This window comes from Hyaena hyaena, unplaced genomic scaffold (genome assembly GCF_003009895.1).
Source record: "Hyaena hyaena isolate Hyena2069 unplaced genomic scaffold, ASM300989v1 scaffold_186, whole genome shotgun sequence".
Taxonomy (NCBI): Eukaryota; Metazoa; Chordata; class Mammalia; order Carnivora; family Hyaenidae; genus Hyaena; species Hyaena hyaena.
In genome coordinates, this window is record NW_024080818.1 from 2,448,221 (window position 1) to 2,520,309 (window position 72,089).

General features: G+C 37.8%; 1 protein-coding gene across 1 annotated transcript; it reads right to left on the reverse strand.

Annotated features, from left to right (window-relative positions):
* Positions 1-375: 375 nt before the first annotated feature.
* CPB1 (carboxypeptidase B1) lies at positions 376-37,932 on the reverse strand. The gene is made up of 11 exons (XM_039241021.1): positions 37,823-37,932; positions 37,638-37,713; positions 28,430-28,554; positions 20,410-20,509; positions 20,222-20,323; positions 19,275-19,376; positions 15,417-15,527; positions 15,237-15,327; positions 14,156-14,358; positions 2,412-2,496; positions 376-589 (listed from the first exon to the last, which is right to left on the reverse strand). Exons 1-11 carry the CDS (start codon positions 37,891-37,893, stop codon positions 402-404), a joined length of 1,254 nt encoding a protein of 417 aa, XP_039096952.1. The 5' UTR covers positions 37,894-37,932; the 3' UTR covers positions 376-401.
* Between the last annotated feature and the right edge of the window lie 34,157 nt (positions 37,933-72,089).

Below are 72,089 nucleotides of genomic sequence, written 5' to 3' on the forward strand. Positions count from 1 at the left end.
TTTCACCCAACTGAGTTTTTCTAACTTTCCACTTATATTTCTCCTTCCTTAGAAGCCCCTGTCATAACCTGTGCATTTCCGCAGTCTGCCAGTGTTGGCAGATCCCTGAGGACTTCAACTCCTATGTGGCTGATCCACTTCAACACCCTTGTATGGCTTGCTGAGTCATTTGTTCATATAATTTCCTTTTTCTAAAGAGGTAGGCAGCCTGTCAGGTTTCTCATTGTAATAGATTCACTTTTATTATTATCAGTATTAAGAGATCCAAGTAGTTTAATAGACCCAGAAGCGTAAAAGAAAGTTTAGGATCTGGAAAATACCCAGGGAAACAAAAATAAGAATTCAGGATAGAAACTAGATGAAGCGTGTGCACTTGGAAGCAAGGCTGTCAGCATTTTCTGCTAGTATGGATGCTCCAGGACGTATCTGGCAAGGTGCTTGATGGCCAGCATCGTTTCCTCACACGTTGGCCGAATCTGGGATTCAGGGAGGACAAAGCCGTATCTGCCTTTATCCCGGAGTTCGAAGGTAAAGGAATATTTGATTCCTTGGTCATAAGCCCAGTCGTCAGAGCCCCCAGCAGCAGGATCTGCGATGTGCAGACAGCAGAAAAACAGAACAAAAAACCAAAAAAACTTAAAATCCAGGAAGGAAATTAAAAAAAAAAACAAAACACACCATCTTTCTTTTGTAATCACGTTTTATAGGGCAAACTATTATGGAAAACTGGATTATAAAAGATACGGTGTATTTTAAAAAATCAGCCCAGTCTTACCTTTAAGCTTAATTAGTGGGAATGATGTGTTTAATACTCCACTTAATATAATATAAATATAAATAAATATAGTTTATATTTATAATATAATATAAACTTCTTACTGTGCTTGTGTGCTATGGTAAACTGTAACATGTAATTTTTTTACAAAATACATGTAATTTCTGGGAAAAGAATGTTTGTATCCTAGGAAAATAAGGTAAGCTCCATGAAGACTGGTGACAGGTGAGAACTCCAATCCTTAGGAAACAACCCTGAATGATGAAATTGGAGCATCTTGAGGGCGGGTCTGTGTTTTTATATTCGTTTCCTCAGAGTCTAGTGTATGGTCTGGCACAGATTGGGCATTTTCCAGTTATTCATTCAGTAACGGTAATGATGTTACTACCATGTGGATTTTGTATTTATTCAGTCACTAGTTCATTTGTTCAGTCGTTCATTTCTTACTTCATCAATTCATCCTTTGATCTGTGTATTCAGTCAACAGTTGCACAGCCCCCACTGGGCAGCAGGCCATGGGCTGTACGCCGGAGGGGCTAGGATAGAGGAAAGATGTGACTTCTGCCCTCCAAGGTTTATGGTTTAATGGAAAAGGGACCTTCATTGAACTGGTCTGAGTAAAACATGCAGGAAGTTTACAATATATGACCAAGTGGGATGTTTCTGTTGGGACCCCGTAAGGAAACAGTATACCCCATATGATCCAGAGCAGTTACTAAGGCAAAGAGTACAGAGAACTGTATTCTACATAAAACTTGAAAGAAAACAACAACCCAGGATTAGGCCTTTCCAAATGCACAGGAGGCCCTGTGATGACAGGAACGGCTCTTTTCCCATGTATTTTTAGTCCTTTCAGATCTGGGGCAAAAAGAAATCATGTAAAGACAAACAAAAATATAAGTAGAAATGGAGAATGGGGCCTGCAGGATGTGCCTTCCCCGTGAAACTTAAACTCTGTAGCATCTAGGTGAAATCTGCACTCTGGGGTCCGGTCCTTATGAACCCTCTTGCTGTGTGTCTCTTGTCATTTGCTCTACCACACCGAGTGACTGGTCAGAGGGGCTGACATCTATCCCTCGTAAGGGGCCTGAGCCCAAATTAGCCATCACATCTGCAGGCTGTTTAGTCAGGAAAACACTCCTTATGCTTCTCTCCAGCAGTTGTTCTTCCAGGTGACGCTTCTGGTTCATTCTCCCGGGGAGGCATCCCTGAGACCGTGGGATGGGCCGCTTGGTCCTAGGGGGTGCTCCTTCCTTGCGCATCCTCTGCCATAGAACTTAGCACCCCTGTATTTAGTTGTCCTGCTTCCCTACTGTGGGTTCTTAGAAGACCGTGCTGGTCCCCCTCCTTCCCCGTCTCCTCTCTTGCCTTCTCTCCATCCTTCCTTTCTTCCCTAGCACCTAGTACGGCCTGGCACATAGTAGTGGGAGCTCAATGGATGTTTATATAGAGCAAATGTTTTCGTGGGTTGAAAGGGACATTTTTTCTGAACAGAAAACTGATGACATGTTGTATAAAAAATTCACTCTCAGGCAAAAGCCACATGCTTTAAATGATCTAAGGAAAGTCTCTGGGAACCGTTTGTCGCCATTTTAGGCATGCGATGTCTTTGCACAGTTCTGAAGCCAAGACTCACAGATTGTTGTAGCTCCTGGGCCATATGTGTACTTGGTGCCATGCAGTGTGGCAAGTTCTTTTATGCTAGCTTTAGCCAGGGCATTCTGAAAAAGAACCAGCAGTTAGTCAGTAAATAATTAAAAGCACACACTGACAAACATCTGTCTTATTATTATCTACATTATTTTTAAGACATTGAAGAGACATAAGACACATAAGACACAATTTAGGCTAGTTTTCTACTTACTCAGGGCCCATTCTGATTGTTTAGCTGACCTAATCAGAGGATCCAAGTCATTCTTGTGTGAGGATGTCTTCCCTAATGCCCTCCTCTCCAAGCACTCACTCTGAGCTTCCCTCTGTTCCACACAGAATGTGTTGTATTGTGGCAACACCATTTGCTGGCCTCTGAGCTCTCAGTGACTTTTCTGTCTTTTATCTCCATATGTTCAGGGTCCAGGCCACGGCTTACCACTTGAGGGTCGTCCAGGAACTATTTGTTGGAACTCTGAGGACCATTAGCACTCTTCTTGCCCTCTTATTTGAGAACTAGGCCCTTATGTTTATTTCAAATCATTGTTGCAGTAACCAGCAATAACTTCTGTTTTGGTCACAGGACAATCTTTTACTTTCTTTTCTTTTTTATTTACATAGAACTTAGTATGTCTTTTCCCCCAGGTATTCTTATTTAGACTTGTCAAGTTTTTTTTAAACCCTATTTCAAGCTAGTGTAATGAGGCTATAGAATCTGTAACTGTCCCACCTATCACGTTCACTGATATAATAAGATGTCACGGTGTGTTAAGAGTTAGACTATGTCTAAAGATGAGTCTGGCAAATCTGTATTGTCTCTGGTGCTTGTAAGAGACCAGCTGGAGGCAAGGAGCTCTTTGTAGTTGTGCAAAGAGGTTGTCTACCTAGTACAGGCAAACACACAAAAGTCAAATAAGTACAAAGTAACCCCAAACAAAACAAAACAAACTACCTGGAGATGTGGTAGCTTATAAAGTCTAGATAAAATAGGATTATATGAGCTGGGGCAGGAGTATCAAAAATTACACATATGAACGACTGGATATTCAACACAGTGATCGCTACCAGCATAGAAATACTGGTAGGAATTGGCAGTTCCAGGGATGAGGATGGTTCCAGCTTCAAAGATTTTTAGACTGAAGAGTTAGACAACATCTACTATATTTCAGAGTGAACATTTGAATTCCAGAATTAAAAAAAAGTGGCAAGTATTAACTTATGTGTATTTTTTTTTAGAAGCAGCATCATTCTCTTGAACGATCCACTGCCTTTCTGCTCCCCTGCACTCAACTCCTCAAGGAAAAGGGCTCTGTCCCCCCATTCCTCCCTGTGCTATAAACTCCCTAATGTCCACGGACATATTGCATATTTAAATGAATCACTTGAAAAGCAACCTAACGGAAGACCATGGGGGAGAAGAAGGGGAAAAATAGTGGGGGAGAGGGAGGGAGGCAAACCATGAGAGACTCTTGAATGCTGAGAAGAAACTGAGGGCTGATGGGGGTGGGGGAGAGGGGAAGGGGGTGATGGGCATGGAGGAGGGCACTTGTGGGGATGAGCACTGGGTGTTATATGGAAACCAACCTGACAATAAACTATGAAAGAAAAAAAAAGTATTTTTAAAATAAAATGTTTCTTTTGGAGGAGACTCTTAAAAAAAAAAGAAAAGAAAAGTAAGGTCTAACTTGGCTGTCCTGGGAATACAGATTTGAGAATCTGATTGTTTACTACAGGAGAATTAGCCATAATTCATTCTGGTTATGAAACTAGCTATATTTCATACTTTGGCATCATAATTTTGTCTTGTACATATGCTTGGAAAGCTGTGAGGTTAGTGATGAAATCGAAATATTCTGAGTATTACAAAGTAGCAGCTTCCCTTAGTCCCTGTTCTAATATCAAAACCAGTTTAGTGGTATCTTATGTCACATGGATGACGGCATGCCTATATAACTTCAAGTTTCCAGCTCCTAAATTGCTAATGCTTTCTCAACTAAGTGGCAAATTAGAAAACTTAAAAAGAATTATAAAACAGAAATCATTTCTTGTCTGGTCCACTGAAATGGTGTAATCAATTTCTTGGAACTAATTTGTTACCCTCAGAGTTTTGGGACAGTAACTTGAAAATTGTAGGGTTTCACTTCCCTTTTTCCCCAATCTGGTAAACTAATATGTGCTTCCTCTTACTGCATGGAATCTTTCACTGTTGTGATCTAAATGTATAGTTCTGTTGTTTAATCTTATTCTGACCAACACACTAGAGCCAGTCTTCTCTCTATCCTTTAGCACAGGAAATGAGAATAATCTATTAACAATTGCCTAATGCTCAGAATAGGTTTGAAACCATCTGTTAGAGATGTGAAACATGGTGAGGTACTAATTTTTTTTGGTAAGTAAATGGTATATTTTCTACTATTCTATAATTTCTTTAACTTGCATCCATTGGAGGATATCTGTAATTATTTCCCTCTAAGTCAGAACCTCTGATCCTAAAGAACTCTTATTCTTTCCCTAGTTACCTTTCTTAGGCTTTTCATCTGTTCTGGGTTTTCCCCCCACCTTTAAGCCTTGAATTACTGCTTTTAGTTAGAGATACAATTCTAATAAGTTCTGAGGATCTAAGGTACAGCATTATGACTATGATTAACAGTACTGTATTGTACTTGAAGGTCGCCATGAGAGTAGAGTAGAGCTTCAATGTTCTCACCATAACAACAAGAAAGCAACAACAACAAAATGGTAGTTATGTGAAGTTAACGATGTGTTAGCTAATGTGGTGCACATTTCCCAGTATATAGGTATATAATTTCAACACACTGTACCCCTTAAACTGATACAATGTTATATGTCAATTATATCTCAATAAAGCTGGAGAAATAAAGAAGTATGATTCTTTGGGATTAGTTCCAAACATGAACAGTTACAAAGACTGGAGGAGATTTAAGACAAGAAAGTCACTGTCATTATCTGTTAAACTCCTGCATGCCTGTTGACCTTCAAGTCTCTTAATAAGGTTATTGGTGTAACATAATGTTTGAGTTATCTGACAAAACTGAAGGGGACTGCTTGTGATCTATTATCTTTTTTGACTTATCAACTTACCATTTTAGTCATAACTACCATTAGGGCCACACAAAAAAGTTAGTTTGCCTTTCCTTAAAGTGATAATAACCAAGTGCTTTCTAAGACTTCGTAAGCATCTTCTGGAAGCAGTTGTTCTACCTTTGTTGCTGACCGCAATATCTAAGATTGATGTTAGTTCAAAAGGGATGCTAATGTGTTCCTGTCACTGGTGCACATTGCAGGAGCATTTAGTTTGTGTCAACCTTTGCTCTCCTTGTCCTCGGTTGCTCTGACCTCTTGATATATACTCATCACTCATCTTCTGAGTGTCACCTCATCACCACTTCCTTCAGTGGCTTTCTCACCTTCTGTTGAAGTCCAGACTCCTTTCTTGGCATAAAGGGTGCGAGTTGGTCCCTCCCTTCTCTCTCAGTCTGCATCCCTTGGTGTGCATTCCTGTTCCTTCCGAGCCAGGTTTCCCTGAGCTACTTCCAAGTGGGCCTGTGCCTGCCTCTTCTTACCCCCATCCCATTGGATATCCTCCTCCCTTGTTGAAATCCTCTTCTCATCACTGTTTATGTGAAGAATTACTGTTGTCCTTCCAGATTCAGTTTTAGGGTCACCTTCTTTGTGAAGTTGCCCCTATAACCCTCTTAGGGAGCATCGATCTCCCCACTCCTTTGTGAAACCTCACCCCACTATCAGCGTTCCTGTCACTCTATTCTGTAATGGAGGTTTTTTTTTTTTTTTTGCATCTATTTGCCCCCCACCCCCAGGCAAACCCCCTCTAGGAAGGGATTCTTGGCTATTTATTTTGTATCTGCAGCAGATTATACAGCATCTAGCACATGGTTGGTTGGTTGAGTCTTATCCTCGCACTTTGGAGCATTACGGATGGGCCTGATTTGGGTGGGTGTATAGGATGCTGAGCTCTGTAAAGGCTGTGACATGTGAGTGGAGACTGAGGATGTTTGTGGGAAGGGTGGTGGTACCATGTAGTGATAGTTAATGCATTGCCACAATTACATGATGACTTCTGCTGTGCATCTTACTTATTTCTAGTAATTAAAAAAAATGAGGTCCGTGGGCCCTCTCCCTTGGCCTCTCCGAAACTAAGAGGCAAAAAAATCAGAACAGACGTTAATTGACCAAAATATCATATTTTAAATTCCAATGATCTTACAAAAATCCCTGGAATCAGTGTGGGTCTTTTCTTTTGAAGAGTTCAAATACTTTCACAAATGTTACTCATTTATCTTCCCAACACTATCTGTCCACATTTCATCGGCGTAGAATTTTCTACCAAAATGGAATGCCACGTGGGGCAGCATGCTCAGTGGGAATGTTCCAACCAAGCTGGGTGACTGACCCCAGCCAGGAATGGTAAAAGAGAGATAATTCCCGCATTTGCTAAAATGTTAGAGTGGTAACTCCTTTCCCTTACACATTTCTGTAAAAAGGGACTCAGACAGCTGACGAAAGACCCGCAGAAGCAATAGCACATCAGAAGGCATGATCCGCATCTTGAAACTCCAATTAAAGACACTTTCTATACAACCTGTCATTTGAGGGACATCTTAACATCCTTGCTCAATGGGTTCAAAATAAGAAGTAACATTTACATAAAACCTTAGACTTTACAAAGAGCTCTTGATAAGAGCTAGATATTTTTATCCCCATTTTACAGATAAAAGAACTGAAACTCAGAGAGGATAAAAGAACTTTCCCAAGGGCATGCAGCCCCATAAGTGGCTGACTTGAGCTAGGTTCTTCTTGCTTTAAATCCTGTGCTCTTTTTCACTTCTCCTTGTGGCCTTCGAATACTTCAAAAGAAGTGTTGCTGGAGCTGGTTTTACCAATTGTAAAGAACAGAAGGAAGCTAAATATAAATCAGCCTCAGAGAAAACTTTGCTTTCAGTCAAGGCCAAACATGGCCAGCCTTTATTAATCCTTAGATATGAGTTTCCTACCATGTCTTATGCATGTTCTCTTTTGTCACCTGTTTTCTTAAAAAGAGGCCTTGGTCATAGAGCAAAAGACAGAGAGAGTCTAAAATGTCACATCTAACTCAAAGCCCAAGAGACAAAAGACCAACTAGTGTAATGTTTCTCAGGCTCTGAGCTCCAGGGGGCTGGTAAGATGAATAAGGCGAGGGTGTTCTTTTCCACTGACCTGCGTTCCCAGATAACATGTGATCAGGAGGCCCCTGTCTCATGGCTGTGCTCATGGTCTTCATCGCAAGCCAGAGTCATGGGAGGTGGAGGGCTGCCTCTTCTAATCTTCCACTGGTCCATTATTACAGTACAAGAAAACAAAAGTTCCAAACTGACTATAGGGTATAAGCCAATTCGAAGGAAATTTTCTTCAGAACTTTGTTTCTCACTTGAAGTTCCGAGTTTAATTATTCCTCTGGGTGAATACATGTGATAATGGAAGCATCAAAACGATCTTTAACTGCCGTTTCCTTCCTTCTGTTCTGTGATAATGGGTAACTTACACCAAGGGACCCATGAGGAATTTAACTTTTATAATTTTGATGCAAGAGGAGAAGGCTGCAAGGCCCACAGGCAGGCATGGAGAAGGCCTTTGGGACTTGAACAAACAAAATATGTTTCTGAGAAAAAGAGAAGGGTAAACAAGTGCAGGCTCTGGTTGCAAAGCCTGAGATTAGAGAAAGGCAGGGAGTTAGGGGAAAGGCTTGGCTCGGGAGAGCAGGGCCTGCCCGCCTTGGCAGAGCTTGTGGGGAGAGTGGGAAGGCTTTCACTGATGTAAAGCAGTTTTTTCCTTTGGCTGATCTACGTACATATTTTTCAGCTCTTTAAAATTCAAGGAAAACGTGAAACGTGAGTCAGCTGAAATTGCAAAGTCTAGAGAATTTGTGTGTGTATGTGCCTGTGTGTGTGTGTGTGCATGTGTGTATGTGTGTATGTGTGTGTGTGTAGGTGGTATGTCTTCCAAATAAATATTAAAAAATAAATGCTGAATAATGAGCATGTACTGAATCTTTTGCTCTTTAGATTTGCAGAATGCTGTAAACTATTTGTGAGGAGGGTGAAAGCCAGGGGCCATTAGCCAAGAATGTGACTCTGTTCTTATCTTAGTTTTAAAGCAGGGTTTCTCAACCTCAGCACTCTTGACATGTGGGTGGGATAATTCTTTGTTGTGGGGGCTGTCCTGTGCATCGTAGAATGTTTATCAGCATCCTCTGGCCTCTACCCACGAGGTGCCTAGAGCACTCCTACAGTTATGGCAACCAAAAATGTCCCTCCAACGTTGCCAAATGTCTCCTAGGGGCTCAGGGAGGGGGCAAAACTAGTTTAAAGGGAAGTCAGAGAAAAGACATAATTATGGTAAACACGGGTGTATTTTAGAGACAAAATTAAAAAGAAGGACAACCATTTTGAAGGTTCTCTGAATGCCTGTCTTCTTTGTGGATGATAGTACAAGTGTCTCTTAAACACTGCTGCTAGGTCAGGGCTGCTAAAATATCACTTTTCTAGCGGGGTTGCTAGATTTAGCAAAGAATACAGAATGCCCAGTTAAATTTAAATTTCAGATAAAGAGGGAATACTTTTTCACTATGAGTCTGCAATATTTGGAAGATACGTACACTAAAAGTTATTTCTCTGAAATTCAAATTTAACTGGGTGTCCTAAATTTGACCTGGCAGTCATGTCTACCAGGTTACTGGCTCCAGGGCCTGCCATGACACAGGACTCACTATGACATTTAAGTCCCTCCGTAATCTCCTTACCTCGCTCCCACTGTTCCTTCACAAGAACACTTGAAACCGGCTGAGCCTTCTCCTTCCCTCCCCACTGTTCAGTCACCTTCTTGCACATTTGTTGGCTCTTCTCTCTGCCTAAAATGCTCTTTTCTGTCCTCTGTCACCCAAACCCTGCCCATCCTTCAAGGCCCAGAATAAATTTTCTCCTTTCTATACTTTCATTGAATAACTTTATCACATATTACCATTTTTCTGCCCTGAATTACTACTACTGTGCTTAGTTTGAAACTCCAAATTCTGTACTTCTCTTGTATGGTTTCTGATACCTGAGTTTTAACATTTCCATAAGATCTGACATTCCTAATAGCAAAAACCATGGTTTACGCCGACCACTTAATAGGTACTCAGTGAAATTTCTGGTAATTACCTGATGAGCCATGTACTGACCAGGCCCCTCTGTAGGAGAATTTTAACAGACCAAGATGTCACTTAAAGTGTATAGTGATAAATCAGCAACCAGTTTCTCTAATTAAATAAATCCTGTAGTTGTCATCTATTTTTTAATATAATAAATAAAATTTAAAAATTATGAGAAAATACCTGGAGTGAAAATTTCATGCCTCAGGTCCTGGTCTGCCTTAGCTGCTGGTAGCCTGCCTGACAGTGGGACTATGTCCTTGTTATCCTTGTTATTAAGCAGGGACATGGGGACAGCTGTGATTGGGTATGCACATGGGCCTGCAATTATCTACCTTCTAATCACAACATTTCTTCCCTCTGATTTTTATGTTTATCTCTAATCATAGTCTTGCTTTGTGCTCACATGCTTGGGTGGAGCAGTGGATTTCTATCTTGGCAGCTCATTAACTAAAACTTTAATTAAGAGGTAGTGAGGTGACACTGGACTGGAAGGTGTTAGGCTTTAGGAATGGATTCTTATCTTTTGGTCAAGTTTAATAATTTTTCAGAAAGACTGTCAACTTTCTCCTGGTTAGAGGGTATATGCCCCTGAAACTTTGGGCCAGAATCATAAAGACTGGGCCCTGAGGAGTTAGGCATCTCAGCTGACCAGTGTAAATCCTTAGTAGTGTCCAGGGACAGAGGTAATAATGTATTTATGAGATGAAGGACTATTTGATGACTGTTCTGCAAAATGGCTACATGGGCTACCAACGTAGAACATGGCCACACAAATATGTGTGGGTATCTTTGGAAATTGGGACAATCTAAGAAGTCCTTTAGGATCCAATAGCTCTAGGCCCAAGGCCTTCTCTGCTATTGATGCTGGCTTAGCAAAAACTTGATTATTTCAGCTGGAAAATGAGAAAGCAGAACCAGAGAAATTTCAAGATTTCCAGCTGTAAAATTCCATGCTTCTAATGTAGAAATGTAGTGCGAGAGGTATGGCTTGGATCAGCACCTTTGTGTAGTGCATATCAGCTTCCAATTTGGCTAGTCTGGGAAACAGGACAAGATACTTAGTTGACCATTTATTCTGGGTTCCTGCTTTTGGGCTTAGAAATGGTATAATAATAACAATGACAATAACAATAACAATTCATTATATAATAATATTATTATTATTATTAATAGTGCCACATAGGCCCTTTGGGGGGAAGGTGGACCAGAGATTTGGAGCTCCTTTCCTGCTCAATAAATGTAAAGATATGGAAAGGTTTGAGAGGCTTTTCAATTAAGCCTCCTAGTTTTTATTTACTTTGACAATAAAGAGGTCATATGAGTCAGTATTCCATTATCTCTTAAAGTTTTGGAAATGTAATTATATTCTTTTTGTTGGCCTTAAAACTTCTTTTGAAGGTAGTGATAATTCATATTTAATAAGTCAACACTGAGGAACTGGATAGTGTATGAAGCCATTCGAAATTCACAGTAAACTTTGTATTCTTTTTTTAAATAATGTAGTATGTGTAAAAACAGCAAATGGGAAAGCATTATACATGTAAGATATTTTTATGATTCTTCATATTTTTTACTGATCTGCTGTAGACCTATTTTTTGGTAGCTTTCTTTGTAATCCATGCTATTACTGCTCCTGTCCTTTTACTTCATTGGTCTTTTGCATTCTCTGAAGATTGTCTCTTGACATGTCCCAGATCATGAGATATGAATAATTGTCAGGCAATCACATGTCAGATCTTTCAGAAATGAAGCCACATACATTTTTTATCACAACTCAGATATCAAAGATTGCTATGTGTCCTAAATTTGGGCTGAGAATTTTAATATAGGTACAGGATAATTTCCTTCAGTTTACTGTCTTATTCTCCTTAAAGTATTTTTTGTTTTGCTACAAATATAATCTTGTAAGTTTTATAAGGGTGAAGATAAATAAGAATCATATCTATATCTCTGCACTCAATTCTGTGTAAGACAAAGTCCACTTTGTATTACTTTAAGAAATTCTGGGGGCACCTGGGTGGCTTAGTCGGTTAAGCTTTCGACTTCAGCTCAGGTCATGATCTCACGGTTCATGGGTTCAAGCCCCGTGTCAGGCTCTGTGCTGACAGCTAGCTCAGAGCTTGGAGTCTGCCTCAGATTCTGTGTGTGTCTCTCTCTCTGACCCTCCCCTGCTCATGCTGTCTCTGTCTCTCAGAAATAAATTAAAAAAAAAAATTAAAAAAATAAAAAAAAAAAGAAATTCTGAGTTATTTATAATGTGGTATGCCAAGAATTCATCTTACTAATTTTTCCCTACCTTTAGTTTTCTAGAGTGGAATCACATTTTTTTCTAGCTGAGAATTAATATAAAAGCACTAGATTTGGATGGAACATTTATTGTGCCCAGATCAGGACTTCTACTTTTTGTTCTTAATAGCCTCATTACAAATAAAAACCATGAAAAAGCCAATATTTTTCTTTATGAGAGACTCAGAGTCTCTTTTGACTGTATGTATATACTCATTAACACTACCATTATGAGTTGCTCTAGCAGAATGTGCTTAAGAAGTTAGTGAACTGGAATTTTGCAAAATAAGAAAACGATGGAAAGGATCTCTAGTTATTTCAAAGATTTAAGTGACTTTGGGGTGCTGGACTAAATTCAGATTCCCAATGAATCAAATAATCAAATTAACATTCACCTTAGATTTTACTAGTGGAGCTTAAGTATTTCTTTTAAGATGCTAGGCAAAAGCTTAATCATAGAAAAAATTACTGGAAATTTAAAGTACCTTTTAAATCAATTACTGTGATATAAGTACAATTAAATTTTCAGGTTAGCCACCTGTCTTATCATGCTCAGAAAGGATAAGAAGTAGCATGTACTTTTTCTTGAATTTATTGGTTTTGTGAATATAAAATTAAACATCCAACATAAGATAATTTTATGGTTTGTATTTTTGTTGAGAATAGATTATGAATATTTTGCTAGATATAATTGTTTACTCCACTTCTTTGTTAATTAGAATTCACTTATTCTCCAAATAAGAAAAGGTATTGATGCTTTGTAAGGCAGCTCATTTCCAAAGAACACTTTAAAATTTTTCGGTTAGCATTAGTCTTTTAGAATTTGGGTTTAAAACTGGATATATTAAGCAAACTGGATATATTGATTATTGTTACACTTAATATGGCTTTGTCTTTTTCTTTTCTGATGTGGTACACTTTAAACATACTCCCATGAATAAAGCAAACAACATAGCCCCACCTTCTGTCCTCTGGGACTGAAATCTGGGATTGGAATGAGGATCCGACCACACCCATCTCTGGAAGAGCAGGACTGTGTGCACCCGCTGGGAACACTTCACAGATGGAGCATAATTGGAAAACTGAAATAGTTAATGGTTCCAACTAGTGATGTTTTCCTTTGTTTTTTTGGCTGTGGATAGGGAAAATGGGAAGCTTTTTGAAAAATAGCATTTTTTTTAATGAAAAGGACCAGGCCAACTATTAGCTATCAATTTTCTAAGAGGCTGAGTTATTTTTCCATTTTGCTCTACACAAAATATTTATATTATTACATGTTTTATTTGGTCTCTGAAAGACTGAAAGTACAAAACAACAATTTCCAGTTGTTAAAGTCCCTGGATCTTCAAATTTATGCATTTAGGTGAGCCAAATATCTATGTCATTGTCTAAGTGGAACACTTTTTTTTTTTTTTTTTTTGGCATAACTCAAATGCTTTAAATCTTACACTTGTTCTTTTAAGGTCATTGGTCCCAACTTATGGCAGCCAGATGTTTCATAATTTAGAAAATACTGTTTGAAGGATTCAAACCTGATGATTTAAAAAAACTATGCATTGATATGTGATATCTGTTAATGTGAATGCTATAAAATTCTTATATTATTTAACTTTTCATGTGGTTATATCATGATTCTCCAACATTGCTAGTTTTTTTGAGTCAGAGATACTTAATTTTTTTTTTTTTTTGCATTATTTCCTATGTATAGTAAGGACCCATTCTTACCACTTGTTCATTGATTGCTTTATTTCTGTGTCTCATCTAATCAAACAGTGATATAAGCAATATTAGGATCTTATCACTTAACCCAATATCAACCAAATGTGCCAAATTCCTAATGAAATCTGCCATACTCTGTCTATGTCAAATCCAGCTCAAGGCAGTTCTTGACAGAATTGACTTTCTGATTGTGTGTGAGATGAAGCAACTTTGTTGATGACCTCAGATGCATCTGAAATCATCACGTGAGTTAGTATTGTGGTGAAGCAGGAGTAAGTGTACTTATTGTCATTTTGAAAATTAGTGACTAAGCCAGTTTAACATGTTGGGAACTGTTTGCCCCATCAAAATCATATCTTTTTTAGCCAATTTATCAGCCAATTCAATTTTTTTTGCTTCTACTACCAAAAATTAATAATGGAATTTTTAGAAATTGTTTTTATAATTTTTTCTCAGGAATAGGATTTAAAAAATCTCAACAGTGAAATACCTTATTTACTACCACAGCTACTTACCAACTCAGCATTGTTCTCTGTGAGTTTATAATCATAGGAGTAAGGATAGAGCATCATTTGGGAGTATGAGTGGATTGTCAGATATGCTTTGATAGAAGAGAGGTTGCTGCGGATGAAATTAGCCAGGGCCTTGGTCTCTTTTTCAGACTCTGCAGCAGGTCCACAGTAAGTGTCATCACAGGGCTTTCGAGAGGCTCCGACTTCTAGAAGAACATATGTCGTTAATGGAATGGTCACCTACTAAAGTTCTTACAAGGCATGTTTCAAGCTTTCAACTTAGAGAGTTAAAATTAAGCTGTCTTGGGGGCTCCTGGGTGGCTCAGTTGGTTGAGTGCCCGACTCTTGGTTTTGGCCCAGGTCATAATTTCATTGTTCCGGTTTGTAAGATCAAGTCCCACGTTGGGCTCAGTGCTGATGGTGCAGAGCCTGGTTGGGATTCTCTCTCTCCTCTCTCTCTGTCCCTCCCCATGCTCATGCTCTCTCTTTCTCAAAATAAATAAACTTAAAAGCTGTTTTTACAGGTGCCCTCATGATCATGTATGTATATATAATAAAGCATGCACATATATTTAGTCATGAGATTAGGGTGGTATGTTTTTAAGCTAATGGGGTAAAAAGTTGCATGTGAAATCATCAGTGTGTCTTTGTATAGTAATACAATGAGATCTCAATATAGTGTAAGAAAATTAATAAGGGAGAAACTAATATCCATGAGAAATTTTCTTATTACTTGTAATCATTTTCTGAGAGTTGAATCACAAAATTGTAATAATATCACATTTTTATTTAAATAATTCTTTAATGACTGTCTCCTCTAAATTATACATTTCAAAGTAGTAGAATTCTGTCTGGATTGCTCAGCCTTGTGTTTCCAGTATCTAACACAGCTGGGAACACAGTAGAGTATACTACATTTTTTTGAGTGAATAAGTAAACTGTTTATTGTTTCTGCTTTCAGAAAGTTAGAATTCTAAAATGTAACACTTTACATTTTTTCTTATTTTAGACATTGTTTTCTTGTGTGATTTTTCCTCCCATACTTTTCAACAGATACATGCAAAATGGTCAGCCAGATACTTACTGCACCAACCAGCATCAAAATTTCTGTTGGGGTCTGTGCCAACGCAGGTGGTTCCTGCCTGGGTGGAGCGAGTCTTTCTCCACATTCGGTTCTGAAAGTGGATTGTGTGGTTAGGTCAAGTATAATAGAAAGTGGGTTGGTTTTAATTTAATCAGCCCTTCTCAGTATTGGTTCATATACCTTGGTCCAGGTGTAAATGTAGCCGTCAATATTGAGCACAGGCAAGACATAAAAGTCTAACTTGTCGAGAAGTTCTGTCATGTGGATCTCACGTCCATATGTGCGAATAGCCTGTGTATGAATAAGAAGAGAATTTCATGGAAAAATGGAATGCATGATGCTGCTAAAATTTTCATAGACTGTATGAATGTTAACTTTGGTACTAATATCTACCTATTGACATAGATATTAGTAATATTTAAAAGACAGCAAAATATTATCCATAGTTTTGACTAAAATAGTTTTTAATTCTTCTGTTTCCAGGATATTCTATTACAGCCGTATATGACACATAATTATTTATTTAAATTTTCAGTTTAAAGATGAGCAAAGATTTAATAAAACTAAAGACTATTAAACATAATCACTTTTTTTTTTTTAATATTTTTATTTATTTCTAGGAGAGAGAGAGAGAGACAGCGTGAGCAGGGGAGGGTCAGAGAGGGAGGGAGATACAGACTCTGAAACAGGCTCCAGGCTCTGAGCTGGCAGTCAGCACAGAGCCTGACGCGGGGCTCAAACCCACGAACCGCGAGATCATGACCTAAGCGAAAGTCGGACGCTTAACCGACTAAGCCACCCAGGCGCCCCAAACATATTCACTTTTCAATAGTAACTGCAATAAATTTTTTCCAAAGTGAGTAGGATATGAGGGTAAAACCGATTTTTAGTAAGTAAGGAATGTCTATGGGTGGCTATGCATGTTTCTAGGAACTCACCAAACTCCACATGACATATCAGATAAAGGGTTAATATCCAAAATCTATATGGAATTCACCAAACTCCACACCCGAAAAACAAACAACCCAGTGAAGAAATGGGCAGAAGATATGAACAGACACTTCTCCAGAGAGGGCATCCAGATGGCTAACAGACACATGAAATGATGCTCAGCATCCCTCCTCATCAGGGAAATACAAATCAAAACCACACTGAGATGCCACCTCACGCCAGTCAGAGTGGATAAAATAAGCAAATCAGAGGACTCTAGATGCTGGTGAGGATGTGAGAAATGGGCACCCTCCTACCCTGTTGGTGGGAATGTAAACTGGTGCAGCCCCTCTGGAAAAGAGTGTGGAGGTTCCTCAAAAAAATGAACAATAGAATTCTCCTATGACCCAGCAATAGCACTGCTAAGAATTTACCCAAGGGATATAGAAATGCTGATGCATAGGAGAACATGTACCCCAATGTTCATAGCAGCACTCTCAACAATAGCCAAAACGTGGAAAGAGCCTAAGCGTCCATCAACGGACGAATGGATCAAGAAGATGTGGTTTATCTATACAATGGAATACTACATGGCAATGAGCAAGAATGAAATCTGGCCATGTGTAGCAGCATGGATGGACCTTGAGGGTGGTATGCTTAGCGAAATAAGTCAGGCAGAGAAGGACAAATATCATATGTTTGCACGTATAGGAGGATTAGGAGGAACTTAATGGAGGACCATGGGGGAGAAGAAGGGAGGAAATGGTGGGGAAAGGGAGAGAGGCAAACCATGAGAGACTCTTGAATGCTGAGAACAAACTGAGGACTCATGGGTGTGGGGGGGAGGGGAGAGATGGGCATGGAGGAGGGCACTTGTGGGGATGAGCACTGGGTGTTATATGGAAACCAACTTGACAATAAACTATTTGTAAAAAAAAAAAATAAATAATATCATCTAGAAATTTATTTAAGTTTTGTGAAACTTGTAGGCAGTCCCACTGCAGAGAATGTACAATAAAGAAGAAGAATGAAGAAGCCTCCCTTTCTGAAGTGAGCTCACACTGATAGATTTTGGGTGGCTCTCACCAAAGCCTGTATAATGATGAAAGTCTCCTTCTCATTCCTCTATATTGAGAAGGGAACCCTGTTAAGGGACTAGCTACCCCTGCTAAGTAATGTGGACATTCCTCTATGAATGAAGGACCTCAGTCATTTATTATGTTCTTTTAGTCATAGTTTCCCAGCCCCAGTATCATATTAAACTTAAATTCAACTCTTCCCTAGGCTTTGCTGAGTAGATTTTAAAATATTTAAGGCTTCTATTTATTAATAGTTTTACTATACTTTTTCATGAGTCTATATATGTATATCATTATAAAAACACATGATAAAATATGTGATTTTTAAGTTGGAAGAGCTATAGAACCATGTCCTTTTTGCTGGTATAATCTTAGATAACTACAGTAATGACAAAAGTTTGGCAGATGGTGAGATCTCCATTGAAGTTCAATGGTGACAACTGGATACAAAACATGTCTAGAAACCAAGACAATGACAAATATATACAGAAGTGTTTCACACAAAAGATGGTGTATTGTATATAATAGTATTCTTAATTTTAAAAGTACTTCAATATTTTATACTTTTAATTTTGAAATAATTTTAGACTTAGAGAAGGAGTTGCAAATGCAAGGGGTTCACATATGCCCTTTACTCAGCTTCTCCTAATGTTATCATCTAACTTAATCATGGTACAGTGATCAAAGTGAACGAATTAACATTGATACAATAATATAAGTTAAATCATAGATTTTTTTTTTTTTATAGTTCACCAGTTTTTCCACTATTATCCTTTTTCTGTTCTATGATCCAGTGCACAGTCCCACATTGTGCTGGTTGTCATGTTTCCTTTGTCTCCTCTTCTCTGTGAGAGTTCCTCAGTCTGTCTTTGTCTTCTATGACTTTGACACTGCTGAAGAGTTCTGGTCTGGTTACTTTGCAGAAGGCCCCTCAATTTGGGTTTGTGTCAGTTTTTTTTATGATTAGAGGAAGATTATGCATTTTTAGGACAAGTACCATAAAGACAATGTGTGGTATGTGATGATGATGTTACCAGTGATGTTGACCTTGATCACTATTTGGTTAAATAGTTTCTGCTGTTTCTCTACTCTAAACTTTGTCTTTGTAATTGGATACATATTTTTGGGGAGATGCCTTGAAACTGCAAATATCCTATTTGTCTTTAAACTTTGACTCACTAATTTTTGCATCTGTACATAGATTTTCATGAAATGATTATTACTGTGGTATTCTAATGGTAATTTTCTATTGTATTCATTCTTTGTATATCCATTAGTTGTAATTCTTCTTAAAGAAAGAGTTGTTCCTTCTTTCCCTCTTATTTATTTATTGAATAATTTATTTATATCAGTATGGACTCATGGATATTTAAAAAGTTCAGTTAAAGGGCTTTCTCATATATCTTATCATTAGAATTACAAGGAATGAAAAACACTATCATTTAGAGTAGGAACCACTATTCATTGTTTTCTTTTTTTCTGAAGTATACGAAACTTTATTGCCTAAGAGATAATGATGAAGCTCGTGCTTTATCCACAATCATTTACTTTTAAATGACCTGTCCATTATACTACCAGTTAGTCTCTCCACCAAAGGTGGGTAAGAAAGTTCTGATAAGTCAAATTTAAATAAATAAAATTTTGTAACTATTTTAAAAACTTACAGGGGTGCCTGGGTGGCTCAGTTGGTTAAGTGTCCAACTTCGGCTCAGGTCATGACCTCACAGTTGTTTTGTGATTTGGAGCCCCGCATTGGGCTCTGTGCTGACAGTGCGGAGCCTGCTTGGGATTCTTTCTCTCTCCCTCTTTCTCTCTCTGCCTCTCCTTTGTGCGCTTTCCCTCAAAATAAATAAAAAAAACTTAAAAAAACTTAAACTCTTACCTTATGAAGTTTCCCTAAAAATGACAACTTAGAGTTATGAATTTTTCTGTTATTATTATTATAGCTAAGTTATAAGAAACTGAAGTTTTTTATTAAATAAAAAATACTTTCTACTTCCCTCAGCCAAAAACCATTCTATATACTGACCTCTCTCACAAACCATTGGCAAAATGCAGGGGAAATCCACTCTCTGGCATGGAAACCACAGTCCATGAAAATGGCTGGCTTATTTGGTCCAGCTTTGCCAACCTATTGCAAGCAAAGGAAAAGGGAGACACTGATTTGTCACATTCAGGGGTTAACATTCACTACCCGTCTGGGTTGTGGATTCAACAGGTGAAACTTGACAACAGCAAGAGATATATCCCATGATTAAATTAAAACACAATACTAGCACAGTATGTTCTTGCCTCTAGACACTCACAATGTTTGAACTGAAGGCTTACATGGCTGTTTATTATTTTTATTAAGCTTGACAAGCTCATATTTTTCAGAAGATGCTGATTACGCTGCTTAATTGTACTCACGTGGAGGTTATTTTCAGCTGCTATTATTAGGTGACATGACCAAGACAACTGGATGAGTAATTAGAAGTAATCATGATTGTTGCTAATCTTGTAAGAATTTTTCTTCTCTCCCACTTAGTCCTTGTCTTTTTATTTTCTTCATTAGAATTACATGACAAAAATGGCATTAGAAGACGACAGAAACAAATTGTTGCTACACTTTGTAATGTTGCCTGATAGACGTGAAGTTTATGAACCTCTTTAGCAAATGGAATCGCAAACAACATCTGGGAGAGAAGAATTTCATCAAGGTAGGTGATCATTTACATTGCTTACAGGAATGTGGTTAAATTTATAGGACTTCTCTTATTTTATTGCATTTTCCTTTTGAATAAATCAAAATAATGATTTAAAAATCCACATATGATAAAAGAAGCTGGGGAATCTGTTTGATTCCCTGGGGCATATAGACAGGGAAAGAGTTATAACAATGTTGGGATGAGCATGTCTGTGTAACAGATGTTAATGTGTTAGAACCATTGATTTAAAGCCCTCAGACATGGCACCGTCATGGTTAAAAATGATTACCTTGAGGAGATACATAGTGCGTCCTTCAAATGTTGTTCCGATGGCACTGCGAGAGATGAGACCTGGATTCTCAGTGCTGACTTGTTGAGTCCAAGCCTCTATCTACCAATGTAACCATTTGTAGATTAATGTCCGTTCTTAGTTCAATTCCCAAAGCAATGTCTGTCTAAATCATGTATGCATCATACCGTTTCCCATTTGTTGTACGTCTCATAACTGTGTCCAGTTGCACGGACGTGGCTGTCAAACTGGCCTTCGAACGCCAATCTCAGGTTGTTTATCAATACCCTGCAATATACCAAAGGGGATGATCCTGTGAACATGAGCATTTCCCAGGGAACATATGCCAAAACCTAGAGTCACTGCGTTAGTAAATGGTGCAGTATGTTCTTCATGGAGTCATATGTGTCCTCTGATTATTCCTAATGTCCTTCAACCGAGCTGCTCCTCCCAAAGAGTGAACATATGGTTGGAGAGAGCAAGTAAGGCAGGCTCTTTCTCAGCCCAAACTTGACATATTTAGGTGTCCTTGGACCCTGCATTCAGAAAATGGTTTCCCCTGATACCTGGAGCATTCTGGATCAGAGCCTTGGGCTGCCGCACATAAGTATGCATGTGAGCCCTTTTTGTGGTTTTTCTTCTCCAGGTCTTCCCTGCCGTTAGCACTAAAAGGCACAGGTCCCAGGAGCCAGTCAGGCCCAGGTAAACTGAGACAGTTCGTCATTTGAGGGACTTTCTCTATGTTTTGAGAAAAATGTCTTGATGGGTTGAAATTCAGAAATATTAATAAACCAAAAACCTATTATTTGGCAAAAAATGCTGGGGCTAAATATCTAGTTTCTGCTTCCCTGTTCTTGGCTGGTTTAAAATAATAAAGGAATGGTTCTCTAGCACAGTAGTATGAAAATTGGTGACAGACCTTTGAGGCCTGCTTATTTCTATAAATGATTATTCAGGTGAAAGTTCATACTTTACAAGGCAGGCTGGAAGGTGTGGATATGTGCGACTTCCTTTGTCTTTGCTACTGTTGAGTGGAAAAAGTATGTTTTGAAAGGACAAAATTTTATGAGCATTAGTGTCCTTGATCAAAGCACTGTGAATATTATGGACAGAAGCTAGTTTGCAGAAACTTGTATTATCCACAGTTAAGCCTTGAAATGTTTTTATCTGACATACAGAAAGTTGCAGCCACACATCAAAAAGTCTACTTCTGCTGTGGCTGCTCCACGGGCTTTCTGATGAAGTATGTCAAGGACATCCTCTGAACCTCCCTCCTAGTCTCTCCTTCATTTGGTTAACTTGGGAATGAACTTGTGTCTGTTTATGGAAAATGCAATAAATTAATACTAAATGATATTTGCTTCCTAGCAAGAGGCAAATACTATCATTAAAATTTTTTAAATTATTATTATTATTATTATTATTATTTTTATTATTTTGAGAGGGAGACAGAGCATGAGCAGGGGAGGGGCAAAGAGAGAGGGAGACACAAAATCTGAAGCAGGCTCCAGACTCTGAGCTGTCAGCACAGAGCCCAGTGCAGGGCTCAGACTCACAAACCACAAGATCCTGACCTGAGCCAAAGTTAGGTGCTTAAGGACTGAGCCACCTAGGCACCCCAAGGCAAATACTGTCTTAAGGTGGTATTAAAAAGAAAAAGGAAAAGGAGCAGACTTAAGAGTTTAGCATGCGGAAATATAGTTTCTCTTTAAACAATCATCAGTACTTGGTTAGTATATTTATTTCTATGGCTGCTGTAAATTACCACAAATGTAGTATGGTGTGAAACAACATGAATTTTTTATTATTTTACAGTTCTGTAAGTTAGAAGCCCAACATAGGTCTCAGTGGGCTAAAGTTAAGGTGTCAACAAATAAAGGTGCTTCTTTCTAGAAGCTGTAGGGGAGAATCTGATTCATTGCCCTTTCCAGCTCCTAGAGGCTGTCTACCTTCTTTGGCTCTTTGCCATTGTCTTTTAACTTTGAGGCCAGCAGCAGCAGCTCAAGTCTTCTGTATGTCACATCACTCTGACCTCCTCTTCTGCCTCTGTTTAACCTTTGTAAGGACCTTGTGATCATGTTGGACCTATCTGGACAATCTAGGATAATCTACTTATTTTAAGTTCAGCTGCTTAGCAACCTTAATTCTATCTACAATCCTAACCCTCTTTGCCATGTAATGTGACATATTCAGGTGTTCTGGGGATTAAGATGTAGACATTTTAGGTGGAGGGATCATCGTTCTGCCTGATACAGTTAGGAGTAATGATTATAGTATGTTCTATAATTATATTCAGTACCCAAATTGGATTGTTAGGGGATAGGGCAAAAGTAGAAAGAATCCAGAATTAGGAATCAAAAGGTCATGGGTAATAGTTTTGACTAACTTGTAAGTTGGCTTCAGAAAAGTTATTTAATCTCTGGGCCTTAATTTCATAATTTTGGGAAGGGAGCATTTGATTAGCTGGTATTAATGTCCTGATCAGTTGTAAAATGCAGTGACTTGACTCAAATGCATAGGCCTTGGTCATAGATGTCTTCCAAGGTTTATGAAAAAAAAAAATTAAGCTAAAATTGCCAGTTACCACCTTCATAAACTCTAGAAAAACACCTAGAATAGATGGTTTTTAGGAAAATGATTTTCAAATATAACATTCACAAAAACTAAAAACAAATAAAACACAGCAAAACAAGCAAAACAAAAACTTGAAAACAAAAAAATAAAATTGGCTGAAATCTTTAGGAAAATAGCTGTATACCATTCCAAGATCCTCCATTTGAAAGAACAAATCCTGTGTCACAAAGATGAACTCTGACTGAGCGAGAAAACTAAAACTTGAAGAGGAAACGGTAAATGGCAGCTACTTTTACTTTAACAGGATTTTTCATCATCAGTGAGCGAGTACAATATCATCTAGATCGCGTGGCTTGTTAGTGGGTGCCCAGAGAAAAGAAATCATCACAGAAATGCTCCCAGGCATTCCGCAGCCTCAAGACCTTCAATAGACAATTGTGTCTGTGATCGTAACTGTGGCCAGCTCTGATTTCTCAGGAACCAGCTCTGAATAGAGGGGTCACAGACCTTCCACAGGTTATGGCTCTTCTTCTCTGCCCCTAATCCACAAATTCACATTATTTCGAAGAATCAGTAACTGTGTATGGATTAGTGTTTTGTTTGGACGTTAGATGAGATGTTCTGTTAGAGTTATTACTATGTTAACTGTTAAACACTTTCATCAATAATCAGGACAAAGAAGCATTAAAAAACTGTTAAATTTAAGATGATGCCCAACAGGAAAAGTACCCTCCATCTAGAAAGTTGCAAAAGAGCATCAGAATGAGGTTAATGTGGTGCTGACTTTTGCCGGAAGGCAAGGGATTGACCTGAAATGATCTTTTCCAGCCTTGTGATTATTTGATTTTATTAGATTTAGGGCAAAGCACTACTTTAGCTGTATTACAAATATGATTACTAAATAATGAGCTTCTATTCTAGGAGATTAAAACAATGCCTCTTAATGTAATAGGGACTGCATTACAGCTCCAAAATATAGGGGCATGTACACTGTTTTATACTTTCCTATGTTCCTTTTATAGTGCCATCCAACTTCTTCTGTACAAACATGCAAGCAAATTAGATAACAGGGACTCCCAACAAAACAGGGAACAGAACATCTGAGAAGGAGAGACATGACTCACTTTTTTGCCCTTATAGATTCTTGAAAAAGGAATATTTGGTTAGTTCCCATAATACATGCCCATTGCTATGAAGAACACTGTTAAGAACCCATTGCTATGCAAGGACACATTCCTGTCCTAATCTGAAATACGCAGAAAAGTAACATTATACGTAGTTAGTAACACTCAGTTTCTTCCTAGGTTGGATACGGGAAAGACAACCATCCTGCAACTTGTAGGAAGGTAATCTCTGAAGGGCTGCCCACTAAAAGGTCTGTCAGCCCGGCTTCAGAACAAAAAGTTGGAGATTTACCCCATCCAATTCCTGGTCTTTCTGTACATAAGTGTGTAGCATAAGCATAAAAATAGTTATTTTTCTTGGTGCACACATTTTGAATTTTTCCCATGGTAACTCAGAAACTAACTAAAGCTGCCAAAGTGATACACATCTCAGTGAAGAAGGTTTGAAGGAACCATGGAAAGAATCTACAAAGCTATTTTGGTGGAAGTTGTGCAGTAGACGGTTCCTGTTGCATGTAAACACAACTACAAATTCTTGCCGACAGGAAACTGTCTAAATACAAATTAATTACCATACGAGGTAATAACGGGATGCATAGGGACTGCTTGCAGCCCCAGCAAGGATATTGCTGGTGTGCTTCTCCAGGATTTCTAGGGACTTGTTATTATTTAATATTTAGAAAATTATATGCTACAAATGTGCTAAGCAGCAAACAGAGAAACAAAAATTAACAAGAGTTTAGCTCTTGGGAATATCCTATATTCTAGATGAGACAACATTTATATCCAGTTTCCAAAAGTTTACCCACCAATAAAGGCTTGAAGTTTCCAGCTGAGAAAAGGAGATTGATACGCGATTAGAAGCCATTGTACTGCTTTGTGATATAGGCAGAAGTAGGACATGATTCAGGTAGCTAGGGTTAGCTTATGGTCTCTGCTATATTCCTTTGTTTTTCTCAAAGAAGTATAAAAAACAAACCTGTCATTTAAAAGTTTTTGCCATGGACTCCTAAAGGTTAGGATTTTTGAAACTCTTCCTAGTGTAATCAGAGCAAAAAGTCACAGACATGACTCTTAATCAAATTTTGAAACTTAACTGTGTTATATCTCTTTTTAAAAGAGACAGCCAATTCTTAAGGTCACATTTTGACACTTCCCTCAGGCAGAAGCAGATAGCTAAGCTGTATGAAGCATGGTAATGGGGTTAAACAAAACAATTTCTGTTGACCTTTAAACAATGTATCATCTCCCTCTTTGTACAATAATAAACCATAGCAGCTTTCACAGCAGTAGTAATATCAGTCGCAACTTATTTAGGTATTGTTTTAGTTCATCTTCACAGCCCTTTGAGAGAGGCATGATATCTTCACATTATGGATCAGGAAACTGAAATTCACAAAAATTAAGCAAATTATCTAAGGTCACAGCCAGAAAGTTGCAGGGCCAGGATTTGAATCTGGTCTGTTTTTTACTGGAGCATTTATTTGTTGTGTTATGGCATGCCACTTCTGATGATGAACAGACCTTATAGGTAACAATTATTACATCTTCACTAGCATAAATACTATTCTATATTTTTTAAGTTGTGAAAAACAAGAGAAAATTTTTGTAACAATTATTTAGGTTATATTTACTCAAAATATAATGAGGACTTGAGCTTGTGGTGGGGTGCTCTTGGATAAACATTTGAATGTTCAGGACTGGAGCTTGACACTGCCTCTTTGCTTCTCACTGACCCACTTCCAGGAGGAATAACTCTGTTTTGGATAAAAGACCTCATTTCTTTCTTCTTTCTAGTGAAAATGCCTCCAGGTCAGCATGGAGTCTCCCAGTTGTAAGGTTACCATATAGTCTGTTCTCTGCCTAGAGTATGTGTTTTTCTTTTCTTTGGCTAACTCTGGGTCATCTTTGAGTTCTCAGCAGAAGCCTCATTTCCTCTGGTGGCCTTCCCTGACCCTAGAGTTGGTCATTTCCCCTATATATCCAGCTGTTTACTCTTCTTGACATCTGTTACATAATTTTGCAATTCTTTGTTTAAAGTCTGTTTTCCTCTGATGGGAGTAGGGCCGTATCTATCCTTTTTTGGACTTGGTATATAGGCATTTACTATTTGTTGTACCAACAATGGACAACTGCTCCTAGTCATCTGAAAAGGCTAAGATGGACAAGTGTGGTACTTGGAGAGAGAAGATAGGGTCATCAGCTTAGCCAACTCTGTATTAGGCCTTTGGGGACCACTTTTCTTTCTTTCTTTCAGTCCTTGTCTTCATGACTTCTACCATTAGAGACAGTGGTGGGGCCTTGAGGGTAAAGGACAGAATAACCATTCAGTCTGACCCTAGTCTGGTCCTTAATCTTAAAAGAGCATGAGGATGAAAAACAAAACTGGAGATATCACAATTCCAGATTTCAAGATATATTACAAAGCAGTAGTAATTAAAACAGTATGGTACTGGCATAAGAATAGACACATAGCTCAATGGATTAGAACATAAAACCTAGAAATAAATCCACAATTACATGGCCGTTTAATCTCTGACAAAAGAGAAATGAATATACAATGGGAAAAAGACAGTATCTTCAACAAATAATGTTAGGAAAACTGGGCAGCTGCATGCAAAAGAATGAAGCTGGACCACCTTCTTTCACTATACACAAAAATGAACTCAAAATGGACTGCAGATCTAGTGTGAGACCTGAATCCATAAAAATCCTTGAAGTGAGCACAGGCAGTAATCTCTCTGATGCCAGTCAGACATAGCAACATTTTTCTAGATATGTCTCCTGAGGCAAGAGAAATAAAAGCAAAAATGAACTTTTGGGACTATATCAGAATTGTTTCTGCACAATGAAGGAAATAATCAACAAAAGTAAAGGGCAACATATGGAGTGGGAGAAGATAGTTGCAAATGACATATTCGATAAAGGGTTAGTGTCCAAATTATACAAAGGATAAATACTCTTTAACAAATCAATACTCTTTAACAAATAATGCAATGAAAAGATGAGCAGAGATGTGGAGAGACATTTCTCCGAAGAAGACATCCAGATGGACAACAGACACATGAAAAGATGCTCAACGTCACTCATTATCATGAAAGCGCACACCAAAACTACAATGAGATATCACCTCACACTTGTCAGAATGGCTAAAATTAAAAAAAAAAAAAAAACACACAAGACACAAGCGCTCACAGAGTATGTGGAGAAAAAGGAACCCTCTGCACTGTTGGTGGGAATGCAGATTGGTACAGCCATTGTGGAAAACAGTATGGAGTTTTCTCAAAAAGTTAAAAATGGAACTACCCTATGATTCAGTAATCATACTATTGGCTCTTTACCCTCCAAACACAAAAACGCTAATTCAAAGAGATACATGCACCTCTTTGTTTACTGCAGCATTATTTACAGTAGCCAAATTATGGAAGCAGCCCAAGTGTCCATGCATAGATAAATGGATAAAGAAGATATGGTGTATATATACAATGGAATATTATTCAGTCATAAAAAAGGATGAAATCTTGCCACTTGCAACAACATGGTTAAACCTAGAGAGTATAATGCTAAGTGAAATAAGTCACTCAGAAAAAGACAAATTCTATATGATTCCACTTATGTGGAATTTAAGAAACAAAACAAATGAGCAAAGAAAGAGACAAACCAAGAAACAGATTCTTTTATGTTTTCTTTAAATTTATTTATTTCTGAGAGAGAGAGAGAGAGGCAGAGAGAGAGAGAGAGATAGCATGAGCAGGGGAGGGTCAGAGAGAGAGGGAGACACAGAATCTGAAACAGGCTCCAGGCTCTGAGCCAGCTGTCAGCATAGAGCCCGACGTGGGGCTCAAACCCATGAACCGTGAGATCGTGACCTTAGCTGAAGTTGGACTCTTAACTGACTGAGCCACCTAGGCGTCCCCCAAGAAACAGATATTAAAGGAAAAAAAACCTGATGGTTACCAGAAGGGAGATGGGTGGGGGAGTGGGGGAAAAAAGGATGGGGATTAAGAAGTACACTTCGAATGATGAAAAAAATTAAAATGATAATAAAATATGAATAACTGGTTAAGTTGAAATAAATATTTATTGAGTCCAGTGTGCATACACAGAAAGTTAGGAGCATGAGAGTCCTTATAGATCATAAGGACTTCTCATTTGGAAAGAAGGTTTGATACAATTTAGGTCCGAAACTGTCTAGCTGATTGATAATAAGAGTGTTCATGGTTTGGCCTGTAGTCTGTATATCATTTGTAAACCAGTAGCAGGTCAGATATCTTGCTGAATTGGGGTTTAAAAGTGAAAACCATTTTTAGTAGAACAGTAACTAAAAACAAAACCTACCAGGCTTAAAGTCTTAAGATTTGGAATCTAGGGCCAGTTTTGCCATGATCTATTTGTGGAGCCCTAGGGAAGCCTGTTCTTGGTCTTAGTTTTACCTTCCCAGAGTTATTCAGAGGCTAAGATAGGAGTATACATGGGAGAGAATTTTAATAGTTAAAAAACTTAAACTTACTCATATTGTAGTTTATTTTGCTCCAGAAAATCTTCCACAGTGAAAACATCTTCTGCTTTAACACGGAAGTCAACTGTACTTTGAGGTTTGATTTGTGCGACAGAGTCTGGTTTCCAGAAGTCAATCTGAATAAGGAGTAAGAGATATTGCATTTGACACCTATAATTCGGTGGGTGAATTATCATTAGCAAGCACACTAGCACTCTATTAAATTATTTTTAAATTCAAATTATCCATGAAATCTCCTTTGAGTGAAGAAGTTGGGACCAAACAGTTAGATGTTAATAAAAGTGTTTACACATACGTACATGGCCTTAACTGCTTATCATCAGGCATGAAGAACATGTAATTATTTTCCATAATGCTAGTTAGTTGCAGTATTTTCCAGAATGGTCCAGAGCAGTTGCTTATTGTGATAGTGGTGTTTGTGGTAATGGATAAATGTGCTGAATGAATGATGATGAATTAACTAGAGCCACAAAATTTAGTAGAAAGGGATTGAGCCTTCCTTTTTACTTTTGAATTGACTTATTTTGCTCATTTGTGCTTGGAACTCAGCACCGTGCTTGCCACAGTGATGTGCAGAACCAGGATCTACATCTCTGACGTATAAGAGAGGAAACATGCCTCTTTCCACAGTGCATATCTCAGCATCATGGCCAGAAACAAAATGCTCTCTTGAGCATTGGATCTGAGATCCAGACATTTTCATTTGTTCAATTATTCATCTGCTTTTACTGAGGACCTCTTATGTGCTAGGCTCTGAGCTTGAGACTAGGAATATGTTAAGTGAGCGAATCAAACATAGCTTCTGTCTTTACAGGGGAGATTTTAGAGACAATTATGCACAAAAATAACAGGATGACATATTTGAGAATTCTAATGTTTTCCCTTTTGGATGTATGGTTTCAAATCTCCTCTTTTTTTCCATGGAAAAATAGTAACTAAGGATGTGTTGTCTCTCTCAGGTTTCTGTTACCCTGTTTCTTCCCTGATCTGAGAAAAGATCTTGAAGCTTGAGGTGTGCCTGACAGTGGGTCTTTCTCTGTCTCTGCGTCTCACTGAGTCCCTATTTGGATGTTTGTGAGCTAGTCTCCAGCCTGAGACAGGTGATATTTAGGATCATGGCTTGGAAACTTACGAGGGAGTTTGTGCAAGACTTAGTGGTTGTTTAATTAAAACTAATTAGGTAAGATATTAAGATGACTCAGTTTCAGATATACTTGCCTGTGGAGATCCAATAACCTATATCCTGTCCTGGTAATCTTGAGACCACTGTAGATGTCTAGTGGGTGCTGAGTCATGAGTCAGCGCTACAGGGCATTCCAGGGCAGTAGAAGGCTGGGACGTTAGGACAATATCACAAGGGATTCCAGAAGAAAAACATGAGTGTGGTTTTCAGTAAGGTGTTGAAAGGAGACAGTACTGACAATTTTATAAGGATTGGCTACAGAATGTGATCTAGTGAGTCAAAGATGAGAAAATAAAGGTGAAAGTTAAAAGATGGGAGGAGGTTTACAGGCATGCCATTGTAAGAACGTAGAAAGCAAGGATCTGGTAATGAAGTTCATTAACCAACATGGTAAAGAGAAAGGGAATGAAGACAAGCACTTTATAGGAGAAAGCATATTTTCAAAATTTAACTCCGAATTTGTGTTTCTAAGAATGCTTGTCATTCCGAGGTGGGATGGGAGTGGGATGTGTATCTTTATTATAGATATAGAGAGGTTTCGAATTGGTAAAGCACACAAAGTCTTCCAAGCATCTGTAGGGAACTTGACAGTGCCCCACCCATACATAAATCTGGGACCTTTTAGTGTACTCAACGGACCCCTCACCACCAACATTTTCATCTCTGTGAAAGCCCTTTCCCCTAAAACTGGAAAAAGCCAAGCTTGCAGCCAGCAGGAGGTGGATAAGAAATAACTTTTTACAGAGAAGCCCTCAACCAGTGAGCCTGGGAAGTGGATGTATAAATACTCCAATTCTCTCATTTCTCAGGTGGGATAATTCTGAGATCTGTGATTTGTACCCTTTCTTGGGTTTTCTCTGTAGGACTAAGCTCTAATCCTTTGTGGTAGTTGTCTTAATAGTATCCCCTTTCTTGTCTACCTTCCTTTCTCTGCATCACTCCTCACTTCTCTTCCAGTGTTCCCTGTACTTCCCCTCAAAAAAATATTTGCCCTCAAATCTTTGTCTAAGATTCTGATTTTAAGAACTTATACTGAGACATCAGCTTTTCACTTAGAACAGCATGTACCTGTACAAGATATTGTGGTGATGGTTCTGATACAATCTTGAATACATCTAGTACCAATTCAGAATAGCCTAATTACTTTATGGGTGGGTTTTCTTTGTGATATTAAGTTGAAAGCTGCCTTTCCTAATCTCTTAATTCTTGCTCATTGGTCTTGGCTCTCCCAAATATTGGGAGATCGATCTCTCTCTCTGCATATCTACATACATCTCTGTATCTATATCTATGTTTATATCTCTATATCTATCTATCTAGACAGAGAAAAACATAGAAAGACTGAGAGAGACAGAGACTTTTAAGATTCTGCAGTGAAAATGATGGGTTCTTTAAAATGGGGTAGGGAACTGTTCTTTAACATAGTGCCGGAAGTCCTAGCATCAGCAATCAGACAACAAAAGGAAATAAAAGGCATCAGAATTTGCAAAGAAGAAGCCAAACTTTCACTTTTCACAGACGTCATGATACTCTACATAGAAAACTTGACAGACTCCACCAGAAGCGTACTAGAACTGATCCATGAATTCAGCAAAGTTGCAGGGTACAAAGTCAACGTACAGAAATTGGTTGCATTTTGGGGCACCTGGGTGGCCCAGTCGGTTAAGTGTCTGACTTCGACTCAGGTCATGATCTCACCGTTTGTGGGTTCGAGCCCCATATTGGGCCCTGTGCTGCCAGCTCAGAGCCTGGAGCCTGTTTCGGATTCTGTGTCTCCCTCTCTCTCTGACCCTCCCCTGTTCATGCTGTCTCTCTCTCTCTCAGAAATAAATAAAACATAAAAAAAAAAAAAAAGAAATCAGTTGCTTTTTATATACCAATAATGAAGCAACAAAAATAGAAATCAAGAAGCTGATTCTATTCACAATTGCACAAAAAATCCATAAAATACTTAGTAATAAACCTAACCAAAGATATAAGAGAACTTTATGATGAAAACTGTAGAAAACTTATGAAGGACATTGAAGAAGACACAAAGAAATGGAAAAACATTCCATGCTTATGGGTTGGAAAAATAAATATTGTTAAAATGTCATTACTACCCAAAGCAGTCTACACATTCAATGCAATCCCAATCAAAATTGCACCAGCATTCTTCTCAAAACTAGAACAAACTATCCTAAAATTTGTATGGAACCACAAAAGACCCTGAGGAGCCAAAGTAATATTGAAGAAGAAAACCAAAATGGGAGGCATCACCATCCCAGACTTTAGCTTCTACTACAAAGCTGTCATCATCAAGACAGTGTGGTATTGGCACAAAAATAGACATATAGACCAATGGAATAGAATAGAGAACTCAGAATTGGACCCAAAAATGTATGGCAAACTAATCTTCGTGAAAGTGGGAAAGAGTATCCAGTGGAAAAAAGACAGCCTCTTTAACAGATGGTGCTGGGAGAACTGGACAGCAACGTGCAGAAGAATGAAACTAGATCATTTTCTCACACCATACACAAAAATAAACTCAAAATGGATAAAGGACCTGAACGTGAGACAGGAAACCATCAAAACCCTAGAGGAGAAAGCAGGAAACAACCTGCTTTACCTCCACCACAGCAATTTCTTACTTGACACATCCCCAAAGGCAAGGGACTCAAGAGCAAAAATGAACTATTGAGACCTCATCAAGATAAAAAGCTTCTGCATGGCAAAGGAAACAATCAGTAAAACTAATAGACAACCAACAAAATGGGAAAAGATAGTTGCAAATGACATATCAGATAAAGAGCTAGTATCCAAAATCTATAAGGAACTCACCAAACTCCACACTGGAAAAATGAACAATCCAGTGAAGAAATGGGCAAAAGATATGAACAGACACTTCTCCAAAGAGGACATCCAGATGGCCAACAGACATATGAAACAATGCTCAGTGTCCCTCATCATCAGGGAACTACAAATCAAAACCACACTGAGATACCACCTCACACCAGTCAGAGTGGCCAAAATGAACAAATCAGGAGACTCTAGATGCTGGTGAGGTTGTGGAGAAACGGGCACCCTCCTACACTGTTGGTGGGAATGTAAACTGGTGCAGCCCCTCTGGAAAAGAGGGCGGAGGTTCCTCAAAAAATTAACAATAGGGTCTCTCCTAAGACCCAGTAACAGCTCTGCTAGAAATTTACCCAAGGGATAAAAAAAAAATTAACAATAGAACTTCCCAATGACCCAGCAATAGCACTGCTAGGAATTTACCCAAGGGATACAGGAGTGCTGACGCATTGGGGCACATATACCCCAATGTTCATAGCAGCACTCTCAACAATAGCCAGAACATGGAAAGAGCCTAAGTATCCATCAATGGATGAATGGATCAAGAAGATGTGGTTTATCTATACAATGGAATACTACATGGCAATGAGAAAGAATGAAATCTGGCCATGTGTAGCAACATGGATGGAACTTGAGGGTGTTATGCTGAGAGAAATAAGTCAGGCAGAGAAGGACAGATACCATATGTTTTCACATATAGGTGGATTAGAAGGAACTTAATGGAGGACCGTGGGGGAGAAGAAGGGGAAAATAGTTGGGAGAGGGAGGGAGGCAAACCATGAGAGACTCTTGAATGCTGAGAACAAACTGAGGGCTGATGGGGGTGGGAAAGAGGGGAAGGGGGGTTGATGGGCATGGAGGAGGGCACTTGTTGGGATGAGCACTGGGTGTTATATGGAAACCAACTTGAAAATAAACTATTAAAAAATAAATAAAATGGGGTAGAGAAATCTCTATGTTTCTCATGTAAATCTCATGTAAAAAACAAGAATATGTTTTTACAGAAAACTTGGAGGGGCGCCTGCGTGGCTTAGTTGGTTAAGTGTCCGACTTTCGCTTAGGTCATGATCTCGTGGTTCGTGGGTTTGAGCCCCGCGTCGGGCTCTGTGCTGACTGCCAGCTCAGAGCCTGGAGCCTGTTGCAGAGTCTGTGATTCCCTCTCTCTCTGACCCTCCCCTGCTCACACTGTCTCTCTCTCTCTCCTAGAAATAAAAAACAAAAAAAAACTTGGAGACCTAACCTGAGGTACCTTAAAATTTCAGTCTGACATGGAGAAAGTTGGTCAACAAATATACCAGCATCCAACACTATGAAGCTCTCCAACTGTGATGCAGACTTACTACACTGGAGTTAGTTACTAGTGCTCCTTAGGAGAAATGGAACCAAAAAGGAGAGCAACTCCACAGCCTCATAGATGTTTACCAATGTATCAAGTATGGATAAAAATAATAACCTCAAAATTCTCACAAGAAGATAGATATACATTTCAGTAATTACCAAGACCAGGTGAACGAGAGCTGTCTCTGAAATATGGAAATGGAATAAAATAAATGATGTGAGATATGGGGAATTGAATTATATGTTAATAAACTGTAAAACTGAGGTAATAAAATATAAATCCAGGAAGCTGAGTTACAAAAAACTGTAAAAAGCATTTGTTGGAGGATAAAGGAATGTCTTTAAGTGATAGCACTGTGGGAATATTAACTTAATTAACCAGTTGGCTAGTAACTGAAGAGTTTTTCTTAAAATATATTATAGAACCAGCACAAAAGCAAAAGTACTGTGTCCACTGTAAATTCTTTTAGGCTTTTAAAACAATAAATATTGGTGTTGGAGATCTTTGGTTCTTTACAAATTTACACAATTTATTTCTTCACATTGCATTTGACTATAAGATGAACATCTGATAGATTATTTATCTTGATGGAATTTTCATTTCCTGTTTGGAGGATTGACTTGTAATCCAGGCATAGTTTCAGACAGTAGGGATCAACTTAGTAGTATAGTGAGAGTGATGAAAACATTGGAAGACTGTAACCATGTTACTCTGGGCATAGATGAACATGGACCTTACCATAGAGAAACAGAGTTCAAGAATGTAGAGAGCAAAGAGGATAGGTTTTACAGTTAATGTCTCCAATAAAGGAAAAAGCTCAATTCTGATTACAAGGAGATAAAATAAAATCCTTATTATATAATTACAGATGAAAAGGGGAGGCTGCTGGAGTCCCATGTCATCACAGATATCTCTAGTGCATTCAGCTTGTAAAAGGATATGTTTAAAAGCTGGGAGGAAGGACACATGGCCAAGGATTCATACAAAGACTAGATGCCCTTGAAATGATCTTATCAGGAAGGCTATAGTCCAGAATATGCTGCAGTTGCAAGATTGCTAAGGAGAAAAAATATCTTCTTTTCATTCATGTTAGAAATGAAATGAATAAAGAAGAAATGTGCAATCCCATTGCTTAGAGCTAAAGCATGATGCTTGCAGCAGGAAGAGAGAAAGTCATCCTGTTTAACTGTTTTTTGACTTTTGTCTTTTCTGAGGGGGTATATCATTTCTTGCTGCTTCTACTTCTACTGAGAGATGAAATTACCATAAGTAAAAAATTTTTCACATGTTATGATTTTTAGTAGAAATACCGTCTTTGGAAAGAGAACATCGAGGCCCAAGATGGATGAGGAGAGAGGGGATTATACAGGCCACGTAAATTGCATTTATATTCCAGTTGTAGTGATGATAATAACAAATACTTAAGTAGTTCTCACTATATAAGTTTCAAGTGCTTTACTTATATCAAGTCTTTTAAATCTCGTAACAATCCTATAAGGTAAATACCATTATTCTTCTCATTGGACAAAAGAGAAGAAGAGTTAAGACCCAGAGAGGTGTCTAAAGTCCAGCTAGCAAGTGATAGAACCAGGAATTGAGTCCAGGAGTCTGAGTCCAGATTCTCTGCTCTTGACTATTATAAAATGCTGAATTTTAGGTAACTAAAATAATAGTGCACATGTGATTGCAGAACTTGCTCAGTAATTTTGGAGGAATCGGAGTTTGAAGGAATCACTGAGGAGTTGAAGGGATAAATCTTGGTTTTCATAAATAGGAAAGCAGGTGACTTCCAGAAGCAGGAGCTCTTGGGGCTTAGCATGGATTCTGGCAAAGCTGTGGAGTAAACTGAAAGCAGATGGATTATGAATGCTCAGGAAGCTGTGATCCCTGGAAGCCAGCATGGGTTAAAGCAAGAGTAAGTCAGGCCTAATTAACTTCATCTGATTATTGAAAGAGACCACTAGCCTGATAGAATGCTGAATCTAGATCTTAGCAAAGCATTTGACCAAGTCTCTGTATTTATATTTTTCTTTACAAGCGGGAAAGCACAGTGTTAGCTGGAGCTAACACCCCAGTAATGTGGTAATTGAGCAAATTTATCCTAGGATAGTTGGTTAATGAGTCACTTTCAATACTTAACACATTGAAGACTCATGATAAATATGTATTAAACGAATGAACCGTGAAGGAGGCCTCTAATTCTGTCCTGACCCTTGATTGACTTAAAATTTATCTTTATCAGTGACAAAGATAAAAGTTGGGAAGGCATGCTTGTCAAACTTGCTGGTGATGCAAAGTTAGGGGGAAGAATTATTTCCATGGATGATTGAATTAGTCTTTTAAATGATCTCATTATGCTGAAAATAAACTATAATTATAGATAAATTTTAACAGAGTAAATCTAAAATCCTGAATTTAGGTAAAAAATAAATTAGGCAAGAAGAAATAATACCTTGTTTGAGAGTGATTCATGTGAAAAAAGAATAATCTACTAGCTTTTGCTGGCCATATGTTTATTATAAACTAAGAGTATTCATTAACTGTTGAAGATGTTGGAAAGAATCTCACGCTCTGTTAGCAAATGCCTATTTTACGGATGAAGACAGGCAATGGTCCTGTAGTCTGTATTAATCAGAGCATACCTACAGGTCCATTGTCAATTCTGAAAGCTACATTAAAAAAAAAAAAAAGAAATATAGACAGAAAGATTGAGCTATATTCAAAGGTGACCAGGAATGATCAGTGTAAATCAGTGCTAAGAGAAATGATGGAAGGCCTGGAAAAGATAAATCTTAGAGATAAGACAGTATTTGGCTCAGCTAAGTCCAGTGGGCTAAAGTTAGAGAAGGTAGCTTTCAATTTCATGTAACAATTGACTTGTAAGGCAAATGGACTACTCTGAGACGCAGCATTCCTGCCATCCTTAGAAGTACCCAAACAGCTTTTATTAAGGCCGGCAACCAGGGATGGTGTTTCTATGGAGGAAATTCCAGTTTGAGTAGAAGGCTGGAATATAGACTTTTTATTTTCTTAGAATTCTAAAGTTTTGAATCTGTTTCAGATTATGACACTGTACCTTCTTCTTTTTTTTCTCCATACCTTAAAAGCCAAAAGAAAAAAAAACTATAAAAAGATAGATTGAGAGATAATTTAGGGGCTGGCAAATTATTTTGGTTTATATTTCACGAAGAAACAACTTTGGCCCAAGTGAACTGTTTGTGGCCAGCAATAGCTTCCTGCTATACTATATAAATAATTAAGAATATCAGTTCTCATCCCATATTCAGTGGATTCATTTTTAAGTAGCATAGAGATTTTGGTTTCTTGAAAGTAAAAGAAAAGTATAGAAATCGTTCATGGCTTTTTACCTTCTTTGCCCCCAATTCCTTCATGTCATATCATTAAGAGGGCCTGAATCAAGGTCATGAAAACTCAAGCTGTTTGATTTGGAATGAAAGAAAATCAAAGGGAACAGATGATACATGGGATGTGGAAATGAATTTCAAGTTGGGCAGAAGCCCAGTTTTTCAGTAATATCCAAGTTGATCATTTTTCACTTTTGCCTTAGAAGGGAAGTGACTGTACATTAGACATTCTGTGACCTTCGTGACTGCTCCAGCTCATCCAGTTGTCATGTTCTGTCAGCTCCTTCAAGAGTTACCATGGATTTATTATACTATAGGGCTATGGTAATCTAATTTAGGCAGAAAAAGAAGGTATTGTGGCATTAAATGTTTTTCAAGTTATTTCTTGCTATAATTAATATTTTAGTTATTTTTCCTTTGATGGAATCTAAGATTTTAAGGTAATTGTGAAGCAAACCTATAATACTGGATCATTACCTCGGTGGTGCCGGCCAACTCGTGGAGTAAGCTGACTTGATTTTCATCTTCAACATTGACACGGAACACCTTCTCACTGAATGGTGAGGTAGCAGAAGAAGAAAAAATTTAATATTGGGTAATGCATTCACATTTTGGTGATAGCAAGGAAGAGGACTTGCTCATATAAGATGTTGCTTACTTACCCTTCAAAGTGCTCACCGGAATGGTGAGCAGATGCTAGGGCCACACATACAAGAAGCAAGAACGTCAACATTGTGACTGACTAGGTCTTTTGGGTGTGTTTCACCTGCATTTATAATCCAAGGTGTTCTTTGTTTTCTTCTTCTGATTGCAGATAGCCACTATCAAATCTTGATTAATAATTTTCCTAGTATTGTTGCCTTGGTAGCTGTGTAAAGTCTGAGAGGATATCTCTTTCAACACCTGTGGATACAGAACAAATAATCTCACGTTCAACCTATTTAATTAGGATGTTAGGCCTTGAATAGTTTGGAGGTAAATGAATTTTAAATAAAATCTATTTTATAGTTTGACTTCTTCCTTGCCAATTTGTATGCCTTTTATTTCTTTTTGTTGTCTGATTGCTGAGGCTAGGACTTCTAGTACTATGTTGAAAAACAGTGGTGAAAATGGACATCCCTGTCATGTGAGAAGTCAAACTTTCACTCTTTGCAGATGACGTGAATATGGGGAATACCCAAAAAACTCCACCGAAAAACTGTTAGAACTCATACATGAATTCAGCAATGTTGCAGAATATTAATTCAATGTACAGAAATCAGTTGCATTTCTATATACTAGTAGTGAAGCCGCAGAAAGAGAAGTCAAGGAATTTACTCCATTGACAATTGCAACAAAACCTATAAGATACCTAGGAATAAACCTAACTAAAGAGGTAAAAGATCAGTATGCTGAAAACTATAGAAAGCTTATGAAAAAAATTGAAGAAGACACAAAGAAATGGAGAAACAGCCATGCTCATGGCTTGGAAGAACAAATATTATTAAAATGTTGCTACTACCCAAAGAAATCTACACATTCAGTGCAATCCCTATCAGAATAGCAACAGAAATCTTCACAGAGCCAGAACAAACAATCCTAAAATTTGTATGGGACCAGAAAAGACCCCAAATAGCCAAAACAATTCTGAAAAATAAAACCAAAGCTGGAGGTTTCACAATTCCAGACTTCAAGCTGTATTACAAAGCTGTAATCATCATGACATATGATACTCACACAAAGACAGACACATAGATCAATGGAACAGAATAAAGAACCGAGAAATGGGCCCATAGATGTATGTCCAACTAATCTTAGACAAAGCAGGAAAGAATATCTAATGGGAAAAAGTCTTTTCAGCAAATGGTGTTTGGAAAACTGGACAGTTACATGCAGAAGAATGAAACAAAACCACTTTCATACATCATACACAAAAATGAATTCAAAATAGATGAAAGACCTGAATATGAGATAGGAATCTATCAAATTCCTGGAGGAAAAAACAGGCAGCAAGGACTTTGACCTCAGCTACAGCAACTTCTTACTCAACATGTCTCTGGATGCAAGAGAAATAAAAACAAAAATGAACTATTGGGACCTCAGCAAGATAAAAAGCTTCTGCACAGCAAAGGAAACAATCAGCAAACTAAAGGGGAACCAATGGAATGAGAGAAGATATTTGCAAATGACATACTGGATAAAGGGTTAGTATCCAGAATCTATACAGAACTTATCAAACCCAACAACCAAAAATCAAATAACCCAGTGAAGAAATGGGCAGCAGACATGAATAGACACTTTTCCAAAGAAGACACCCAGATGGCTAACAGACACATGCAAAGATGCTCAACATCACCCATCATCAGAAAAATACAAATCAAAACTACAATGAGGACCACACCCTATGTGTAAGAGTGGCTAAAATGAACAGGAAACAACAGATGTTGGTGAGGATGTGGAGAAAGGGAAATCCTTTTGCACTGCTTGTGAAAATGCAAACTGGTGCAGTCTGCAAAACAGTATTGAGGTTCCTCAAAAAATTAAAAATAGAACTACCACATGACTCAGCAATTGCACTACTAGTAGGTATTTATCCAAAGGATACAAAAAAATGCTCGTTTGAAGGGGCACATACACCCTAATGTTTATAGCAGTGCTATCAACAATAGTCAAATTATGGAAAAAGCCCATCAACTGATGAATTGATAAAAAAAGATATACACACACACACACCCACACACAATGGACTATTACTCAGTGATCAAAAAGAAAAATCTTACTATTAGCAACAATGTGGATGGAGCTAGAGTGTATTATGCTAAGTAAAATAAATCAGTCAGAAAAAGACAAATATTGTATGATTTCACTCATATGGAATTTAAGAAACACAGCAGATAAGCATAAGAGAAGGGAAAGAAAAATAAGATAAAAACGGAGAGGAAGGCAAACCAGAAGAGACTAATTTTTTTTAAGTTTAATTATTTATTTTGGGAGAGACAGAGAGAACACAAGTTGGGGAGGAGCAGAGAGACAGGGGACAGAGGATCCAAACTGTGCTCTGTGCTAAGAGCAGAGAGAGCCTGATGTGTGGCTCAAACACACAGATTGTGAGATCAGAACCTGAGCCGAGGTCAGACACTTATCAGACTGAACCATCCAGGTGCCCCAAGAGACTCTTAAATACAGAAAGCAAATGGAGGGTTACTGGAGGGGAAGTGGATGGGAGAGATGGGCTAAATGGATGACAGGCATTAAGGAGGGTGCTTGTTGGGATGAACACTGGGTCTTTTATGTAAGTGATGAATCAATGGGTTCTACTGCTGAAACCAAAACTACACTGTATGTTAACTAAATTGAATTTAAATAAAAAAATCTATTCTATAATTTCTTGTATATATTTCATTTTGAATTGGAAATTATATATAATAAATTATATCGATTTAAGTGTAACATCTAATGAGTTTTGACAAATGTATGTATACTCATGTAACAAACATCTCAATCAAGGTTTAGAGCATTTTCATCACCCTAAGAAGTTTTTTTGAGCACTTTCTAGTATTTCAGTATTCCCCTCAGGCAACTAGTATTTGTGGATTTCTAGCTTCGTACATTAGTTTTGCCTGTACAAAAACTTCATGTAAATGAGATCATACCATATATATTCCTTTGTGTCTGGCTTCTTTCACTCAAGATAATGTTTTTGAGATATATTAATATTTTTGTTTGCATTATTAGCTTCTTTAATAACAAGTAATATTTCATTGTGTGAATATATTTGTTTATTCATTTTCTTGTTGATGGATATTTGTGTTGTTTCCAATCTTGTTTTATTATGAGTAGAGTTGCTGTACCATTTTTGTACAGGCCTTTTTGTTGACATAGGTTTTCACTATGGGGGAGGTATATATCTAAGAGTGGAATTGCTAAATAATAACATAGGTGAAAGTTTAGCATAAGATTCTGCCAAACATTTTCCCACAGTAGTTGTACCATTTTAAGCTTCTGTCAGTATCCAGTTGCTCTGCATTCTCTCCAGCATTTTGGTATTGTTAGTCTTTAATTTCAACAATTCTAGTGAGTGTGCAGTGGTATCTAATTGTGCTTTCATTTGTATTTATTTCCCTGATACTTATGAAGTTGAATATCTTTTCAAATATTGACCATTTATAGATTCTTTTTTGTCAAGGATCTATTGAAGTCATTTGCCTTTTTAAAAATTTTGGTTATTTGGCTTTTTACTATTGTTTTGTAGCAGTTCTTTATATATTCTGGATAGAAGTCCTTTATTAGAAATCTATATCACAAGTATTTCTTCTCAGTGTGTGGCTTGTGTTTTCATTTTCTCAGTTTTATCTTTTTATGAGCAGAAGTTTGAAATTTTGATGGTTTTAGTTTATATACCTTTTAAATAAATAGTTCATTTTATAGTCTTTCCAACAAACGTTTGCCTATCCCAAGATCTCAAACATATTTGCCTATGTTTTCTTAAAAGAGTTTTGTCCCTTCGGTCTTGTGGTGTGAAGTATCGATCAACAAAGTTAATATATAGATCTGCAGTAGATTCAGTACTGTATGTTGAGAAGACTTCTTTCCCCATTTAATTTCTTTGATTTCTCTTTCAAAATTCATTTGGCCATATATGTAGGATATAATTTTGGACATTCTGTTATATTCCATTGATCTTGTCTAGTTTTATACCACTATCATAATGTCTAATTATTGTACTTTATAGTAAGTCTTAAGGTGACATAATATGTAAGTCCCCCAAATTTGTTCTTTTCTAAGTTTGATTACAAATACTTTATATTTTCTTTTATATGTTAGTATCAACTTGTCAATTTCTGTGAAAAATCTTCCTGGGATTTTGATTGGAATTGCATTGAATCTATAGATCAATTTGGGGAGAACTGATATAATTTCAATATTTGGTTTTTCAGCTTATACAATACTATTTCTGTATATTAATCTGGGTCTTTGTCAAAAAATGGAAGGGTCTGAAATTTTATCCTACCTGCAAGATAAGAAGTTATGCTTCCACAGTTTCATAGACACTGGAAGAAGACATGAAACTCCTGGGTCAGAATCAAAGGGCTTTATTATGCATGACATAGCAGGAAGCATAGACTTTATGGTTGTATCAGTCCTTGAATTATCCATTCCCATAGGGAAATGTGAAGGTGTCCCAGGTGGATGCTGGGTCAGAGGTTTGTGTCACAGTTGAGGTATATTAGTTTAGGAAACTCTCAATCTCATGAGGGGCCTGCTAGCAAACCTGTTCAACTTTTGCCTTTGACATTTGCTTTATTATCCTGGAGGCAAACAGAACTTTCCTTTGCCCCAAAGGGAGATGTAATTTCTGTCTTCCAAGCTGTTTGCTATTTAAACATCTTTGAAAAGATAGTCCACAATAAGAGCTGTCCTGGGAGGTAAAGAAACAGAGGGATCCATGGAGAATTGTCTCTCAACAATACCTACTCTTTTCTATACACTCTTGATTTCTGGTGAATTTCCTCATGAGTATGCTCCAATGATGTTGGTCACTCTGATCAATCTGACTGACAGGGGCTAGGACCAAATCCATTCAATTTATCTAATGTGGCATTTAATTTAGGTTAATATCAACAGGACTTTAAGCAGCATGATGAAACCAATCTGTAACATTGACCACAGCCATTCCTCCCCAGGGTACCAGACCCAACCAGCTGAACAAATTCCATAAGGCATCAGTGTTTGCTTTAGAAAGCCAGGTAGCTTTCTTCTTCAATTTCAGTATTGACTGTTTTGCTTCACCTGAGGCAATAATACAACAGAATCTATTAACTACTGAAGAAACTCTATCATGGCCTGCAAAGGGGGAGTTTATGGGAATTCTATCATGTATAACAACCCTGGTCTAAACTGTAGCTAAATGATAGAGAAAACTCATTATTCATGCACCTGAAGTGTTTAGCAATAGTGTTGGCTTCACGAGTTCATTTGATGATATTTGTTATTCCCATGTCTCTCTTTTTGGTGAATTCTGCCATGTGATAATAAGATGGCCACTAATAGGTTCAGTTTTACATCCTACTGAATTGGCAGTTCTATTGAAAGGTAGTTTCTTCTAAAAAAAATTCTACCCCAGATTTTCAGATGGAATCTTAGTGGAATGACTTGGCATGTTTATCTCTCCATGTTTGAAGTAATTCAATGGTCAGGATGATGGGATATGCTGATTGGCCAGCCCTAACTCATTTGACCACTCCTAGAACCTTAACATACACCCCATGCAAAGTATCTAATACAGCTAATACTGCTGCTATTGCCACCCTTCCCAGGATGAATCTTAAGCAGTCATCACTTGTATCTGTCACCAGCTCCCAAGTCAAACTCAAGATTTTAGGTCAGTGCTCCAGTTTCAAGAGAGGCTGGGAAGGTGGGATTCTGAATTTTAAGTTCATAGCGGAAGCCTTGTATGGCTCTTTAGCCAGAGTATTCTACAAACTTAGAGAAGGGGTTCAGATCTGGACAGCTAAAAACAATTACAAATATGCACTAAAGGAGGGCCAAATCATTTGTGGATGACTTGTGGTGTTATATTTGGAACTTTAAGCATACTAGAAAGTTTATTGCAGTTGATGCTTTGTGAATACAAGTAGAGGGCAATTAGGATTTCCAGTTAGTAATTAAAATTTGTTTTTGTTAGTTGTAATAGTTTTTCCATAGATCTTGAAATTTCTGCTTCCTATCTCATGTTTATATACTTGAATTCTTATTTTTTTAATGCACAGCTTGGTGACTAATAAGCACAAAGGCACCTTTGTGTCTGTCTGTGTTTCGTGTAATAGTGTGAGATTTTGGGGAGTCTATAAACTGCCCCATGGTGTTATAATTCATCTTCTATGAGGTCTCAGTTTCTGGAAAAGCATTTATGCAAAGGCATCACATGGTGTTAAATAGGAAGGGTTCTGAGGTCAGATATGTTTGCTTTGCACTAAAACAAACAAGCTCCTTTAGTGTAGGGTTTTTAGAGTTTTTAATATATATGGTAAATCATCAAAAAAGGGGCTCTGAAAGCATTTCCCACACATATCTCACAGTAGAGTGCTGGGTTGGTTAAGTCTGGTTACAGTTGGAAGACTTAGGGCCATTGCTACATTCTAGTATGTTTGGTTGTGGAACATTTTCTTCAAAAGCATCACTTAGGACCAGTGATTTTAGGAACACATTTAGGAAACTTTAGACTGAGATCACAAATAAAATCACATTAACTTAAAAGTTTGGTTTCATGGATTCTTAGTCTGTTTGTTCAAGGACAAAGAGTTTATTGGGACTTCAACATTAAGGTCACTGGGCTAAGTGCTATGGAGTATTCAGAGATGAAAGGGGCTTAATTTCTGCTCTTTAAGCCCTATTGTGCCAGTCATGCAAGTGGTTAGGCAGAAATATTAAAGGAGTAGTTTTCTTGACATCTCCCTTCTTTGATTTAGAGAGTGGATTTAACAATTGGATCAATTGATGATTCTGGGTAAACTGTTTTCTTAACTTGCGTGCTACATAGAACTAGTGGGTGAGAGCTCTTCTTCACTGTTCAAGACCAAATGATATAAGGGAAGACAGGTAAATTAGGGAATGTGCAATTTCTGTTAAATCAGAGAAAACAGTTCTAATTACTTGGAAGAGTTCAAGTACTTTGTACATGTATTTGTGTCTTGATATTGAACAAGAGAAATTTTATATGAAAACTATTTTTCAGAAATCCTGTATCATCATTTTAGTCATCATTATCATCATATTCTATCACCAATTGCTAGACCATTTACTATGAAAGGAGAACTTTGGTGCTTTGTTTCTGATGTTACAAACACAATAGGATTTCAGATGATAGGGGTGGAGTTCCTAAATGGAGAGTTATTTCTGAAGAGTTATCTTTTGTTTTGTTTCCATCTAAGCAAAAGAAATGATTAGTTCAGTCAAAATTCTTCTCAAATCCTTATCTTACCTGAATTGTCCAGTTGTTAGTGAGGCAGCCAGAATTTCCCTATAACTTGATGGGTATAACTGATTGATGACCAGTCTGTTGGTATTGCACCAAGGAGGGCAAAAACAACCAGAAAATGTTAACCAGGTGCACCAATAGCCTGTTAGCTTTGTGTGATTAGATTTAATATGCAAATAAGCTGCTTTCTTATGGATATGAAGAAGGAGGCTTGTAAACATTTCTTGGCTGGTTTTTCTCTCTGGCATTTATTGATGTTGATGTGTGTTTATATGTGTATATGTTTTTAAACATGATTATTATCATTAATGGATGTGGTCTACATATCTCTGGGGGGAATGTTGTTTACTACTGAATTGCAGACCAGTATTTTTGAAAGCTGGAAGATAAACAGGACAACTTCATCCCATAAATCTTACCACCTGACTCATCAATTTGAGGTTCCTTGTTGAAACAAGGAAAACATCTTTAATCAAGCAAATATTTGGAAACTGCAAACATATCTCTATTTGGAATTTGGGAGATAATTAAAATGGACAAGTTATGATTGATTAACTCTTGAAGAATGGGTTAGTTTGAAGGCAGTTGGTTCTCTTTCTGTTCTTATATCAACACTCCATCAACAGGAATTAAGAAAACAGCATAACTAGGCTCCAGCTCCTTGCTGAGGGCAATTAATCAGGACAGAAGAGTGGGGAGGCAAACTGGAATGGTTCCAAATAAATCAACCTGTTTTTGCACCTACATTTGTCTTTGTTGATTCTTATAGACCATCTATCTTAATATTTTGGTATTTGATTTGTATATTAGATTATGGATTTTGGGAAAACATTCCAAGGTATTTTGAATTGTTAAATGAATCAATTAAATGTTATATTTCCATATTAACATCTTTGCTTTATTGGAAACAAACTTGTAAGATGTACATTTATATCTTTAATTAAAATATGAGATATGTTTGGGTTTTGCTAGTTTGTAAGGTGGTGGGGGATTATCTTTATTTTTAAAATGCTGCAACAAAACACCAAACTCCTTTAAACCTTTTGAGGAAAGAGCAGGTTTTAATAAATAAATGTTAATTAAAATTCTGTATGGAATTTTATAAGCATAAATTTTATAAGCATAAAATCAATTAAAAAAAGAAAATGTCAGTATTTTCTGACGACCTGTTTAATATTTACCTGATATGAGTCTTCAGAAAGGTCTGTGTTCTAAGTTGCATGGCTCCAGCTCAATTTCAATTTATTCTTGAAATTAGTTTGGAAGGGCAAACCCCAGGCACACAGATAATACAGCTGATGCTGTCATTTGGCAGTTTGATTCTAACCACCAGATTGTTTCCTCTGTTCTCCAATTCTAACTCATTGAGACTCTTTTGCTTTCTATTATATTGCTATGAGGTCATTTGATAGGCTAACCCTATGATGCCCAGTCTGGTTGACATTTGAGGGTAACAGGTGGACCACAGATTCTCCTAGAGTTGTTTGAAAAAGTTGACATTTAAGTGCTTCAAAGATGATCAGTACAATGGATGTTGTTAGCACTTGGATGTTCACCCTTTGGGAGGGACATATTTTAACATTGGAATGTTTTACAGTCCCTTTGGAGAAGTTGATATTTTATCACCAAACTTTAAAATAATAAAATCCTTCAAAAGAATTTTGAGAATTAAATAGCTAAATTGACACCTTTATTGAGATTTAAAAGAAGATTCAGAATCTTTGATTGTTCAGTTTCCTTTTACCTTGGAAGTTTTGGTTTCCAAATGCAAGGAGGGTTGAAGTTGCTTTACAATTAATGACCTAATTTTGCAGCACTGCATGCTGTTCCCCAACATCGATCTGACTTAGAGGCAAGTCTGTTAAACGTGATGTCAGCAGGAATTATTTTGACAGCTGCCAGAAGCAGTAACATAAGGCTCAAGAAGTTTTCATTTTAGAATGTGGTAGCCCAGAATATTCATCTGTGTATATACTAATGGATAATCAAAGATAGTAACACAATGTTCAAGAGAAGAACCCGTAAGGAAAGGTGATCACATTAATCAATCAAACAAAATACCAGTTTTCTCAGGAAATGGGAGTTAAGGCTGAAACACATGAAAATATCCTTTCTAATTTCAACTTAGAGCAGCAGAATCAAAGGCATATTCTTCCTTTTGATGGTGTCTGGTATTGCTATACTGCCATGAGTAGTGATTACAAACTGCATGATATGCCATCCCTGATACATGGAATATTGGCTGTTGCCAGGTCCTTCTTAATCTGAGAAGAGTACCTCTATGGATGGGCTACCATTTTCATTTTCAGGATTGATGATCCAGCATCAGATTAGATGATAAACTTACTCAAAGCATGGTCTTGTGCTTTCTAACGGTGTTAGAAAACATTCAGAGTCTGCATTTCAGAATGCTAACACAAGGATAAATCAAATAGCAAATTAAATTTAGGTATGCCATCTGCTGCCTTTGTTTTATGAATTCTAGCCCATAGGACATTGACTGGGCATGAATGTATAAGCCATTGTCTTTTATTGTTGGACTTACTACAGATATTGGACAAATGTTCATCCATGCTGTCAGTCTTCTTGGAAAGAGTAAAATTCAGCAAAAGTGAAATTTTGTTTAGTTGTTGTTAAGTTTTTTGTTTTAATAAAAATGAACCACAACAGAAGAAAAAACAGCATGCATTCGTTTCTCCAAGTGCAACATCTCAGCAGGCTTTAGGAACTCATCCACAAGGGGTAAATTGTCTAATGCGTAATTGTAAGCAGAACTGTAAAAAGCCATATTAGGCTTCCATGATTTTATTCTCTTCTTCTGGTAAAAGGTCATTACTTCTCCCTGGGCCCCTAATGGTTAAGCCTTTTACAACTTTTTCATTTCCAAGAAAGTTCTTGATTTCTTCTGATGGTGACTCTCATGTCATGTCTTTACTTCACAGTGTTTTTTGTAAGACATTATGTGTTTCCAGTGTTTCTGAGGAAATTTTCTCAATATTTCTTAAAAATCCAAATTTTGAAAAGGCTCCACTTTCTTTGAGCAGTGTAATGTAAAGTATGAATTTATAGACAGTGAAATTACATTTTGGTGCCATCATTTAGAAACATTTTCACTTTTGAGATCTGTTGCTAGTCTGGCTCTTTAGCAGCATTTGCTGAGATGCAGTGGGTACCAGGGCCAGTAAGAGCTGCTTTTCAAGGACTTCTGTAGATTTTTAGCTAACACCATAAAATGAGTTCTCTATTTCTGAGGCTAATAAAAGTCTTAATGATATGTACATCCAACAGATGGGACAGAGGGCTATTTTGGCAGTGGGCAGTTGAAATCTGCCCTCAGTTGTTTGTATAAGGCTCTCACTAAAGTCAATAAAAGGTAATTTTCACACACAATTTAATTCAGAGTATAAAATGTGGGGAAGAGTAGCTGGTTTAAGTCCAATGGGCATAAGGGTAGCATTTGGTAAAAGTTTTGTCTGATGGCGAATTCTAACTGACAGACAAGTTGATGAAGAGAAATATAGGACCAGGTCACAAATTGTGGACAATGGCAGCACTTCAGAGGCAAAGCAAGGACACAGCTGAAGTAATTATCCCCAACATCTCTGGCATAAGCTTTGGTGGATTAAAAAAAAAAAAAAAGCTCTTTTTCTCTTTCTCACTCTTTCACACACATTTTTGAAACCATGCATTCGGTCATGTTTCTACTTAGCATATTATGCAACAAACAAAATGTTCACATAAATCAGTACCATGGTGTGGGAAAATCATAATGGGCATCAGGCAGATCCAGAATGTATACTCCAGCCATGTATGGTCTGGTCTGTGGTTCAGATCTCCTGATACAAAAGAGAGACTCATACATTCTTCCTGGTTATGGTGAAGGGATATCATGTTTAATGCAGATATCATGTTTAATGTAGATAAATGAAAATTATGCATAGAAGCCATTGGTGACTGCTTTTTCATGCACTTACTGAATGATTTGTTAAAGATTTGCTTATATTAATAGCATAGATGTATTTTGAGAATAATAAGAAAAGTCAACGTTTTTAACATGCATTATTTTATATGGTGACTAATGATTTCTGAGCGCAGTTAAATGTATGCATAGTAGGTATGCAGAACAGGCATTTCTGGCTCATTTATTGTTAAATCTTTGATTTAACAGATACTGTAATTCTATACACCAAGAATACATGTCAAATGAGAAATGACTCAGAGTTAGTAACATTTTGTAGACTACTACAGGTTTTCTCAATATCACCACTGCTGACATTTTGGGCTGGATATTCTCTGTTGTGTAGCCTGTCCTGTGCGTTGTAGGATGCTTAGCACTTTCCCCTGACAGTGCTGATTAGATGCCAGTTGTAATCTCCCTTACTCCCTCTGGCAACCAAACATGTCTTCTGACATTGCGTAATGTCCCCTCAGCACTAAATTTCTCCTGTTGGGCCCACTGATAGGATTAGCTTGATTTCAAATCTAGCTATGGCTTGCTTGAACTTTAGTAAGACTGTAAACATAGGTGGAAAGGTAAATTAGGAAAAGACATATGTGTAGTAGGTTTAGATTGGACACTAGTTATGGCTTTTTGATGGTTCTGTCAGCATACATAAGAGCCAGTAAAGCACTGAATAACAAGACAGTATCAGCTAGAATAAAGTACTTACATAATGCTAGCATGAAAACGATCGTTGCTCCAGTAGATTATTCCTTAGAACTGTGCAGAATGAAGAGGTTGGCAGCCTTGTAGGCAGGCAGTTTTGTGAGATGAAGTGGAACAACTTTACCCAGGACAAAAGAACTCTTTAAGCATGGCTTGAGGAGTGGAAGCTGAGATGTGACAAGTGTCCTACAAAGAGGGCAGTAGTTATAGAGTGGGGGGCTTTTCTTGAATAGAGGTAATTTGATTTCTTTACCGTCGTACGCATTTATTCCTTGTGAACATCTACAAGCACTTCCAAGCCCTTAGGGAAACTGATGCCCCTGAACAGTCCAGCTGAGCCTAGAGGCTGTGACCATAGTAAATGGACTAGATGCTTCTTACTGTTCAAATCTTTCCTGAACTCGATTCCCTCTATGCTTTCTAGGTGAAGACAAACTGGGGCAGGAGCAACTGGGGCCTGTGTATTTATGTCTACTTTTTTCCCCCTGTTATTTAGCGATGATACTATCTCCCAAAAGTTAAGTGAGAAAGAGGGACTTATATTTTGCTAATTCATGTCACTTTATGATCCAATTAATTATTTTGGTTATCCTTGACATTTTCCCATAGACCGTAGCACATTCTGGACTTTGGCCTGCCTGATACTTTTAGTAAAAATCTGTGCAAGCACTAGACATTCTTCCTTATTTATGTGCTTTTATTTTTTCATTCTTAACATGACTCTTAAATATAGAGAACAAACTGAGGGTGGATGGGGGGTGGGGGAGAGGGGATAGTGGGTGATGGGCATTGAGGAGGGCACTTGTTGGGATGAGCACTGAGTGTTGAATGGAAGCCAATTTGCTAATAAATTATTTTAAATAAAAAATAAAACATATGAAACACAAAAATAATAAAAGAAAGCTCTTTATTTAGAATTTATTTATTTTTAAAAGTTTATTCATTTTGAGAGCGTGCATGAGAGAGAGAGAGTGAGAGCACAAGTGGGGAGGAGCAGAGAGAGAGGGAGACAGAGGGAATCCCAAGCAGGCTCCTCACCATCAGCAGAGAGCCCAACGGGGGGCTCGAACTCACGAACCCTGAGATCATGACATGAGCCAAAATGAGGAGTTGGACACTTAACTGACAGAGCCACTCAGGTGCCCCTCTTTATTTAGGATTTTAAAGAGCTAATATAATTTGCTAATTTCTGAGCTACAGAATTCTTAAAAATGTATAACTCCTTACTAGGTGGATTTTAAAAGAGGGTAGTTTCAGGAATGAAGTGAATGGTGCATTTTCATTTGAAACAAGACTGTGCTTCAGTGAGAGTTTGAGTGTGGATGCTGAAGTGCATTTCAGGGGTAGGAGATTATGATAATTGTTGAGAGCCTGCTTAAGTGTTCATATCTGTTTGATAATAGAGCTGTTTCAAGTTGGCTTTGGTCATTCCAGATGCCATAGTTGTCCAAACAGACTAAGCATTTTCAAATATCCGTGCCTTTGTTCAAGTGCTGCCAGCTGTTTGAAATATCTTCCTTTCTTAATTCCAGCTGAGGAAACCCCCTACCTCCTTACTAGAGTTCATTGAACCCAGGACATAGTGTTCCAGTCCTCTCCCTCCCTCCCCCTCCCCCCCGCCCTGCCTTTTCATATGTCTTGATTAGCTGGGATTCTTACAGTGAATAGAATGTCATAGTCAAATTGGTGACTTTTTCTTAATGGTATATAAAATAATGGTTTATTTTATAAATGATGGTTATTTAGACTTGATGAAATACATTATGAATTTAAATGCCAGTGTGTTATCCAAGTAGAAATGTGCACTAGGCAGTTGGAATTGATGAGGGCCTTGGAGAGTTGAAGATGCAAAATCTATTCACCCATTCCAATCTCCCCCCAAATCTCAATGTATTATAGCATCAACTCTAAGGCTCAAACTACTGAGAGGTCATGAAAACTAAGGGTTGATGAGAGAGTAAATTTATAAAGTTGTGTAACTATGAGCAAAATTCAATTTTAGAACCTTTCTGTTGCCCTACATAGATCTCTTGGGTCCCTTTGCAGGCAATCCCTGCTCCACGCCCCCCCCCCCACCCCCCGCCCCAGTTCCAGGTAGTCATTGATCTGCTTTCTATCTCGTAGGTTTTTATTCTCTAGGTATTTCAAATAAGTGAAATAATAGAGTGTGGGTCTTTTGCATTTGGCTTCTTTCATTTATCATAATGATTTTGAGGTTCATCTATAATGTATCATCTATCAGTAGTTCATAACATTTTATTCCTGAATAATATTTTATTATCTGGATGGGCCACATGTTGTTTATCCATTCACTAGTTCATGGGTAGTTGGATTATTTCAACTTTTGGTTATTATGAGTAATGCTGCTAAGAACATTCATATGTGGATATGTGTTTTCATTTCTCTTGGGTAGAGACACAATAGTTTCTTGATCAAACTATGGATTTTTGTCTCAAGAACAGGATGTTATTCTATAGACATCTTTGAAAATTTCTTTTTATGTGAGAGTTGTATTGAGACCTTGAGTTATATACCTAAAAATTAAAATACTAATGAGTATGTGAATATGAGAAGTGCAGCTAAAAGGCTGTTAAAATTTACTTGGCATCTGGTACAATTTACTGTCATTCACTGGTAACTACCTCCAGTCTTCCTGTCTGGAATAAAAATGACATATACATTATATTTACTACTCTGCTAATACCATCAAAAAGCCTAGCAATTGTCATTTCCAGACTGTCTGCTGTGAGATGATATAGCAATCTAATTCTTTAAAACTGTGTCCTTGAGTGTATCATTTCATCCCCTCTCATTTGTCCTTTTATGGTTGAAGGGCATTTCACATTTTAAAACTGGGATTTAGGTTGATTCTTAAAGAGGCCAAGAGGAAAAAAGTAATTTTTTAAAAAACCTTTCTAAAACCAGAACAACATGAACGATAGTTTATTAATTTACCAGAGAAGGTAAGAGATTGGAAAAATTTCCCCATCTTGATTTGCTCTGTTTCCTGAGTTCTTACACTGAAGAGCAGTGTAGAGCGTAATTCTACATTTGCACATTTTTGACACTATGAATAGGGAAAATGTTTTGATGATGAATGCTAAAATAACATTAAGAACAACAATACTTCTCAGGACATTTCTACTAAATAGGTAGTGATTGATTAAAAATTAGGATACGGTATTCATTCATTCATTCATCACCAAACTAGCCTTTTATTATTTACAAAGTTATTTATGTAGCATCTACCATGTGCCAGGCACTGAGCTATGCACCTAGATGACAAATGTGAACTGCAATTTAACTTGCACATGGTAAAGAAAGAAGCTATTTAGCAAATGATTTTCACAACTAATTAAAAAAGACAACTTAATTTGCTTTATGAGAAGAAATTGCAACTTTTGTTTTCTTGATTTAATGATCTTTGGGGCTTCCTATTGCCGCTTTGCTGGAATAACGTGGTGGGCATTTTTCCACTTTTCCTGAATCACCTGTTGGCTTGGTATTTAGCAGCTTCTAAAACTAGGCAAAAGCTCCAAGACCTCCAGGATCAGCTCTTTTGAACCCTGTGTCTCTTGTTGAAACCCAAGTAGAAAGGTGTCAATATTGTTCAAAAATAAAAATATGATAGTAATTATAAGCACTTCATATGGAATAAAAAGGATTACGTTGTGTCCTACACATTTAATATTCTTGCATATTTTCTCACACTATTGATATTGTACAAGATGCTTAATGTTTCCTTCAGCTGAATGGGATACGATAATTCCTTAGTTAAAAATGGCCACTTGCTTGGATATCAGATTCCCAGATGAAGCATGATTTCATTTTAATTTTAATTTTTAAATATTTATTTATTTTTGAGAGAGAGAGAGACACAAACACACACACAGAGTGTGAGTAGGAAAGGGACAGAGAGAGAGAGAGGGAGACACAGAATCGGAAGCAGGCTCCAGGCTCCGAGCTGTCAGCATAGAGCCTGACATGGGGCTTGAACTCATGACATGACCTGCGCAGAAGTCAGTCACTTAACCAACTGAACCACTTAGGTGCCACATAATTTTGAAAATCAAACTTTCCTGCATCACAATGAGCACTCATCACATGACAAGTATGGAATGAAATTTCTTATAAATTAGAGAAAATGCTAGTCTAAGTATTGAGAAGAACACCTAGAAACTAATGATGCTGTCATCTAAGAGAAAAGCCATTTTCAACATAGGTATTTATCAAGTTACACTTCAGACTTACCAAATTCTAATTCAAGGGGTATAGAGTTGTCCAGTGACCTTGCAAAAACAATCTTACCATAGTACAATATATGTATTTTCCAAAGTGTTGACATACATAATCATGGTTGAGCCATACCAAGATTACTTCTGTCTTTTCCCTAGACTTTTTTTTATATAACATTAACAAACATTGAATTCCAGTAATGTGATACTGTGATTTATAATAAGAAATATGTATTTGGTCTTTGTCCCTGTTCCTGGCACAGAACTCCTAAACCCTTGGAATTTCCTAAGATAAGCGTGATAAAGATGTCTTGATAGTCAAAACAAGCCCCTTTCAATCTGAATTTAAGTTAATGAGGTGGCTTTTGGAATGCACCTAAGGATAGGGGCTGGTTGCCCGGGGGTTGGTTAGGGGGTTGGAACTTTGAGTCCCACCTCCCTGACCTTTTTGGAAGGGAGAAGGGCTGGAGGTTGAATCAGTCGCCAATGGCCAAAGATTTAATCAGTCATCCCTTTATAATGAAGCTTCATAAAACCCCAGAAGGTTGGGGTTTGGAGCACATGTGGAGATTGAGGGAAATGGCCTGACCAGAGAGCATGGAAGTTCTGAACCCTTCCCAAGTTCCTTGCCCTATGTATTTCTTCTATCTGGCTGTTCCTGAGTTATAACCTCTTATAACAAACCAGTAATCTAGTATGTACACTGTTTCTCTGACTTCTGTGAGCCATTTTAGCAAATTAATGGAGCCCAAGGACTAGGGCATAGGAACGTCTGATCTATAGCCAGCTGGCCAGAAGTACAGGTGACAGCCTAGACTTAGAATTGGTATGGGACAGTCTTGTGGGGGCTGAGCCCTGAACCTAGCCTTTCACCCTAGAACCATAGTGAGTTCTGATGTTATCACCAAGTAGATAGTGTCAGAATTGAGTTAAATTGTAGGACACCTGGCTGGTGTCACAGAAAATTGCTTGGTGGTATTAGCAACACACGTGTGTGCGTGCACACACATACACACACACACACACACACACTCACACTCACACACACACACACCAGAAATATCAACCAGTGCCAAACTGGTAAGTGTGCTTTAAGGATTCTTTATTTGTCAGTATAGCTTTTAAATAGAAAAACTACATTTGGTACTGGACTAATAGAATAGAGACTATGTTCATCGTCTGCTGGGATTAGGATCAGAGAGATCTGAGTTCCATAAATATGCCTCTAAAACCACAGGCCCATTGGAGAAAGTGGGGGGTTTGAATACCAAAGGAAACAGGCCCTAAGGAACACTCAGCCTCCTGTTTTCTCCTGGTGCTGTGCATATGCTGATGGTGGCCAGGTGGAGGATTTGGCTAGCCCAACTAATTGCTTCTGTCTGGAGGAATAAGCAAATAGTGCAGTAATAGTGTGCTACCCCTAGATACAAATTAAACAGCACTAAAGTGCACTTAGAAGAAATTAACAAAGCTCCAGAATGGAAAGTGACTTTAAAAAATTCATTCTCTTTTTATTTCAATTTTACGATTAATGGGAAATGAATAAATGAAAAGACCAAGGAGAGAGAGAAAATAGTAAGAGGTTATTACCACAACACAAAGCTTTTATAGATATTATATTTGAATGGGCTAAATAAAGGAGACAGGAATTTACACATTTTCCCAGTTTTAAAGATTACAATTACTTTAAAAATATTATTTTGGAAATCCTCAAGCTAAGCCAATATACTTAGGACTTCAAGTATAGAAATCACAAAATTTAATTTATTCTCTTATAGAAACAATGCTATAGCTGTTCTTCCTCCATGTGGATGTGATATTTTTTTATGTTGTATCAAGGCAGGTGCTGTAGTCCTAGGCACAATAAGAGCTGCTTATACTTGAAGTTAAAATCATACATTTACCAACTTCGATGTTTGAAGAATAGCACAGCATTGGCACACCATTGTTATATATTTCACCAAGTGTAAGGAGAACAAAATCAATTTCTATATAGGTAAAAGGCATTCCATATTATGCCAAATTCAGCTGTGCTTCCTTTTCATAGTTTGAAAATATTACCTTGTCAGTTGAGTGGCTCAGACACAGACTACCATCATATTATTTATTGAGAACTTTTTCTGTGCCAGGCTCAGTACTAACAACTTAATGTGGATTGCTTATACTGATTTTCATAATTACTCTTTGAATTACTCTATATTTGAAGAAACTGGGACTTAGGCAAAGTAACTGCGTAAGGTCACACAATTGGTTAGGAGAGGCAAGATTTGAATCAGAGACATCGTGTTTATTTGAACTTGAAATGAAGAGCAGGGAGACTTATGTCATCTGGAAAGGGATGAGTCATATGAGAAAGAAGGTACAAAATTAGGTGTGACTTTGACACAGATGCTTCTTTCTACCTGCCTCCTGATTGATTGGCTCTTCTTCATGAGGAATTATGAACAAAATAATGCAAAAAGCTTCATGTCAGAGCACTGAAGTAATTGCAATAGTTCTCTCTCTCTTTCTCTCTCTCTCTCTCTCTCTTTTTTTTTTTTTTTTCTGGCTAGATGGAATAGTATTAAGTGCTTTTCCCCAACTGGCATTCTTTTTTTTTTTTTTTTAATTTTTTTTTTAAGTTTTTTTGAGAGAGAGAAAGAGAGAGCGAGCGCACAAGCAGGGGAGGGACAGAAAGAGAGGGCGACAGAGGATTCAAAGCAGACTCCGCTCTATTAGCACAGAGCCCAATTCGGGGCTCTAATCCACGAACCGTGAGATCATGACCTAAGCGAAAGTCAGACGCTTAACCGACTAAGCCACCCAGGCGCCCCCCAACTGGCATTCTTATAAATTGTTATTTTTTCAGTTTTCTACCCAGGTGGCTGAGTTTTTTTGTTGCAAAATTAGTTCAGATGGTCTTATACAAAATTATATGAAATGTTATTACACGTGCTTTATTGAAATGAAATATTTAACATTTAATGAATTCCCTTGCCTCATTGGTAACTCGAATCTATTCAGTACCATATAAAAATAAATTTCATTCATGAGTCTCTTGTTTTCCTATTATTTCTGTGTTTATTCAGTATTTTTCTTTAACTACTTCTTGGAAGACTTAATGGTTTTCCAGGTTACTCAGCAATGGTCCAGAACACTGAACAGAAAATTCAGGGGCCTCTAAGAGAATAATCATATAAGATGCTTCTAGAATATTATTTGAGGAGGAGGGTGGTAAATGTGTATGTGGAGTATGATTACATTTTTGAGTGCCAGTGTATGGTTGTGTATTTGAGGTATTTGGACAATAGTTTTAAGTATTTGAGCTTTCTTACAGCCATTTTGACTGTCCAGGAATGTTTTTAGGGCTTGCTAATACTAGTTTCTATAATGACATGGGATTAACTAATGCAACCTCAATTTTCATATGAAGGACTTGACATTTGAGTGATAAAAATTATGCCTGTAAATATTCTACTTTGGAGATTGGATAACTTTGCTGGTTGTATACTGACCAAGGTGGACAAACAATTGCCCATTTTTGTTCTGAGCTGTGTGCTGCTTTCTTTCTTTCACTTATGACAAGGAGCAAGCTGTATCCATCTCCTACTTTGGCTGCAGGTCATGGTACATTTCCCTCTTTGCCCGAACTTCCACTGTTTGTTCTGAGCAGACCAATTCAAGGGCCTGTTCCTGGTGAGTCTGCTCATGTGCTGAGTGTACTGAGAGTGGATTATGGAAAGTGGGAAAAGAAAATGAAGTGAAGGAAGAGAATGGGAGGAGATAGTAAGGAAAGACAGACACAGAAGAAATAGAAACTGTAATATAAAGGGGACAAAGAAGGGGATTAAGAGATTCAGAACAAGTCTGGAGAAAGGGAGGAATAGAGAGAAACAGAGAATATTTGTTTTCTTGTACATTTCTTCTTAAAAGTCAGGGTTCTTCTAAGTTCAACCGCAGAACCATGGAGAAAATTCAAGAAGTTCATGAGTTGGGATTTGAAAAAATTATATCCTCATCTTCTCTCAATTTCTAACTGAAATTTGGCATTTTCCTCAACTGTGATTAGAGGCCAGAAACCATTGTAGTTTTAGCAACATGATGGCTTTGTCTTTAATCGAAATAACAAATATTTTCATATTACAATGGAATTATTATAGTTATCTTGAAATGTAACTTATACTCTCAACTACTTTGAAATTACATTATTTACTAGACTTGTCACTAGATCTTCTTTTTTTAATGCTTTTTTAAAAAGCACATATACTATATCATACATTTGTTTTTAAATATTTTTAACGATGTTTCAATATAATCAGTTTCCTTTTCACTTCTTTTCAGTTTTATGTATTTAAAAATATTATTCTGAGAAAGGGTCTATAGACATCACTAGGCATATACTAAAGGGGTCTATGGTACAAAGAAGCTAGAACCTCTGCTAGACAATAAAGCTTCACACATGTCTAGTTCACAGTGTGCCTGAGATGCTTATGCTCTCAGTATCCAGGGTGGCAGACCCTCAAACAGCCTTGTCTGTACAAACATTAACTTTATGTATACTATGACATGAGAAAAGTAGGGGAGCACTGATACAAATTACTAGTGATTTCACTCTTTTAAGACTCTGGTCTTGTGAAGACATCTCACTCAATTATATCAAATACGTGGAGCTGGTGTGGGTGACTGTCCGGCACAGATGGCCGGTTATCAATGTCGTCTCTGTAGCTCATAGAGCGTAATGCTACCAGTGTCTCCAAACATAGGTCGTTACAAAAGGGGTAATTGTTAACAGTGCACAAAACATTTTGTGAGAGGTTTCCTTTAACCAACAATGATAGTCCAAGGACTGTGCCCAAAGTGCCATGCTCAGATGAGCAGTACTGAAGTGTAGAACAAGATCACTAACTGGCCATCGATGACATATCTTGTTTCTTCGTATCTAGGAGACTGAAAATCATTTGGTTTTCTTTATCTAGGCCACAGCTGTCTTGGGCCTGATTCCAATCATTTTGATCTGGTGAGGATTCTTGTTGGCAACATAAATGCAGTTGAAGAGGGGCTGTAATGACACGGTCGTGACAGCTGAAATGCATTTCCTCATTTTGATCTACGTGAATGTTCTCAGTAGTATTGCTGGAGACCATATGCTTATTCCTCTCACACGTCTAGGAGAAGATTTTTCTTAAAGGAATCAAAAGGTATTTTTTTTCCTTCATTTTAAACTCTGGACAAAGAGCAATTGTGAGCCAGTGTTGGTTAATCAATCCATCATATTATAAAGTATGAAAATCAATAAATAGAAAAATTCAAAGTACCTCTCTGTGCCTCCCCTCCCCTGTCTCCAAGGACTTTATTCATCAGGAGAGGCAGCATCACAGCAGATTTGTTAGCCTAATTATGATGTATTTTCTTTTAACCAGTTTGCATGCAATAATTGATCAAAAGTCTTCATAACAGGCTTCCCAGAGCAATTCATTAGTTCAGTAAAACCAATGTGAGTAATAGTTGGAACATGCTTGCTTCATAATCATTTTGTTAGGGAAAAAACCCCCACAGCAGCTGTAGTTCAGTATAGATGGCCATCAGAAACAGTTGATTTATCAAAATGAATTGATCTTGGCAGTTTCCATTCTGGGGTTTAGATAGAGCAACACAATTAGAGTTCAGTGCTGTTCACATAGCCAGGACAAAGTAATGTGGGCTCATTTTCCACTACTAACATTATGGGTTACACCATAGATTGAAAATTCAGAATTTATCCAGCTGTATTGATTGATCCACAGAGCTAAGTGATCAATAAATGGAGTAAAAGCATTCCAAGCTCTCCCTCCTTAGGAAGATGACAGGTCAATACCTTCTTTTAAACCTGGACCTGCTATCTTAATCTAAAGTACAGAGCATCAATAGTGCTATAACATATTCTGGCATACCAGGAAAACAATGGCTTGAGAAAGTTGAGCTGAACTTGCAAAATTACTCTCCGCAACATTCCCCCACACTCTGCCCTGGAAATGGATTATTGCTCTGACCGTCCATAGGATAGGATTGCCCTTTGGGAAACCCTCAGTTAGTTAGTGCATATAATCCTGATTTTTAATCAAAGATCATACCCTTGTACAGTTGCATGCATAACTTCTGTCCTTTTCTGATCCACACACTCTCTCTTCTTAAAAACTATGGCTTGATTCATTTGGTTTAGCAGCTGCCTCCTTACAGCACTTGCCTCCCAGATACACAGATTACATTGATAACTGGCCATCTGTGCTCGACAGTCACCCACACCAGCTCCAAATCTTTTTGGCTTCTATTTCTAAGCTGTCAGTGGGATACTTGACCCTCAGGTACTGGGAAGCAGTCAGAGATGCAAAGAGCTTTGGATTACACACAAGGGATGCAGAGCTGAATGATGCCATGAAAGTGGCCTGTATGGGAGTATCACCCCCATCCCCTTTAAAATGCAGATAAATTCTACAAATACGTTAAACTTATTTTCATATTACCTACCTTGTCTTGCCTACAAGGAAGCAGATTTTCCAGGCCAATCCTCATTTGTTGTTGCCACTAAGCTTTTAGGATCCAAAGCAGGCTCTCGCTCACACTGCCAGGAAGAATGCTCAGCTGAATATATTATCTGCTTCCAACTTTTCCTCATTCTGGAGACTTTGTGGTCTGCCTAACTATGTTGCCTTGGGTGCCAAGTCTGTTCTGTGGAGACCAATTGGGGAACTTAGCAGAGAGGCAGTGAACTTACTCACATGCTAGGAAAGTCATAGTCACAGGGCTAAGGGGAAACAACCAAATTCCCAAACCCCACAGTGAGAAGTCTGGTTTGCTGCTGAAGGCAGCAGTAAAAGGGCCATGCTAAGACTATGCTTTGAGGTTGGTGTGACTGAAAGGAACTTTTTGAAGGTCCAAGTCTGCTGAGTAGTCCTAGGCCCTGCCTTGACATCCATTCTACTCCAGGTTAAGCAACATTAACTCTCAAGAGCTGCCAAGTTCTTATGATCAAATGTATTCATGAACCACAGTTGCGCTGGAAATAGTGTCTGAGATAAACAGAGTAAAAGTTTAGAGATTTGATTTGTATACTTACTGTTTTCTATGAGAAACAGCCATTACTGCACCTTTCACTGTGCTAAAGGCAGACTGATTAAACAAATGATTGAGAACTAAGAACCTCGGATTAGAGTCATAGCCAACCTCCAGAGCTAATCTGGGATATCAGCCTCCTCTTTGTCCATGTTCTTAGGATGTGGTACACAGGGATTGGTGATTACTGAGCAAGGATGAGTTCCTCTCCTTAAAAAGTCTTCAAATCATGTGATTTCAGGGCATTTTCAGCATTTTCACCAAATCCCCTGTAGTTAATTAGTAGCTCTTGTTGCTGATTGATTCTCTGTATCATGCCCTTCCCCAAATTGAAATGTCCTCATGGATCTTGTTTACCACAGATTTAAGGGGATCAGTAATGCCCACTAGAGGAAGGCAGAAGGAGACAGCATGGCTTGGTGACAGCGTATTGAGTTGATGACAAGATGCAGTGGGTAGCTGTGCGATGTTGGACAAGGCACTTAATTTTTCTGCACACAGTGCACTGCTCTGAAAAATGAGAAGGTTCCTTTGACAGTAAGGTCCTATTGTGATCCTTAGAAAAAGCAAGCAATGCCTGAAGCTTCCAACCCCATAGAACAAGACTGCATCAGTGTTTGCAAATATAAACTACATGTGTTAGTACCAACATGATATAAATAGAAAATAAATAGTATATCTTGGCCCATACTTAAAAAGTCAGTTTACTTTTTTCATCCCCTTTCCCATTCTACTTCAGTTTATAGTTTTGCTGTTCCTCAGGAATTTTGAGGATATTATTTAATATTAGCAAGATTTGGACATAATTGGACATTTTGTAGTATGGTTGTCTTTAGCAGTTTATGAGAAGGGCTGTCCCCAGCGATGTGCTTCTGATGCTGCATTCTCATCGTAGCCCAGGGCTTTTCCTCACCTCATCTGTTTCCTTCTCCCCCGAGCCCCATGTCAGAGGCAATGAATGCTTAAGTAGGCTCTGTCAGGAAAACTCTTGGTGACCCTGGAAACGCTATTTAACCTTTCCATGGATCAGCATCCAAATTGCAAAGCAAAAATGACAGAAGCTGCCTCTTTCACAAATCTATGAGTTATGACTAAGAAAAGGGATTGTAAAACACCCTGTGAAACTGAAGTGCGACAGTCACGTCTGGTAATGTGAATAATTCACCAGCTCACGCATGGCAGGCATGACCAGACCATTATAGCAGGTTGCTTTGTGGAAGTCTGGGTCACTTCCTACTGGAAATGGCAAAAACACGTATGGCAAAAACTTTCACCAGTATATTAGATCATTGTTAACAGGAAAATTGTGGACATTCTGAAGTTCATGTGAGGCATATCAGTGCTGTAAGAGAGTGTTTCTTCTGTGGCTATGGTCACAAACACTGTTAGTGTGGCTTCTTTCACTTGCACTAATTTCACAAAAGTCTTCTTATAACAAGGTGTTTTTTTTTTTAAGAGAAGAAAACAGATTTTGCATATGACATATGACAGCCACAATGAGGCTTTCTTATGTATGAAAGACATTGACAATCATCCCCACAGGGTTTGTATAATTTGAGAATATAGTTTTAAAAAATCATATTATAGGAGACAGTACTTAAGACTAATACAGAGGCCATTTACCTTTTTATTACATCTTTTATTAGCACTTAGCAGCTTGATTTATGAAAGAAAAAATTGAATATAGTGTGTCAAAAGAAAAAGACTTTGCCATAAAAATTAACATAAGGTGGCACTACACTTCTCTGTTTTAGGAGGGAAAGTTGGGGCGCCTGGGTGGCTTAGTCGGTTAAGCGTCCGACTTTCGCTTAGGTCATGATCTCACGGTTCGTGGGTTCGAGCCCTGCGTCGGGCTCTGTGCTGACTGCCAGCTCAGAGCCTGGAGCCTGTTTCAGTCTGTGACTCCCTCTCTCTCTGACCCTCCCCTGCTCACGCTCTCTCTCTCTCTCTCCTAGAAATAAAAAAAAAAGAAAAAAAATTAAAAAAAAAGGAGGGAAAGTTGTGGAAAGTTGACTGCAGAGTGTAGCTTATCATCTGGGAGGTGATATTATGAGAGAGGCTACCTAAAGAAGAATTAAGAAAGAAGTTCTCTGGAGGTGGCCATTGTGGGAGGGCCAAAAGGAGTGTGTTTCTAATGGGATGTGGAGAACAGGAAGACCAGTTTAGACAGAAATAACAGCACATGCAAAGGCCTCAGACAAGAGAGAGGTTGTGTTTGGAAGCTGGTCGAATAGTGTGCCTGGGGCATCATGAATAGGGCAGGGCATGGCAGAGTGGAGTTTAAGAGATATACAGTTAAAATAAAAATAGTTTGTAAAGTAAACATTTACTTATTCCTGAATCAAAAGTTATTGTGTCTACAATAATCTGCATAACTTGAGCCACAGAACTGGGCAGGTATGCTGTGTGGAGAGGTGAACTGGGGGAGAAAAAGCCATGAGGCATAGGGAGCTGTTTTTTTGGGGAGAGAAGACAGAGAAAGGGGAAGGGGGCTTGCAGCACACTGGGATCATGCAGGAAAAGCCCTCCTGCTGAAAGTACCTGGAGAGACAGAGAAAGAGTGGAAGCACTCATAAAGGACTGAACAAGAGGTCTGCTCCCCAAAACCATTGATGAGGAGAAAGGAGAAGGTTTCAATACCATTAAAATTCTATAAATAGTGGAGTGCAGAGCCAGAAATTCCAGAGCTCAATACCTGATGGTGCATTGGTGACGAGTAAACCCCCAGGAGCATTCAGTGAGGTCCAAGGGGCCTGGGGGCCACACAGGGAGAAGTGGTTCCCCTGCTTGGAGTGCATTTGGTGGAGGCCATAAGGCCTTATCACAAGCAGAGGTCCCAGTGGACCCTGGTGAACAGCCACATTTGCTGGTATTGGGACAAAGCTCCAGAGCGCAGTGAAACCTGGTGCCGGCTGTGTTGTGATTTGCCACAATCTCTGAACCTCTGCTACTGCAAGATCACAGGGACATTTTCTGAGGCAAGCCAGTGCCCAGCCATTGCTCAGCGAGACCCTACCCCTCAGAGGGTTGTATCGGATCCAAGCTGCTGGGTGTTCCGAGATGAGGAGTTTGGAAACACAACCCCATCTGAGATAGAACTGCAGAGGGAGGTTTCATCTGGCAGGCTGACAGTTTGGACGCGAACAGAGGACAAGTGGGGAATGGATGGAGATAAAGGAGGGGTGCTTGACTGCCGATTGGTGAGAGCGCAAAGCTCCTGTCCCAGGGACTAGGATGCTGGGTGAAGCCAACCCACCGCTCCCGCACACGCACATGCACACCACAGTTATCCATTCCAGTAAGATAAGCAGCACCATCAAGTGGAGAACAGAGTCATTACACCAACCGTGCCCAACTGTTGTCTCGAAGCACATCTCCCTCGAAGACCAACACAAGTCCCTCCGCCTACTTAGTGTATGGACTATAGAATATCTTATAGTTTGAGTTTTAGGGGGAATTGGATGTAATGTTGTTTGGATTTCATTCTGTTTGCTGGTTCATTTATTTATTTTTATTTATTTTATTTATATTTTTGCTTCTGTGTTTTTCTTTTTTTTTTCTTTTTCTTGGATACAGAAAGCGAAAAATTTATTTTTATTTTCTTAAAAAAATTTTATTCATTTTACTCTATTTTTTATTTTTTGTAAATCTTTTAATTCTATTTCACTTTCTTCATTTCATTTTACTCTATTTTATTGTATACACTTTATTTACCTTTTAAATAATTTCTTTTGTTCTTTTCCCCCCTTTTATTCTTTATTCTATCAAGCTTCTCTCTACAACGATAAATACACACCTAGGATCTACTTCCTTTATTTGATTTTTAGGGTTGTTTTTAATTTTTAATTTTATTAATTTTTTTTCTTCCTCTAAAATAAAGGAACTCACCCCAAAAGATAGAACAGGAAGAAATGACAGCCAGGGGCTTAATCAGCACAGATAGAAGCAAGATGTCTAAACTAGAATTAATTCTTAATTCTTAGAATTAAGAATTCTAGAATTAGAATTAGCTGGGGTTAAAAAAACATAGAATCCCTTTCTGCAGAGATAAAAGAAATAAAATCTAGTCAAGATGAAATTAAAAATGCTATAACTAAGATGCAATCTCGAATGGATGCCATGGTGGCAAGAATGGACAAAGCAGAACAGTGAATCAGTGATTTAGAAGACAAAAGTATGGAGTATAATAAAGCAGGATAAAGAGGGAAACTAAGGCAAAAAAGCACAATACAAGAATTAGAGAACTCAGTGGCTTACTAAAAAGAAATGCCATCTGAATCATAGGAGTCTGAGAAGATGAAGAGAGAGAAAAAGGAGTTATGTGAGCAAATTATAGTAGAAAACTTTTCTTATCTGGGAAAAGACACAGACATCAAAATCCAAGAAGCACAGAGGACTCCCAGGAGATTCAGCAAAAACCGACCATCAACACACCATATCATAGTCAAATTCACAAAATACACAGACAAGAAAAGAATTATGAAAGCAGCAAAGGGGAAAAAAAAAAGTCCTTATCCTATAAGGGAAGGAAGATCAGGTTTCCAACAGATCTATCCACAGAAAGTTGGTAGTCCAGAAAGGAGAGGCAGGATATATTCAAAGTGCTGAATCAGAAAAATATGCAGCAAAGAATTCTTTATCCAGCAAGGCTATCATTCAAAACAGAGGGAAAAATAAAGATTTTCCCATACAAACAAAAACTAAAGGAGTTTGTGACCACTAAACCAGCCCTGCAAGACATTTTAAGGGGTACTCTTTGAGGGGAGAAAAGATGAAACAAAACAAAACAAGACTGAAACCAACTAAAATTAGAAAGGACCAGAGACTACCACAAGAAATGCCAACACCACAGGCAACATGGTGACACTAAATTTATATCTTTCAGTACTCACTGTAAATGTCAATGGACTAAATGCTCCAATCAAAAGACATAAGGTATCAGAATGCATAAGGAAACAAGATCCATCTATATGCTATTTACACGAGACCCATTTGAGACCTAAAGACACCTTCAGATTGAAAGTAAGGGGATAGAGAACCATCTGTCATGCTAATGGTCACCAAAAGAAAGCAGGAATAGCCATACTTATATGACAGTGTAGATTTTAAAATAAAGACTAGCAAGAGATGAAGAAGGGCATTATATCATAATTAAAGGGTCTAGCCACCAAAAGACATAACAATTGTAAACATTATTGACCTTAATGTGTAACACCCAAATATATAAATCAATTAATCACAAATATAAAGAAACTCATTGATAATAATACCATAATAGTAGGAGACTTCAACACCCCACTTACAGCAGTGGACAGATCATCTAAACAGAAAATCAACAAGGAAACAATGGCTTTGAATGACACACTAGACTGGATAGACTTTGCAGATATATTCAGACAGAACAGGAATTTCATCCTAAAGCAGAAGAATACACATTCTTCTAGAGTGCACATGGAGCATTCTCCAAGATAGACCACATACTGGGACACAAATCAGCTTTCAAAAAGTACAAAAAGATCAGGATCATGCTGTGCATATTTTTAGACCACAATGCTATGAAACTTACCACAAGAAAAAATTGGAGAGACCGTAAGTACTTGGAGATTAAATAATATCCTACTAAAGAATGAATAGGTTAATCAAGAAATTAAAGAGGAAATGAAAAAGTAGAGCAACGCAGTGAAAATGAAAACATGACAGCCCAAAACTTCTGGGATGCAGCAAAAGCAGTCATAAGGGGGAAATATATAGCAATTCAGGCCTTTCCAAAGAAAGAAAGGCCTCAGATACATGACCTAACCTTACACCTTACAGAGGTGGAAAAAGAACAGGATATAAAGCCCAAACCAGCAGAAGATGGGAAATAATAAAGATTAGAGCAAAAATCCATGATATTGAAATAAAAAAAGCAGTAGAACAGATCAATGAAACCAAGAGCTGGTTCTTTGAAAGAATTAACAAAATTGATAACCCCCTAGCCAGATGGATCAAAAAGAAAAAGGAAAGAGCCCAAATAAATAAAACCACAAATGAAAGAGGAGAAATCACAACCAACATTGCAGAAATACAAACAATAATAAGAGAATATTATGAGCCACTAATTATATGCCAATAAATTGAGCAATCTGGAAGAAATGGAAAGATTCTTAGAAACATATAAACTATCAAAACTGAAACAGGAAGAAATAGAAATTTGAACAGACCCATAACCAGTAAAGAAATTGAATCAGTAATCAAAAATGACCCCAAAAAACAAGAGTCTAAGGATGGATGGCTTCCCAGGGGAATTCCACCAGGCTTTTAAAGAAGAGTTAACACCATCCTTAGAAATGGAAGGAAACTTCTAAACTCATTCTGCAAGGCTAGCATTACCTTGATTCCAAAACCAGACAAGGACCCCACTAAAAAAGAAGAACTACAGACCAATTTCCCTGATGAACATGGATGCAAAAATTCTCAACAAAATACTAGCCAACTGGATCCAACAATACATTAAAAGAACTATGCACCACAACCAAGTGGGATTTATATCTGCAATTCAGGGCTAGTTCAATATCCACAAATCAAACAATGTGATACATCATACTAATAAAAGAAAGAATAAGCACTACATGATCCTCTCACTAGATGCAGAGAAAGCATTTGACAAAATATAGCATCCTTTAGTGATAAAACCCCTCAAGAATGTAGGGATAGAAGGATCACCCCTCAAGATCATAAAAGCCATATATGAAAGACCCACCCCTAATATCATCCTCAATGGGGAAAAACTGAGAGCTTTTCCCCTAAGATGAGGAGCACAACAAGGATGTCCACTGTCACCACTGTTATTCAACATAGTTTGGAAATCCTAGCCTCAACAGTCAGACAATGCAGAGAAATAAAAGGCATACAAATAGGCAAGGAGGAAGTCAAACTTTCACTCCTCACAGACAACATGATACTCTATGTGGAAAACCCTAAAGGTCCCACCAAAAAACTGCCAGGACTGATCCATGAATTCAGAAAAGTCACAGAATATAAAGCCAGTATACCAGTAATGAAGCAACAGAAAGAGAAATTAAGGAATGTATCCTATTTATAATTGCACCAAAACTATAAAATACCTGGGAAGGAGAAAAATCTATACACTGAAAACGACAGAAAGCTTATGAAAGAAATTGAAGAAGGCACCAAAAAATAGAAAAACATTCCATGCTCATGGATTGGAAGAACAAATAATATTAAAATGTCAATATTACCCAAAACAATCTACATATTTAATGCAACCCCTATCAAAATAACATCAGGATTCTTCACAGAGCTAGAACAAGCAATCCTAAAATTTGTATGGAACCAGAAAAGACCCCAGCGACCCAAAGCAATCATGAAAAAGAAAACCAAAGCTGGAGGCATCACAATTCCAGACTTCAAGCTGTATTACATCTTGATCTGTAATCATCAAGACATACGGTACTGGCACAAGCACAGACACATAGATCAATAGAACAGAATAGAGAACCCAGAAATGGACTCACAAACATATGGCCAGCTAATCTTTGACAAAGCAGGAAAGAATATTCTATGGAATAAAGACAGTCTTTTCAGCAAGTGGTATTGGGAAAACTGGACAGTGACCTGCAGAAGAATGAAACTGGACCACTTTCTTAAACCATACACAAAAATAAACTCAAAATGGATGGGAAGCCATCAAAATCCTAGAACAGAATGCAGATGAGAACCTCTTTGTCCTCAGCTGCAGCAGTTGCCCTACCAGAGGTAAGGGAAACAAAAGCAAAAATGAACTATTGGGACCTCATCAAGATAAAAAGCTTCTTCGTGGCAAAGGAAACAATCAGCAAAACTAAAAGGCAACTGATGGAATGGGAGAAGTTATTAGCAAATGACATATCAGATAAAGGGTTGGTATCCAAAATCTAAAAAGAACTTACCAAACTCAATACCCAAAAAACAAATAATCCAGTGAAGGAATGGACAAAAGACATGAACAGTTCTCCGAAGAAGACATCCAGATTGCTAACAGACACATGAAAAGATGCTCAACATCACTCATCGTCAGGGAAATACAAATCAAAACCACAACAAAGTACCACCACTCACTGTCAGAGTGGTTAAAATGAACAACTTAGGCAACAACAGATATTGGCGAGGATGCGGAAAAGGGGAACCCTTTTGCACTGCTGGTGGGAATGCAAACTGGTGCAGACACTCTGGAAAATAGGATGGAGGTTCCTCAAAAATATAAAAATAGATCCAGCAATTGCACTACTAGATATTTATGTAAAGGATACAGTGTGCTCTTTTGAAGGGGCACATGCACCTTGATGTTAATAGCACCACCATTGCTAATAGCTGAAGTATGGAAAGAGCTCCCAAATGCCCATCTATTGATGAATGGATAAAGAAGATGTGGTGTGTCTGTGTGTGTATATATATATGTGTGTATATATATGTGTGTATATATATATACACACACACTGGAATATTATTTGGTAATAAAAAATGAAATCTTGACATTTACAACACTGTGGATGGAAGTAGAGTGTATTATGCTAAGTAAAAGTCATCAGAGAAAGACAAATATATGACTTCACTCATATGTGGAATTTAAGATACAAACAGATAAACATAAGGGAAGGGAAGCAAAAATAATATAAAAACAGGGAGAGGGACAAAATATTATTATACTAAGAGACTCTTAAATACAGAGAGCAAACTGAGGGTTGCTGGAGGGTTTTTAGATGGGGGGATGGGCTAAATGGGCAAAGGGCATTAAGGAGGACACTTATTGGGGTGAGCAATGGTGTTATATGTAAGGAATGAATAACTGGATTGTTTGTTCTAGCTCTGTGAAGAATGCTGGTATTATTTTGATAATATTTCAATTTTTACCTTTTTAAAATATCTTTTTAAAAATGTTAATTTATTTTTGAGAGAGTGCAAGGTCGGGGAGGGGTAGAGAGAGAGAGAGACACAAAATCTGAAGCAGCTTCCAAGCTGTGAGCTGTCAGCACAGAGCTGGAGACGGGGCTTGAACTCATGAACCGTTAGATCATGGCTGGCGCCAAAGTCAGATGCTTAACCAACTAAGCTATCCAGGCACTCAAACATTTCAATTTTTTAAATAAGACAAACTTCAAAACTAGAGAAAACTTGTAAGAATAGCGTAAAGAACTTTCTTTTTTTGACACATTTTAAAGTGATGCCCTATTACATGATTATTTCAATGTGTAATTCTTATAGACAAGAAAATTCTCCATAATCATAAGCAACCATCAAATCAGGAAATTAACACAGATAGATTACTGCCATCTAATCAGACTCCATTCTAGTTGTCTCAATGGTGCCCTTTAAAATTGTTTATTTATTTATTTTTGAGAGGGAAGGAGAGAGAGCAAATGCGAGCATGGAGGGCAAGGAGGGAAGGAGACAGAATCCCAAGCAGGCTCCATGCTGTCAGCACAATGTCCGATGCACACTCCACGAGATCGTGACCTGAGCTGAAATCAAGAGTCAGGCTCTCAACCAACTGAGCCACCCAGGTGCCCCAATAATTGCCCTTTATAGTAAAAGGATTGAACATGCAATCATGTACTGTGTACAGTTTTCAGATTCCTTTGCCTTCTTGAGGTGGAATAGTTCCTCAGTCTTCCTGGACTTTCATGTTGAAACTTTTGAAGCTTCTAGTCCAGTTATTTTGTGCAATGTCCTTCAGTTTTGTGTCTCTAATGTTTCATCATGGTTAGGCTTGCATTATGTATTTTGAAAGGAATATCACAGATGTAATACCATAGTCTTCTCATTGCATCATATCCGGTAGCAATGTGGTTTTGATTTGTCCTGTTATTAGTGATCATGATCATGATTAAGGTAGTATCTATCAAGATTTTCGACTGTTAAGGCACTCTTTATCTCTTTGTAATTGATAAGGATTTTGTGGAGAAATGCTTTGAAACCATATAAATATCCCATTCTTCATTAAACTTTAACCAAGTAGCTTTAGCCATTGATGTTTTGCGGCTGAATTATTACTCTGATGGTTCTGAAATTGTACTTGCTGATTTGTTTATTCCATCTCCATTTATTCATTGAATGTCTACTGTAAGGAAAAAACTTTCTTTTTCTTCCACATTTAGATATTCAATTATTTATATGAGCATGGACTCATGAATTCTTATTTTATTCTGTGGACTATAATCCACTGCAATAATTCTTTATTTTCATGCCTAAATTGTCCAAAATTTGACTAGGTATTCCTTTACACTGGTGTCTCTGTTATTTCCCCATGATTCTTTGAGCATTTTCTTACTTTCTGTCCTAAAGATGTTCCAGGCTCACTTTATACTTTTTTTTTTTTTTTTTTTTTTGCCACAGTCCTGGAATCAGCCATTTTTCCAGGGAACCCGGCTCCTTTCAGTAGAGAGTGGTTATTTAGAAACTAAGATCTGAGTGTTAGGTATAATCATTGCCGCTATTCCCAAGTTCTCTCCCATTCTCTTTCTCTCTTTCTCCATTCTCTGTCTTTCAATGTAAATAAATAAACATACATATACATTCTTCTATATTTACTTCCCAAACTGTCTATATTGACACTCATGAGTTTCACCGATACCTTCATTTCCAATACATTTTTTTTTCTCTTTCCATATTTGCCATACTTTCTCCAACAGTGAGGAAATTTCCTCCCATCAGCCTCAATATATTTATTTATTGCACCTACCTGTGTGTAGCCCATTTCTCATTGTAGCTGTGCCCTCCACTCGGTGACCTTTCAGAGGCACCCATCTTGCTCAGCTACACTTACTGACTTTTGAACTGAAACATCAGAACTTAAAAAAATTACATTCATCATATATTTTTATTCTTAGAATCTCTTTTTAAAAAATCTCTTTAAAAATCTGTGTGTGTGTATGTGTCTGCATTTGGTTTATTCAAAGAAGTGATTCTTAGGAAAGGGTGTGGGAGCACTGGGGAGACCAACAGGCAAGACGGGCAGGCCAGTC

What these genes read in the sequence shown, in the direction of transcription:
- CPB1 (XM_039241021.1), bottom strand. Translation starts at nt 37,893, where the DNA reads ATGTTGACGTTCTTGCTTCTTGTATGTGTGGCCCTAGCATCTGCTCAC. An exon ending in TCCGGTGAGCACTTTGAAGG is followed by an intron (nt 37,714 to 37,822) that starts GTAAGTAAGCAA and finishes CTCACCATTCAG; the next exon opens with TGAGAAGGTGTTCCGTGTCA. An exon ending in ACATTTACACCTGGACCAAG is followed by an intron (nt 15,328 to 15,416) that starts GTATATGAACCA and finishes ATCCACTTTCAG; the next exon opens with AACCGAATGTGGAGAAAGAC.